Below are 72,089 nucleotides of genomic sequence, written 5' to 3'. Positions count from 1 at the left end.
CTGCAATGTCATGGAATGCTGCCATGTCATGGAATGCTGCCATGTCATGGAATGCTGCCATGTCATGGAATGCTGCGATGTTGTGTGACTTTGTGATGTCATTAACTATTAAGGAGTTCTGTAATGTCATGTGATCTTTTGATTTTTTTGTGTTGTCACAGCCCAGAACAAATGACCCAATTTCCTTCCAGCCACACCGCCATCACGCAAAAGTAAATTCTGCAGCCTGGTCACAGACGGTTGAGGGACATGATGTATTGTGGGTTCACTTATACAGTAATTTTGCCCCTACTGAAGTCCCTTAATGTTCTCTCCCACTACAACACGCCTTTCATTTCCCCCATAGAGTATGATCCCCTCAAAAATCCCCTCTACACACAATATGATAAACCCCACACAGTATGTCAGCTCCCAGAAAACACAACACGGTGCCCCCACAGCGATCCCTCCACATTCTGATTAATTTCCAGCAGCCCCCCACACAATGTGTACCACCACAATATGATGTCTGCACAGCGATTGATTCCCCCATTCACCTCCCCCACAGTATGATGCACCCCCAGCCTCCCTCACACAGTATGATGTCCCAACAGTCCTCCACACAGTGTGTTTGCCCGTACAGCCCCCTGCAAAGTATGATGGCCCACACAGCCCCCACACTCGCAGTTTGATGTTCCCACTCTCCCTCACACAGTATGATGGCCCATACAGCCCTGCTACAATGTATGATGGTCCCTACAATCCATCCAACCAACCAGACCCATTGTGAGCGCAGCTCTGGAGTATGTTGGCTGTATATTATCAGGGTTTAATACCACAAATGGCATCATGTGAAAAGTGTGCTGTATAGTTACATCCTGTGTCCTCAGTCATAAGATTATTATTAGCTTTATTAATTTACTAGCTGAAGAGCCTGGCGTTGCCTGGGCATAGTAAATATCTGTGGTTAGTTATAGCATCTCACTTATCTTATTTTCCCATCACGCCTCTCATTTTCCCCTTCACATCTTTCATTTTCCCCCTCATATCTCTCATTTTCTACCTCACACCTCTCATTTTCCCCCTCACTCCTCTTATTTTCCCCCTCACTCCTCTCATTCCCCCCTAACACTTGTCATTTCGACCTCACATCTATCCTTTTCCGATCACTCCACTATTTTCCTTCACTCCTCTCATTTTGCACTCACACCTTTTCATTTTCACCTCACATTTTCACCTCACACCTCTCATTTTCTCCTCAGTATATACATGTTTGTCATCTCCCTTATATATAGTATACACCTGTATGTCATCTCCTGTATATAGTATACAGTGGGGCAAAAAAGTATTTAGTCAGTCAGCAATAGTGCAAGTTCCACCACTTAAAAAGATGAGAGGCGTCTGTAATTTACATCATAGGTAGACCTCAACTATGGGAGACAAACTGAGAAAAAAAAATCCAGAAAATCACATTGTCTGTTTTTTTATCATTTTTTTTGCATATTATGGTGGAAAATAAGTATTTGGTCAGAAACAAACAATCAAGATTTCTGGCTCTCACAGACCTGTAACTTCTTCTTTAAGAGTCTCCTCTTTCCTCCACTCATTACCTGTAGTAATGGCACCTGTTTAAACTTGTTATCAGTATAAAAAGACACCTGTGCACACCCTCAAACAGTCTGACTCCAAACTCCACTATGGTGAAGACCAAAGAGCTGTCAAAGGACACCAGAAACAAAATTGTAGCCCTGCACCAGGCTGGGAAGACTGAATCTGCAATAGCCAACCAGCTTGGAGTGAAGAAATCAACAGTGGGAGTAATAATTAGAAAATGGAAGACATACAAGACCACTGATAATCTCCCTCGATCTGGGGCTCCACGCAAAATCCCACCCCGTGGGGTCAGAATGATCACAAGAACGGTGAGCAAAAATCCCAGAACCACGCGGGAGGACCTAGTGAATGAACTGCAGAGAGCTGGGACCAATGTAACAAGGCCTACCATAAGTAACACACTACGCCACCATGGACTCAGATCCTGCAGTGCCAGACGTGTCCCACTGCTTAAGCCAGTACATGTTCGGGCCCGTCTGAAGTTTGCTAGAGAGCATTTGGATGATCCAGAGGAGTTTTGGGAGAATGTCCTATGGTCTGATGAAACCAAACTGGAACTGTTTGGTAGAAACACAACTTGTCGTGTTTGGAGGAAAAAGAATACTGAGTTGCATCCATCAAACACCATACCTACTGTAAAGCATGGTGGTGGAAACATCATGCTTTGGGGCTGTTTCTCTGCAAAGGGGCCAGGACGACTGATCCGGGTACATGAAAGAATGAATGGGGCCATGTATCGTGAGATTTTGAGTGCAAACCTCCTTCCATCAGCAAGGGCATTGAAGATGAAACGTGGCTGGGTCTTTCAACATGACAATGATCCAAAGCACACCGCCAGGGCAACGAAGGAGTGGCTTCGTAAGAAGCATTTCAAGGTCCTGGAGTGGCCTAGCCAGTCTCCAGATCTCAACCCTATAGAAAACCTTTGGAGGGAGTTGAAAGTCCGTGTTGCCAAGTGAAAAGCCAAAAACATCACTGCTCTAGAGGAGATCTGCATGGAGGAATGGGCCAACAACAGTGTGTGGCAACCTTGTGAAGACTTACAGAAAACGTTTGACCTCTGTCATTGCCAACAAAGGATATATTACAAAGTATTGAGATGAAATTTTGTTTCTGACCAAATACTTATTTTCCACCATAATATGCAAATAAAATGTTAAAAAAACAGACAATGTGATTTTCTGGATTTTTTTTTCTCAGTTTGTCTCTCATAGTTGAGGTCTACCTATGATGTAAATTACAGACGCCTCTCATCTTTTTAAGTGGTGGAACTTGCACTATTGCTGACTGACTAAATACTTTTTTGCCCCACTGTATACCTGTATGTCATCTCCCCTGTATGTAGTATATACCTGTATGCCATCTCCCCTGTATATAGTATATACCTGTATGTCATCTCCCCTGTAAATAGTATATACCTGCTGTATGTCATCTCCTCCTGTATATTGTATATACCTATGTGTCATCTCCTCCTGTATATAGTATATACCTGTATGTCATCACTTCTGTATATAGTATATACCTGTATGTCATCTCCTCCTGTATATAGTATATACCTGTGTGTCATCTCTACTGTATATAGTATATACCTGTATGTCATCTCCTCCTGTATATAGTATACACCTGTATGTCATCTCCTGTATATAGTATATACCTGTGTGTCATCTGCTTCTGTATATAGTATATACCTGCTGTATGTCATCTCCTCCTCTATATACCTATGTGTCATCTCCTCTTTTATATAGTATATACCTGTATGTCATCTCCTCCTATATATAGTATATACCTGTATGTCATCTCCTCCGGTATTTAGTATATACCTGTAAGTCATCTCCTCCTGTATATAGTATATTCCTGTGTGTCATCTGCTCCTGTATATAGTATATACCTGTGTGTCATCTCCCCTGTATATAGTATATATCTGTGTGTCATCTCCTCCTGTATTAGACCTCGTTCACACGTTATTTGGTCAGTATTTTTACCTCAGTATTTGTAAGCCAAATTGGTAGCCTGATAAATCCCCAGCCAACAGGAAGCCCTCCCCCTGGCAGTATATATTAGCTCACACATACACATAATAGACAGGTCATGTGACTGACAGCTGCTGTATTTCCTATATGGTACATTTGTTGCTCTTGTAGTTTGTCTGCCTATTAGGCTATGTTCACACGTTGCGGTTTTTGCTGCGGATCCGCAGCGGATTTGACCGCTGCGGATCCGCAGCAGTTTTCCCAAAGTTTACAGTACCATGTAAACCTATGGGAAACAAAAACCGCTGTGCCCACGATGCGGAAAAATCTGCGTGGATTCGCTTCGGAAAAAAAGAAGGAGCATGTCACTTCTTTGTGCGGATTCCGCAGCGGTTTTCAACATGCACCAATAGGAAAGTACTGTTATAATAATCCTGGACAAACTCTTTAAAAAATGTGCTCAGGGCTCATAATCTCTGAACAAAAATGTAACTAAAAATGAGAGAAAATCTGAACTGTGGACAGCGTAGATAAGATATTTCTGGACCTAACCCGCATAGCAATCATCTGACTGTGGAATTTGTGTCAGAGGCCTGAAATATGTCATATTAATGGAATAATATGTGAAGTCATCTCCATGGATCTGACAGACGTGCTGAAGTGCCGCTAAGGGTTTCTGTGTTTTCCTGCTTCATACATAAATAAGCTTTGTTAAACCAAATTTGCCAAAAAACTGGACCAAGCATTGTAGGCATAACAACAGGCGGTTGTGGGATTTTGTTGTCCTTCTTTTTGCCAATTTTTCTTTATACAGTATGTGAAGGTCCGACGTAATCCAGCGATTCCCACGAAGTGCTGAGAATCCATAGACTTTAATCAGCAGCCACTGCCGGCTCACGCTGAGCTTCACGAGACCCGGGGACTGTGATGAGCGGTAAAGAGCAGGCCGGAGCGAGCCGTTCCCTCCCCCCCCAGACGGCGTACATGCAGGCCGTCATGACAGGGATTTGGAGAGGGAGGATAGAGGGGGTGGGGACATGTTTTAGGGGAGGGGGGTAGTATGCATTAGGGGGGGTTTATAGGGCTAGGAGGGGGTGGGGTTGGCCACTTCCCGCTCTGGAGGCCAATAGTGAGTTCCCGCCCGCCCTGTTTTTTCCGTTTTCTCTTTTGGAGCGTTTTTTGGGGCTAACTTGCTCCGGGTCATGGTGGCTGATAGCGGTGGGAGGGGTCCTTGGAGTCGGTACTAAATTGGCCTGGGGATCCGTCGGGATACGGATTCTTCAGTTGGTGTAAAGTTTGGTTTCGGGTCTGGTGGTTTGGGGGGATCTTGGCAACGGTGGGCCTGATTCCCAGGTGTTAAGTGGACAATGGTAGCCCTTCGGGGTATTTTGGTGCTCCCGAGCCAGGTGGTTGCGGCTGGGAGTAAATTATGGTCTGGATTTCTGTCCACTCTATATATTATGGTTTACCACCAGTTTGGAGCTTCAAGGACCTCCCCACATTACTTTACCGTTAATGTTTGTATGTTTATAATAAAGGCCACTGTGGCCAATTATTATCCAAGTTTTGAATCCTGTCTTTATTGGGGTTGGGGTTTATTTGGGTACTTGGGAGGGGGGCCTGAAGATAGGAGGATCCGACTAAGCTATCGAACAATACCAATGTCATGTTACTGATGTCACCACTCAGAGTCACCGGGTTATGCTGAACTCTGCGAGACTCTGAACAGCGGTGACACCAGTAACATTACTGCTCTTCACAGTCGCCGAGTCCCACGGAGCACCGCGAGACCCTTCACCTTTGCAGAGCAGTGATGTCTGTAACAATCTTCAGATGTTCCCGCTCACTCTGCGCTCTGGACTACGTCAGATTCAGTGGACCAGGAAAAATGTGGGGGAGTGATTATGTAAATAAAGATTTCTTGTGTGTGTGTTTTTCTTTTTTACTTAATGGGTTAGTAATGTGGGTGTTTGATGGACTCCTCTCTGTTACTAACCCCAGAGCTTGATGTCATCTATGTTTTTGGACAATTCACAGCTAATAGCATTCCTAAGCCCCATTACCCCAACTGCCAAATACACCAGGGCAATCAGGAAGAACTAGAATTGGCGCATCTAATCTGATATGTCACTTCTGGGGCAGCTATGGGCTAGTATTTTTAGTCTGGGAAGGTCCCAATAACCATAGACCTTCCCATCCTGATAATATCAGCTCTCAGCTGTCTGCTTTACCTTTGCTGGTTGCATTAATTGTGGGGGACCCCACATTGTTTTTTCACTTATTTAATCATAAAACATTGACCTGCTTTTAAATTTAAATTTTTACAGCTTGAACTAATGGGGTGGTGCTCACAGGATCCTCGAGGGCGTGTCTTTAGGTTGCTCTGCATATTTCCCCTGTGAGCACCACCTCTACAGTAAAGATCACAAAAAAAAATCACTAAACAAAAAGCCTTATGTATCTGGAACTGTATGGTGGATTTAAAAGTAATAATAATCTTTATTTTTATATAGCACTAACATATTCCGCAGCGCTTTACAGTTTGCACACATTATCATCGCTGTCCCTGATGGGGCTCACAATCTTAGATCCCTATCAGCATGTCTTTGGAGTGTGGGAGGAAACTGGAGAACCCAGAGGAAACCCACACAAACACGGGGAGAACATACAATCTCATTGCAGATGTTGTCCTTGGTGGTAACCTTGGTGGTAACCACTGAGCCAGAGACCGAATACGGTTGTCACTGACAGCAGCCAATCATTCCTGCAGTTGCATTTTTGCATAAGGTTAACAATATAATCTGGTTGCTATAGGTATTTGCACTGTTTCTTGCGTTAGTTTTGATACATCAACCCCAAAAATGTAGAATCTTTAAATCAGAAATTCTGCTATTTCTCTTTTATACAAAGGTTTATGGAGAATTTACATTACATCTTGATTTTCCGGTCTCTTGTGCCCTCTGCTGGAGAAAAAAAAGTCATAATTAAAAAACTTTTTGGTTACTCAAAAGAAATATTCAGTGTCCTGACCTGCCAGATTGCTTCTGCTCCTCTCTGAGGGCAACATTTTCTCTGTTTTGTTTTTATTTTAGGTTCTGAACATGTGAGCCAGCACACTGATGTAAAATGGTTGTATGCCCCCTCCCCCCAAAAAAAGGTGTGAAATTGTCTGTAGATAGTGGTAGCTTAATATATATATATATATATATATATATATATATATATATATATATATATATATATATATATATATATAGTACAGAGCAGACGTTTAGTTTGGACACACCTTCTCATTTAAAGAATTTTCTGTATTTTCATGACTATAAAAATTGTACATTCACACTGAAGGCATCAAAGCTATGAATTAACACATGTGGAATTATATACTTAACAAAAAAGCGTAAAACAACTGAAATTATGTTTTATATTCTAGGTTCTTCAAAGTAGCCACCTTGTGCTTTGATGACTGCTTTGCACACTCTTGGCATTCTCTTGATGAGCTACAAGAGGTAGTCACCAGGAATGGTTTTCACTTCACAGGTGTGCCCTGTCAGGTTTAATAAGTGGGATTTCTTGCCTTATAAATGGGGTTGGGACCATCAGTTGTGTTGTGCAGAAGTCTGGTGGATACACAGCTGATAGTCCTACTGAGTAGACTGTTAGAATTTGTATTATGGCAAGAAAAAAGCAGCTAAGTAAAGAAAAACGAGTGGCCATCATTACTTTAAGAAATGAAGGTCAGTCAGTCTGAAAAATTGGGAAAACTTTGAAAGCGTCCCCGAGTGCGGTGGCAAAAACCATCTAGCGCTACAAAGAAACTGACTCACGTGAGGACCGCCCCAGGAAAGGAAGACCAAGAGTCACCTCTGCTTCTAAGGATAAGTTTATCCGAGTCACCAGCCTCAGAAATCGCAGGTTAACAGCAGCTCAGATTAGAGACCAGGTCAATGCCACGCAGAGTTCTAGCAGCAGACACATCTCTACAACTACTGTTAAGAGGAGACTTTGTGCAGCAGGCGACGTAGAAAAGGTGAACGGATGGACTCTACATGCCTGGTTCCCACCGTGAAGCATGGAGGAGGAGGTGTGATGGTGTGGGGGGGCTTTGCTGGTGACACTGTTGGGGATTTATTCAAAATTGAAGGCATACTGAACCAGCATGGCTACCACAGCATCTTGCAGCGGCATGCTATTCCATCCAGTTTGCGTTTAGTTGGATCATCATTTATTTTTCAACAGGACAATGACCCCAAACACACCTCCAGGCTGTGTAAGGGCTATTTGACCAAGAAGGAGAGTGATGGGGGGCTACGCCAGATGACCTGGCCTCCACAGTCACCAGACCTGAACCTAATCGAGATGGTTTGGGGTGAGCTGGACCGCAGAGTGAAGGCAAAAGGGCCAACAAGTGCTAAGCATCTCTGGGAACTCCTTCAAGATTGTTGGAAGATCATTCCCGGTGACTACCTCTTGAAGCTCATCAAGAGAATGCCAAGAGTGTGCAAAGCAGTCATCAAAGCAAAAGGTGGCTACTTTGAAGAACCTAGAATATAAGACATCATTTCAGTTGTTTCACACTTTTTTGTTAAGTATATAATTCCACATGTGTTAATTCATAGTTTTGATGCCTTCAGTGTGAATGTACAATTTTCATAGTCATGAAAACACAGAAAAATCTTTAAATGAGAAGGTGTGTCCAAACTTTTGGTCTGTACAGTATATATATATATATATATATATATATATATATATATATATATATATATATAAATATATATATATATATATATATATATATATATATATATATATTTGCAGACCTGAGCAACATGCATTTTTTGTTTTTTAATTTATCATCCCCATTGCAGAGATATTTGCTTGTAAACTTTAGACTCTAATTTCGCCTGCAACCAAGGGGTCGTCATCAGAGATTCTTCTCGGGGGGAGGGGGGGGTGTACTTTTTTCCCCTGTATGACATTGATCCATCATAAGCCGGAATACCCCCCCAAAAGAGATCAAAACAAGCTTTATGCTATGAGATATGTTATGACACCACGGGTCTAGCTCTGCTATATCTAGCTTGCTTGCTCAGCACCTCACGGTCAACTTTCACCTCACTGACGTCACCGCGAGCTTGAGAAACTTCTCACGCTCGCGGTGCCCTCAGAAAGGTCATTAGAACTTTTCCCACAGCGCTTGCTCCGAAGTAATTCAGGTGAAAGGAGTTCATTGGCTCTGAACTCCGATGACCTATGTGACGGCACTGTGAGTTGTGAAGGCAGTGAGGTGAAAGAAGTTCACCGAGAAGCGCTGAGCAAGTTTGTGTCCTTGTGTCATGGTCCATGTCCATGGACATCATCGCTGTCCCCAATGGGGCTCACAATCTAAATTACCTATCAGTATGTCTTTAGGGTGTGAGAGGAATCATAAAATGTAAGAGTTGGAAGGGACCTGAAGGGTCATCGTGTCCAACCACCTGCTCAAAGGAGCCCAACATAAACACACGGGAAACATACAGACTCCTTGCAGATGTTGTCCTTGGTGGGATTTGAACCTGGACCCCAGCACTGCAGAGTACGGTGCTAACCACTGAGCCCCAATTCAGTGGTAACCACTGAGCCACCATTCTGGCCAGATATCATTAATACCGCATTATGAACGGCAAAATAATGTAACACTAAATAGAATTGTGGAAACTGCTCTTCTTTTTACGTTATACGCTATCAGGAAAAAGGATGCTTAATTGCTTATCAGAAAATAACACATTTAGTAAACTTATTTTTGTACAGAGATGTTTCTCAGCATTATTCTGCAGTCTAAATATTATGACATAGGTCCTACCAGATCATTGATGAGTGGGATTACAGTGAATGACTGGTCATATACTTTTTCTGTATACACTATTTATTCTGAATTTTATTTATTAGCCTCTGGCACTATCTAGTGGACATACATGGTATTGTTTTAAATGTGATCGCTCTAAGGGTATGTTCACACGTTCAGGATTTCCATCCTTTTTTTTTCAGGACAGTTTTTTTAAAAAACTGCAGCTCTTGGCAGAAAACGCAGGTCCTTTTTTTGTCCTTTTTTGATGCGTTTTTGATGCGTTTTTTGATGCGTTTTTTGATGCGTTTTTTTATCCTTTTTTTACTGTGTGTTTCCTAGGAAGCTTTTTAGGGCTAAAATGGCTGAAAATACCCTAACCCTACCCCTAACCCTACCCCTAACCCTACCCCTAACCCTACCCCTAACCCTACCCCTACCCCTAACCCTACCCCTACCCCTAACCCTACCCCTAACCCTACCCCTAACCCTACCCCTAACCCTAACGCTAACCCTACCCCTAACCCTACCCCTAACCCTAACGCTAACCCTACCCCTAACCCTACCCCTAACCCTACCCCTAACCCTACCCCTAACCCTAACCCTACCCCTAACCCTACCCCTAACCCTACCCCTAACCCTATTCTAACCTTAGTGAAAAAAAAAAAAAAAAAAATCTTAATTTTTTTATTGTCCCTACCAATGGGGGTGACAAAGTGGGGGGGGTGTCATTTACTATTTTTTTATTTTGATCACTGAGATAGGTTATATCTCAGTGATCAAAATGCACTTTGGAGCAAATCTGCCGGCCGGCAGATTCGGCGGGCGCACTGCGCATGCGCCCGCCATTTTGCAAGATGGCGGCGCCCAGGGAGAAGACGGCCGGACGGACACCGGGACGCCGGGTAAGTATAAGGGGGGGAGATTAGGGCACGGGGGGGGGCATCGGAGCACGGGGGGGCGGGATCGGAGCACGGGGGGGCAGCCACACTCCGCCCACGCACTTCCGCCCGCTCCCCCGCACTTCCTGCTGCAGCGGTTCTGCACATCAAATCGCAGTAAAACCCGCAGATATATTTTTGATCTGCGGGTTTTACTGCGATTTTGACCTCACAATGGAGGTCTATGGGTGCAGAACCGCTGCGGTTCAGGAAGAAGAATTGACATGCTCCTTCTTTTTTCCGGGAGCTATTCAGCGCGGCTTTTTTTTTACAATTTCCGGACCATGTGCACAGTGTGTCCTGTTTTCCATAGGGTACAGTGTACTGTACCCTGCATGGAAAACAGCTGCGGAACCGCAGCGGCAAAACCGCCGCGGTTCCGCGGTAAAAAACGCACTGTGTGAACATGGCCTAAGAATTTGGCCATGTTCACACAGTCAGTATTTTACATCAGTATTTATAAGCCAAAACCAGGAGTGGAACAATCAGAGGAAAAGTATAATAAATACAGAAGTGGTGAATGTTTCTATTATACTTTTCCTCTGATTGTTCCTCTCCTGGTTTTGGCTTAAAAAAAAAATACTGATGAAAAATACTGATCAAATACTGAATGTGTGAACGTGGCCTTATAGAGGTGATCTATCAGGCCCATAACAACCTCAGAAATTTTAGCTTTTATTTTTTTTTGTAAAATAAGAGTTAGATTCATTCCTATGGGCTACCAATTTGTTCAAACATTTCCATCAAACTTTTTTTAATTGTATTTTTTAGTCTTCCTTATAATCCACATATCATTATTGAGGGGGTTATTAGGATGATGAAGATATAAATGTGTAAATTACTAATTAGATTTATTCAGTAAAAATAATTAATGAAAAATTCATGTTTTTTTTAATTTTTTTTTAACCAGGCATGTGGTTCCCCAGGCCTGGACTGATCCTCAGCGCTCAGATCATTCTGTCGGCCGACTGCCTCGATGATGCCGGCCATGCATTGTGGCGACATCGTGGTTACATGCCCACGGCCGCTGCACCAGCTCCATGAGAGCTGCGGCCGTCCGGGTTTCTGAAGACTGCAAGGGGAGAACGGAAGAGGCGAGAGAAAATCCCCAAGAGCCGTCCATAGTCTCATTCCACCTACAGCATCTCCTGCGCTCCTGCCAGATTGTGAAGGGTAGGAAACAGTAACGCAGCCAACAAGGGTAAAAGGGTATGAAAGGATAAGCTGCAGCTGCACTGTGGTATTTGGTGCTGTGCGGGTGGGGGGTATTGAGTGCTGTAATCTGGTATTTGGTACTGCTGGGGAGGAATTTAGGGTACCATCACACAGTGGCATTTTGATCGCTACGACGGCACGATTTGTGACGTTCCAGCGATATATCCGTGACGTTCCAGCGATCTCGCTGTGTCTGACACGCTCCTGCGATCAGGGACCCCGCTGAGAATCGTACGTCGTAGCAGATCGTTTGAAACTTTCTTTCATCGTCTAGTGTCCCGCTGTGGCGGGATGATCGCATGGTGTAACAAAGGTGTGCACGATATTGTATACGATGTGCGCATAGTAACCAACGGCTTCTACATCACACATACGTCATGAAATTATCGCTCCAGCGTCGTACATTGCAAAGTGTGACAGCAGTCTACGACGCTGGAGCGATATTGTTACGATGCTGGAGCGTCACGGATCGTGCCGTCGTAGCGATCAAAATGCCACTGTGTGACGGTACCCTTAGTGTTGCATTGTAGTATTTTTCTGGCACTACTGAAGAGGTATTAGGTGCTGCACGGTGGTGTTTGTTTGACTTTGATATCTCAAGACGCAGCTTCAGAAGTGCACTGCTCTCAACCCCCGTTTCCTGTTTTGCCAGGGGCGGCACACTCCTGAATATTGACAGTGCAGATCAGCAGCATAGCCGTGCTACTGGTCCAAACTGTGCTGGCTATAATCCTAGTAGTAGAGGCAGCTACAGCACAGAAGAAGCACAGGGAGAATGAAGCCGGCAGGATCCAACGATCTGACCAGCTTCAGATTGCTTTGAGCAAGCTGTAGAACACAGCGCCCGATAGTGTCATGACCTCCTTGCTTACGTAACGGGCCAAGCATGGACTGCAAGGATGGCTGGTAACCCACGTAATGAGCTATATACTATAGCAGTGGTGGGGAACCTCAGGCATAGTGACACTAAATAATATGTATACAGAATAGTGATGAGCGAATATACTCGTTGAGATTTCCCGAGCACGCTCGGGTGTCCTCCGAGTATTTTTTAGTGCTCGGAGATTTAGTTTTCTTCACCGCAGCTGGATGATTTACAGCTACTAGCCAGCCTGATTACATGTGGGGATTCCCTAGCAACCAGGCAACCCCCACATGTACTTATGCTGGCTAACAGATGTAAATCATACAGCTGAGGTGACGAAAACTAAATCTCCGAGCACTAAAAAATACTCGGAGGACACCCGAGCGTGCTCGGGAAATCACGAGTAATGAGTATATACGCTCATCACTACTACAGAAGTCTCTCTCTCCTATCTATATATATATACAGTATATAATTGTCTAAGGGGTTCTTCCGTCTGTCTGTAACTAACTTCCGTAACAAAGAAAAAAAAAACAACCAGCACTCCCAATGTGAACACATGCAAGCTGCAAGCTGTATCATATAGATATAAAGAAACACAGCAGCACATGTATATGAATCTAGGCCATGTGAAAACACAGACAAATATTCGATATGAATCATACTACTCAAAAAAAATTTTCATAAAAAATTTTTCCAAAATTTTTTTTTCATAAAACTTACAGTTATAGATAAAATGAAGATTCTTAGCGCATAAATTGGCCAATTCAATTCGCGTCTGCTTCCTGGCACACTTCTCCTCTCACTCTATCAGTTGGGATTAGGTCCCTGAGTTTACGTTACTCCTCGTTCTCTAAGACGCAGTGTTCAGTGTGCACAGAGACACGGTTGTCTCTCCATTTATCTCTAAGTACGTTACTGATGAAGGTCCTGCTATATTGGACCGAAACGTTTATGAGTACTACATTAAAATTTCACCAGAGCATCTAAGTTGAGTGCAAGGTTTTTTTCTTTATATACTCCAAAGGTGTGGGAGCCTACCTTAGCACCTCTCACAGCTGTGCACACGCGCTTTATTGGTTACACTCAATCCATAGATTGTCAGTTGCTCTATCACAAGACCTCATCCGCTGGGCAATTGGATCATGAGTGAGAGCTCCTCTGAGTACTTGTTCCAGGCGGCACTGATCAACTTCTTGAGGGCTGATGCCACTTTTAGCTACTATTCTATGAACCAGCTTATCTAGTCGGTATAAATAGTCGGACATCTTCTCATCTGGCTGTTGGTAGGTGGTACGGAGTTTAAAGAGTAGATCAGTAGCATCTTCAGGGGACCCTCAACCTGAGAGGTTCAACCGTACCCTTCTGAACATGTTAGGCACTTTGGATCCCAGGAAGAAGGGACAATGGAGCAGGCATGTGAGTCAGTTGGTTCATGCCTACACTTGCACCACAAATGAGTCAACGGGATACTCGCCCTATTTTCTCATGTTTGGAAGAAAAGCTCGGCTACCAGTGGATATTAGTTTTGGGACATCCTTTGAAAATTCTAATGGGAAGACCTATTTAAAATATGTGTCCCAGCTAAAAGAAGATTTGGAAAAAGCGTACAGATTGGCAGAGCAGGCCTCTGGTCGGTCAGGGAAGCGCAATCAGACTCGCTACGACTGTAGAGTTCGGGAACAAGTTTTACTGCCTGGAGATAGAGTTCTTATCCAACTTCTAGGTCTTCCTGGGAAGCATAAGCTTGCTGATCGGTGGTGTACTGATCCTTATGTGGTGATGGAGAAGCTGCCTGGTGTCCCGGCCTACAGAGTGAAGCCCGAGAAAGGGAGTGGAGCTGTCAAAACCTATCATCGACACCATTTGTTGCCTGTGGGGAAAAACATCCTGTTACCGCCATTGCCAACCCAAGGAGGTCATACAAACCTTCCATGCAATAGGAGAAGTCGTAGGTGTCAACAACCACCCCAGCCTGGAGTTGCTTCAGGAGGAAGTGACAGCGAGTCTGGGGATGAATGGGGATCTGAAGGTCAATGGAGCTACAGGTGGACTGAGGACCCATGCCCCATAGGGGGGGGGGGGCCTGAAAAACAGACTTCTGAAGTGGAAGCACAAAAAAAGGACATTCATCAGGAGGCGAGTGCGCTCTGCCCACCATTGGGGGAGAGTTCAGAAGAGGGACATTTATTAAATGAAGAGATCCACCTGGAGGAGTTCTTGACCGACAAGAGTCGGGAGCTGAGGAGGGGGCCCCCTCAGTACACACTCGTCCCAAACAGGACACTAGGCCACCCATGATGCTGACCTATGATAGAATGGGACATACCACTGAGGTCCCCCGGCTGATACACTTTAATTCAAAATCTGTTTGGCCTTATTTCCCAGTATCTCCTATGTGTCCAGGAGGTGGTTTGCGTGCATGTAAATTTGGTGTTAGTCAGGATGCTTTAACCCCCATTCATGTTTCAGGTGGTGAGTCCTCATGTCGTGATGGGACACTTTCAATGACTCACCAGGGGGAGAGTGTAACACCTGCACTGGGAACTGTTAGGGCAGCTACTGGTATACTGGGATTTACAGACACTAAGAAGAGCTTTGCAGCTGCTGTTATACCAGGACCTACAGACATAAGCAGATTTTCCTCTGAGCTGCAGTGGACTACAATTCCCAAGGACCCCTGGACTACTATTCCCAGGGATCCTTGTGTGAGTCAGATGACACAGCTTGGATTGGAGGAGGAGGGACTTGGAGGCAGGAGCTGGGGAGAAAGTGAAACTAAGAATTCAGAGGAAGAAAAGAGCGTGGTATCTTGTTGGGAGAGACGGAGCACGGGGGACTTGCCTGGCCCCATGCTGCAGGGTTGCTGTCCTCCCGGATATACTCGTGTTGCTGGAGAGAGTGCGACTTTGTGTTACCCTCTGGAGCAAGTTGCATCAAGAACTTGGAGATTTCTGCCTGCACTCCCACCGTATAAAGGACTGAATCCGGCCGCCCCCCAGCTGGTGTCCAGAGAACCATCCGACCGTTAGAGACGTGCCGTGAGTGACTTTCTGAGACTTGTGGTCCTACCAGCGTTATTTACAGTGAGTACATTACAGCTCAGACTATTGCCAGTTATATTCATCTAAGTGCACCAACTGATTTAATTTGCGCGCCTGCATCCGCGGCAACTGGGCCCCAACGTTTGGACTGAGTTAAACTAGAAGAAACAAACAAAAAACCCTACTATGTTATACTTGCAGGGTTGAAGGAGAATTAGAGTGAGATGTGTATATGACCTTGACAGAGCACAGTTATTTGTATTTCATGTTATTCTTTTAAATCCATCTAATTTATGCTGCATAGCAATAAACCTGTTAAACTGTTTTACTCCTGATCCCTGTGAGTGTGTACTGAGAGTGGCAGGGGCTTCCCGAATCAGCCCCTGGCAGAAGATAATAGCCCTTCTGCAGTCCCAGAGAGAGGACTCCAATCAAGATTCGGGTGGAGGCACTGCGCTCTGGAGAGGTGAGACCCCCCATAACACCCAGTGTACCGTGGTAGCCCTAAAGGGGTGTTACATGTTTATGACCAACATTGCGTGTGTCACCACCTCGCAGTCCGGGGCGCCTTCTTTCTCTTCCCCGCCTGCTCTTACCTCTTCTGGTCCTGTCCTTAGCCAGCAGGGTCACGCTCCGGGGTCCGTCCCTGCAGACATGCTGCCCAGGTCCTTGCTCCCATGTCTGCTGCACTTCCTCCTTTCTCTCCCTCTCCTAGGGAGTGCATAGGGGGCGGGCAGGTGAGCTCTCTGGCTTCTTAAAGGGTCAGCCCCTCCCTACTCACTGCCCCTCCTCCCGGCCTATCACCTGGAGGCTGGAGGTATATAAGGATCTCAGTCACTCCTGGACGCCGCCTGGGCAACTTCTATTATCCTGAAGTTGCTGCTCCAGGTCTTATCCTGCTAGGCTTATCAGTCCAATTTGCCTGTCTTACTCTGTGTTCCTTTTTTCCCTAGGATCGAGTCTGGTCTCCACAGCATCCTGAGTCCAGTATCCTGTGTGGTTCCCTGCAGTCTTCTTCCTGCTTCCAAGTTCCACATTCAGCCCTGTTTTGTTTATTCATTTCTTCCTAGGTCGGTTTAACACAGGTGTCTGCCTCATCGGACCCTCTATTGGTGGTCTAGGGGAAATCCCTGTATAGGGGTCACTCCAAGCCTTGGTCTCCTTAGAGACCTTAGAGCTGGTGCCCGAACTGAGTCGAGAACGCATCCTTCACTGGGGACATTCCTCCTTACTAGCCGGCCACGCAGGTCTGACAAAGACTCTACAGTTGATCGGTCGGTACTACTGGTGGCCTGGGATGCGTTAAGAGGTGTCAGACTACGTCTCAGCCTGTTCTTCCTGTGCCCGCAACAAGACCCCCAAACGGCTTCCCACCGGTCAACTCTTGCCCTTGCCTATACCATCAAAACCATGGCAACACATTGCGATGGACTTCATCACGGATCTCCCTGCATCCTCCGGGAATACTGTCATCTGGGTCGTGGTGGACAGATTTTCCAAGATGAGTCACTTCGTTTCTCTGCCTGGTCTTCCTTCGTCTGCATGGGTTACCCTCCAACATTGTTTCCGATAGGGGAGTACAATTCGTGTCCCGATTCTGGCGGTCTCTCTGCAGGAAACTCGATATTGCCTTGGACTTCTCTTCGGCTTATCATCCACAGTCTAACGGACAGGTGGAACGGGTAAACCAGGTGTTGGCAGGTTTTCTACGACACTTTGTCAACGCACACCACGACAACTGGACGTCCCTACTGCCTTGGGCGGAGTTCTCGTACAATAATCATGTTGGTGAGTCCTCTCGTAACACTCCATTTTTTATTGTATATGGGCAACACCCGAGGATCCCGACTCCCTTGGACATCGCGACTCCCAATCCTGCAGCAGAGGCCGTGGCTCGCGACTTCGCCAACATCTGGAACAAGACTCGTGAGGCTCTTGTGAAAGCATCCCAGCGCATGAAGGACCATGCCGACAAGAGAAGACTTGATGCCCAGATGTTTCAACCGGGAGACAAGGTATGGTTATCAGCCAAGTACGTCCACCTTAAGGTGCCCTCCTTCAAGCTCGGACCTCGGTACATCGGACCGTTCGAGGTGTCCCGGAGACTCAACGATGTGTGCTATCGGCTACTACTGCCTCCTTCTCTGCGAATACATAATTCTTTCCACCGTTCTCTCCTCAAACCTGTGATCCTCAACCGCTTCTCCCAGGATCCAGGAGAGCATCCTCCTCCGATTTCGGCCAATGGCGAGTATGAGGTCAGTGCCATCCTGGACGTGAAGAGAGGGCGTGCCACATGGTACCTGGTCGACTGGAAGGGGTTTGGTCCTGAGGAGAGGTTCTGGGAGCCGGAGGGCAACGTCCATGCTCCTCATCTCCTACGGCGGTTCTTTGCCAGTCGCCACCCGGGGGGGCCTGGAGGGGGGTACTGTCACCACCTTGCAGTCCGGGGCGCCTTCTTTCTCTTCCCCGCCTGCTCTTACCTCTTCTGGTCCTGTCCTTAGCCAGCAGGGTCACGCTCCGGTCGTCCGCCGGCGCTCCGGGGTCTGTCCCTGCAGACATGCTGCCCGGGTCCTTGCTCCCATGTCTGCTGCACTTCCTCCTTTCTCTCCCTCTCCTAGGGAGTGCTTAGGGGGCCGGCAGGCGAGCTCTCTGGCTTCTTAAAGGGTCAGCCCCTCCCTACTCACTGCCCCTCCTCCCGGCCTATCACCTGGAGGCTGGAGGTATATAAGGATCTCAGTCACTCCTGGACGCCGCCTGGGCAACTTCTATTATCCTGAAGTTGCTGCTCCAGGTCTTATCCTGCTAGGCTTATCAGTCCAATTTGCCTGTCTTACTCTGTGTTCCTTTTTTCCCTAGGATCGAGTCTGGTCTCCACAGCATCCTGAGTCCAGTATCCTGTGTGGTTCCCTGCAGTCTTCTTCCTGCTTCCAAGTTCCACATTCAGCCCTGTTTTGTTTATTCATTTCTTCCTACCTCCTAGGTCGGTTTAACACAGGTGTCTGCCTCATCGGACCCTCTATTGGTGGTCTAGGGGAAATCCCTGTATAGGGGTCACTCCATGCCTTGGTCTCCTTAGAGGCTTTCTGGTGTTGTGGCCCTGTGGCCTTCCTTTGGGGTGTCTCCCCTAGTGTTTGTATTACTGTACAATAAAGCGTTTGAACCTGTTTTCCTGGTCTGGTTCTCCCTTCCTGGTATCAGTAACCACTGTATTTGCGGTCCAGTGGGTCCACCCGATAGACACGTCTGTAGGGCGTGACAGCGTGCAGCAGCCACCACAGCCTCCAGACACTATTCCGAGAGGTGGACTGTTTTCCCTCCCTGTAGATCTCACATTTTATGAGGGACCACAGGTTCTCTATGGGGTTCAGATCAGGTGAACAAGGGGGCCATGTCATTTTTTCTTCTTTGAGACCTTTACTGACCAGCCACGCTGTGGAGTAGTTGGAGGCATCTGATGGAGCATTGTCCTGCATGAAAATCATGTTTTTATTGAACAATACCGACTTCTTCCTGTACCACTGCTTGAAGAAGTCTTCCAGAAACTTGCAGTAGGTCTGGGAGTTGAGCTTTTTTATTATTATTATTTATTTATATAGCACTATTAATTCCATGGTGCTGTACATGAGAAAGGGGTTACATACAGGGTTATAGATATTGTTTACAGTAAGGATTACAGCGACGGACTGGTACAGAGGGGAGTCCTTGCGGACTTACATTCTATCCTCATACTCTATCCTCATCCTCAACCCGAAAAGGTCCCACAAGTTCATCTTTGATGATACCAGCCCATACCAGTCCCCCACCTCCACCGTGCTGGCGTCTGAGTCGGAGTGGAGCTCTCTGCCCTTTACTGATCCAGCTTCTGGCCCATCAAGAGTCACTCTCATTTCATCAGACCATAAAACCTTTGAAAAGTCAGTCTTAAGATACTTCTTGGCCCAGTCTTGACATTTTATCTTATGTTTCTTGTTCAGAGGTGGTCGTTTTTCAGCCTTCCTTACCTTGGCCATGTCCCTGAGTATCGCACATCTTGTGCTTTTTGTTACTCCAGTAACGTTGCAGCTCTGAAATATGGCAGAACTGGTGGCAAATGGCATCTTGGCAGCTTCACGCTTGATTTTCTTCAATTTATGGGCAGTTATTTTGCGCCTTTTTTGCCCAACACGCTTCTTGCGACCCTGTTGGCTATTTGCCATGAAACGCTTGATTGTTCGGTGATCACGCTTCAAAAGTTTGGCAATTTCAAGACTGATGCATCCCTCTGCAAGACATCTCACAATTTTGGACTTTTCAGAGCCCGTCAAATCTCTCTTCTGACCCATTTTGCCAAAGGAAAAGAAGTTGCCTTATAATTAAGCACACCTTATATAGGGTGTTGATGTCATTAGACAACACCCCTCCTCATTACAGAGATGCACATCACCTGATTTACTTAACTGGTAGTTGGCTCTCAAGCCTGAACAGCTTTGAGTAGGACGACATGTATAAAAAGTATCATGTGAGCAAAATACAACTTGCCTAATAATTCTGCACGCAGTGTAGGTGGCTGTGTTATATACTACGTGGCTGTGCTATATACTACGTGGCTGTGCTAAGCGCCACGTACATACATACATACATACATATTCTAGAATACCCGATGCGTTAGAATCGGGCCACTATCTAGTATGATATGACAAAAGTGAAGACCAAAAGTTTCTCAAAAGCTAGACATCAAGCCGCGATCCAAAGAAATTCTGTAACAAACGAGAAACAAAGTACTTGAGATCTATCAGTCTGGAAAAGGTTATAAAGCCATTTCTAAACCTTTGTAAGACAATAAAAATGGAAGAGCTCAGCATGAGAAGCACCAGGTGGTTTAATTGGGATGTTTCAATGAAAGGTGGGGGGATTAGCCCCTAACCTGGAAGGGTTGTGCACTCCTGCACAACTGCGGTAGCGGAAATCTCCGTGCACTCCTGCTCTTTTGCTCCGGGACCACACCTGTGCTGTGCTTCCTGGTCTGGTCACGTGGGCCCAAGATCCAGTCACATGATTCCACTTCACAAGTTGTGACGTCACTTCAGGTCCTGTTGCCTGGAGATGAACTCTATGGCTCCAAGCTCATCCAGCCACAATCCCTCAAGGGGAATATCAACATTTTTTGGAAAAAATATGTATGTGGCTATAGAGCACACTGCAATGGATTAGTGGTAAACAAACCTTTTATTAAACCACTACGTGTTTCGGCAGCGGACCGCTACCTTACTTAGGTGGGTTTTTCTAAAGCTTTGGGAACCGGCGAACCACAGTGAGCGCTATTATCCACAAATGGTGAAAACTTGGAACAGTGGTGAACCTTCCAAGGAGTTGCCGGCCAACCAGAATTACCCCAAAGGCACATCGACAACTCATCCAAGAGGTCACAAAAGACCCCACAAAATTCAAAGAACTGCAGGCCTTACTTGCCTCAGTTAAGGTCAGTGTTCATGACTCCACCATAAAAAAAGAGACCGGTCAAAAATGGCCTACATGGCTGAGTTCAAGACGAAAACCACTGCTAAGCAATAAGAACATAATGGCTCATCTCAGTTTTAACAGAAAACATATTGTTAATCCCCACTTTTGGTAAGATATTTTGTAGACTGACCAGACAAAAGTAGAACTTTTTGGAAGGTGTATGTCCCATTAGATATAGTGTAGAACTAACAAAGCAGTTCAGAAAAGGAATATCATACCAACAGTAAAATATGGTGGTGGTGGTAGTGTGATGATCTGGGGCTGTTTTGCTGCTTAAGGATCTGGAAGACTTGCTGTGCTAAATGGAACCATGAATTCTGCTGTCTATCAAAACATCCTGAAGGAGAATGTCCGGCCGTCTGTTCATGACCTCAAGTTGAAGCGCACTTGGGTTATGCAGCAAGACAATGATGCCAAGCACACCAGCAAGTCCACCTCCTAATGGCTTAAGAAAAACAAAAGACACTGGAATGGCCTAGTCAGAGTCCTGACTTTAATCTGATTGAGATGGTGTGGCATAACCTTGAAAAGGTGGTTTATGCTCAGAAACCCTCCAATGTGGCTGAAGTACAACAATTTTGCAAAGATAAGTGGCCAAAATTCCTCCAGAGCGTTGTAAAAGTCTCATTACCAGTTATCACAAACGCTTGATTGCAGTTGTTGATGCTAAGGTTGGCCCAACCAGTTATTAGGTTTAGGGGGCAATCACTTTTTGACAAAGGGTCCTGTAGGTTTGGATTTATTTTTCCCTTAATAAAAAAGACCTTCATTTAAACACTGCATTTTACGATTACTTGTGTTATTTGTCTAATATTTCAATTTGTTTGGTGATCTAAAACATTTAAGTGTGACAAACATGCAAAAGAATAGAAAATCAAGAAGGGGCAAACACTTTTCTATGTGATGTGTATACAGCAGTCTCAGTGTCTCCTATGTGATGTGTAACAGCAGTCTCAGTGTCTCCTATGTGATGTATATAATGCAGATCTCCCACTGCTTGATTTCTATGAAATTAACACATGCAGTGATGGATTTCCCCTGTGAGGAGACCTTTAGTGTAATATACATCTGTGTTCAGGACTTACTACTTCAAGTTCTTTACAAAACTTTTAATTGCAAAAGGTACACCTGTGCTCCAGAATGTTTAAAACCTGGAAAAGCAGTTACGAGCAACATCATCCATACCATCTAACAGGGGCATACATAGAAATCAGGGCCCCATTGCAGAAGTTCTATTTGCGCCCCTCCCCCTAACAAAAAAATATATTCGGTGGGATCACAGAAGACTATATCTCACTTTTCAACCTTTACAAAGTAATTCTCCTCCTTGTGAAGCCACATGTTCTCCTTTTATTCCACCTATAAATTGTCAACAAAAGTGCCCCACAAATACTGTATGATACCCCCACAGTGGCTTCTTCCACAATACCATCCACACACACAGTATGATGACCCTACTGTACCTTTCCACAACTACACCGACAAAGTATGGTGACCCCAACACATTATGATCCCCCAACTGTGACCTCCACAAAGCCCTCCATGCAGTATAATGGACCTACATGCAATATAATTACCCCCACAGCTCACCACACTGTACAGGTATAATGGCCCACACTAGCCCTCCAGTGTGATGGAGCCCACACAAACCTTCAGACTGTATAATTGCTTGCATACGGTATAATGGCCCCCACACAGCCCTCCATAAAGTACAAAGATTCCAACATTTCCCTCCATCTACTATATAATTGTCTAAGGGTCACTTCCGTCTGTCCTTCTGTCTGTCATGGATATTCATTGGTCGCGGCCTCTGTCTGTCATGGAAATCCAAGTCGCTGATTGGTCGTGGCAAAACGCCCACGACCAATCAGCGATGGGCACAGTCCGCCGGCAAAATGACCGCTCCTTACTCCCCGCAGTCAGTGCCCGCTCCATACTCCCCTCCAGTCAGCCCTCACACAGGGTTAATTGCAGCGTTAATGGACCGCGTTATGCCGCGGTGTAACGCACTCCATTAACGTAGCTATTAACCCTGTGTGACCACCTTTTTCTATTGATGATGTGTATGCAGCAACAATAGTAAAAAGATCTAATGTTACAAACAATAATAAAAAAAACACGTTATTTTCACCCTCCGACGTCGCGCCCTGTCCTTGGCAGTGCAAGCGGCAGGTTTTGGTGCTAAGGATGCTATGCGAGAAGGACCTTCCATGACGTCACGGTCATGTGACCGCGACGTCATCACAGGTCCTGTGCTCATACCAACCCTGGGACTGGAAGCTGCCGTCTTGCACAGCACACAGGCGACAGAACTACAAGGGGCCCTCGGAAGGTGAGTATATGTTTATTTTTTAACCTGTTACATACGTAGCTGGGCAATATACTACGTGACTGGGCAGTATACTACATGTCTGTGCTGTATACTACGTGGCTCTGTGCTGTATACTACGTCGCTGTGAAATATACTACGTGGCTGGGCAATATAGTACATCACTCGGCAATATACTACGTGGCTGGGCAATATACTACGTGACTGGGCAGTATACTACGTGTCTGTGCTGTATACTACGTCGCTGTGAAATATACTACGTGGCTGGGCAATATACTACGTGGCTGGGCAATATACTACGTGGCTGGGCAATATAGTACATCACTGGGCAATATACTACGTGGCTGGGCAATATACTACGTGACTGGGCAATATGCTATGTGACTGGGCAATATACTATGTGGCTGGGCAATATACTACGTGACTGGGCAATATACTATGTGACTGGGCAATATACTACGTCACTGGGCAATATACTATGTGACTGGGCAATATACTACGTGGCTGGGCAATATACTATATGGCTGGGCAATATACTACGTCACTGGGCAATATACTACGTCACTGGGCAATATACTATATGGCTGGGCAATATACTACGTCGCTGGGCAATATACTATATGGCTGGGCAATATACTACGTCACTGGGCAATATACTACGTGGATGGGCAATATACTTCGTGACTGGGCAATATACTATGTGAATGGGCAATATACTACGTCGCTGGGCAATATACTATGTGGCTGGGCAATATACTACGTCACTGGGCAATATACTATGTGGCTGGGCAATATACTACATGACTGGGCAATATACTATGTGGCTGGGCAATATACTATGTGGCTGGGCAATATACTACGGGACTGGGCAATATACTACGTGACTGGGCAATATAGTATGTGGCTGGGCAATATACTACGTGACTGGGCAATATACTATGTGGCTGGGCAATATACTATGTGGCTGGGCAATATACTACGTGACTGGGCAATATACTATGTGGCTGGGCAATATACTACGTGACTAGGTAATATACTACGTGACTGGGCAATATACTATGTGGCTGGGCAATATACTATGTGGCTGGGCAATATACTACGTGACTGGGCAATATACTATGTGGCTGGGCAATATACTACGTGACTGGGCAATATACTATGTGGCTGGGCAATATACTACGTGACTGGGTAATATACTACGTGACTGGGCAATATACTATGTGGCTGGGCAATATACTATGTGGCTGGGCAATATACTATGTGGCTGGGCAATATACTACGTGACTGGGTAATATACTACGTGACTGGGCAATATACTATGTGGCTGGGCAATATACTACGTGACTGGGTAATATACTACGTGGCTGGGCAATATACTACGTGACTGGGCAATATACTACGTGACTGGGTAATATACGTGACTGGGCAATATACTACGTGACTGGGCAATATACTATGTGACTGGGCAATATACTACGTGACTGGGTAATATACTACGTGACTGGGCAATATACTATGTGACTGGGCAATATACTACGTGACTGGGTAATATACTACGTGACTGGGCAATATACTACGTGACTGGGCAATATACTATGTGACTGGGCAATATACTACGTGGCTGGGCAATATACTACGTGGACATGCATATTCTAGAATACCCGATGCGTTAGAATTGGGCCACCATCTAGTATCAGGCTATGTTCACACTTTGCGGATTTCACTGCGGATTTTTCCGCAGCAGAATTCCAAAATCCGCAGTGAAAACCCGTCGCGGTTTTTACTGCGGATTCATCGCGGTTTTTACTGCGGTTTCTTCTGCGGATTTTCATCTGCAGTTTCCTATTGGAGCAGGTGAAAATCCGCAGAAAAGAAGTGACATGCTGCGGAATGTAATCTGCAGCGTTTCTGCGCGGATTTTTCCGCAGCATGTGCACTGCGTTTTTTGTTTCCCATAAGTTTACATTGTACTGTAAACTCATGGGAAACTGCTGCGGATCCGCAGCAAAATCCGCAAAGTGTGAATATAGCCTGATAGTACCGTGTGCAATCTGTATTTTCTGCACCTCTCATACGTCCGTAAAACTCGCTAATGTGAGGCCGGCCTCATTGTACTGACTTGGAGAATCGTGCCACCAGTTTATCTTTATAATGAATTTTGTGGGAAAAAAAAAGATAATAATAATAATAATGGCACAATTTTTATTTTTTTTTTTGCATTTTTTCCCCCAGTATTATATGGTAAAATGTGTGGTGCTTTTCCACAGTACAAGAAACCCACACAAATCTTCATATGGGAGAGGTAAACAAAAAAAAAGTTAAGAAAAGTAGAGAGGGAGAGGTGAGAAAAGCACAAAAAAACAAAAACAACGAAAAAAAAAAAAAAAAACCAACGAAAAATGCCCTGGTCATTAATGGGTTAAACAATGTACCACAGCGCCATAAACTGTTTAGTGGCCGCTCCCTGGTACTGCAGCTCAGCTCCTATTCAATTGATCTGATATCGATGGTTCATCGGTATCCCGATAGTGGACACGAGGTTTCCTGTCGTGCTGCCGTCACTCAGGGCTCTTCTAGTTGATTTCCACAAGTCCCTGCTGCTGCTGCTGGTGCGTGTGAACTCCTGCCGCGGAACCGCGGCCTGCAGTGAAGGCTGCACAAACTACATGTCCCATGATGCATCAGGAGGCCGCCCCGCCGTGCAGCCTGCCCTGGGCCGCCCCGTGGCGGAGCTCTCACACTGCTCCAGTCAGGGCGCAGGTGTCGGGTCGGGTGGAGCCGGCGGCCTCGGTGGTGTCTGCGCCAGGGACGGAGGAGCCGCATCTCCCGGAGACACGTCCGGTCCCGTCACCTCCTCCAGGATGGAAGACCACAGGTAGCAGCCGCCCGTTATGTAGTGGTCCTGTGGATAAACGCCATGTCTGTACACGGAGGAACGCTGCCTCCAGGACTACGGACTACAAGTGCCAGCATGCATGCGCTGATTCCTTGCGCAACTAGTGCTGCAGACCCTATAAAGGACAAAGGGGGCTAATGATTGTGCCCCCCACAGCTGGCCATAGCACCCATGTGTGAGCCATAGGATTATTATTATATTTTATTACATAGCTGTAATTATTATTTTATTTATTATTTATTTTATTATTATTATATTTTATTACATAGCTATTAAAATATATTACATATATAGTAATATACTTTATTACATATCATTATCACATAGCCAGATGTACTGAAGTGTAATACAAAATAATGTAAAAATTCTATATATGATCTAGTGTTAGTTTCTTATTTTTCATGTTATACTTTAGGTCAACTTGTTTTTTTTCGTTTGCTGGTTTACCAAGTCCAGTATCGTATTATATATGTAGAGTGACCTAGGTGAAAAATCTACATATATAATAGATATATATATATATATATATATATATATATATATATATATATATATATATATATATATATATATATATATATATATATTCCTTGCACACTGCGGGTTCCACATTGTGTGTACAGGTCACTGTGCACGGAATGAGCCTTGACGGGGGAAGCTGCGTCTTAATTTTGGGTGGTTGCTGGGCATGTTAGTCTACTTTCACACTAGCGTCGTTCGAAGCACGTCACAATTTTGAAGAAAAAACGCATCCTGCAAAGTTGCCTGCAGGATGCGTTTTTTCTCCATAGACTTTCATTAGCGATGGATTGCCACACGCATGTGCGGCCGAAACTCCGCGCCCTCCTCCCCGGACTGCAGAATGGGGGCAGAGGATGCGTTGAAAAACTGCATCCGCTGCCCACGTCTTGCAGTTATTTCGCAACGTTCGTCGGTACGTCGGCCCGATGCATTGTGACGGACCCGTACCGACGGAAGTGTGAAAGTAGCCTAAGAAAAGAGGTGCAGAATTTTCTGCACAAAATCCACATCTCCTGGCAGAATCCGCAGCCGCGGTTTTTATGCGGATTTTGTGCAGTTTTTATGCGGAATTGCTGCGGTTTTTGCCACTTAACATGGAGGGGTGCAGAAACGCTGCAGATCCACACAAAAGAAGTGACATGCACTTCTTTGAAATCCGCAGCAATTCTGCACTGATTTTTCCGCACCATCTGCACAGCTTTTTTTTTTTTCCCCATAGAATAACATTATAGTGTACATCACAGTGCGGATCTGCAGCGTTTCTGCGCGGAAAAATCCACTGCGGATCCGCAGCAAATCCCCATCATGTGCACATAGCCTTATTATTATTATTATTAATTTTGCTCACATGCAAAAAAACACAAACAAAAAAACCTCTGCTATTCATACGATTAAATTATTTACTTTTTTTTGTTTCAAAAACGTATACACCCATGCAATGTTTATCCATATTATAGCAGATACTAAAAATGGTACTGGTGGGTTGTTTATTAAATAATAATAATAATATATTTTTAAATATTAGGGTTTTTGTTTTTTTTAAATACGGTACATACCGCATTCATTTTGGACTGGTTTATTTAACTTTTTTTTAATAAGTTTAATCCCCAAGGACAGAACAAAGCTTGATGAGCAAGATCTTTATCCTCCCAGCAATCCTCTGTCTACAGATAGCTAATCAGGAGGGCGCTATCAGCACAGGGTTGTATACAGAGAGTTGCTGTGAGTACAAATATTGTGTTAAAGGTATTGTTTGATGTACCCCTGTATTTACATTTAAAGGGTTTGGCTAGGACTTGGTTGTGTTTTTCATTTATCTTTTTTAATCACTTTATAGCCTAATATTATGTGACCTTGTGTAACTACCGCCGCCGTGCCTGAACAGTCCACATGCTTTGTGCTTCTGCCTCTGGATGTACACGGCATTATTGGTAAATAGATACACTAGAATGTAACGCCGGAATGATGCAATGTTACTTTTCTTCCATTTCCACAGGCCCATCATCCCACAAAACAGCGATGCCAGTAACCTGCCCATGCCCAACCTGCAGCCTCGGCACCAGGAGCTCATTCCTACACCATTTGGCCCCGTAAGTAAAAAGTTGAGACACTTTTTATAATTGCTTTATACACTTTTGGAGAATATTTTCCAAAGTGGATTTTACAGCATATTTCATGTTGAAAATCTGCTAAACTTCTGCAACATAATGTGCATGCGGCAGAAGTTTAGTTATTCCATCAGCATAGTGTCAGGAAGGGATCTGACTTCTGAGATTCCCCCTCCCCCAACAAATAGCAGCTTTTGAGCTGTTGGGATGTGCCATCACCTGGTTATTTTTTGTTCTGTTGACGGCTGAAGTAAAAATTTTAATATTTCGGCCGCATAATAATCCACTCCAAACTTGTCACGTCATGTGTTGCTGGTACAGGAAAGCACTTTCCACATGCCCTGACCACAAAGTTGTGCAATGTGTCTGTACATCATCACCCTTTACTGGAAATAAGGGGCCAACAGCTTAATAAACGCCTTCGTCCCATCAACACTTGTCCACCACAGTGAGTACAAATCACTACCCCGCACGGTAATAGCACTTACAAGTGACTGGCTGCAGCCTGTCGTGTTGGTCACCGCTGCAGCTAGTGATTGGGTTAAGCGATGGTTACGTGCCCATCCGGCTAACACAGGCACTCCCCGCTGTCTGCCCCATTTCTACTATGTCGGAGGATGCTGCGCCCCCAATTTCTGCCCAGCAGCAGAATCTCATCTGTTATTTCCATTTTGCCTGGCCCCTTCTTTCTGTTGACATTTTGCACTGTGCATTATTTTTTTTTTTTTTTTTAGCCAAATAGACTTGCATTTAGGAAACAATTGTCGTACATAACCTTTAGGACTTGTTTAGTGTTTGTCTGCTAAGGCTATGTTCCCACCATGAGCTTTTAGTGAGTTTTTGGATGTTGCAGATTTTCTGCACCCATTAAATAAAAACGTCACTTGTATTTTTTTCAAAAATACGCAGCGTAAAAAACCTCACCAAAAACTCATCTTGGCAACATAGCCTAAGAGTCGGGAATGAGCTTTCCTATGAATTCTTTGCTCTTCTCAATGGGCCGTAAGCCTTCATTTATTCCAATCCCTTTTCAGGATCAACTGAAAACCAAAGACAGATCCTGTCATTAGAGCAGCAGCTTTTCCCAAGTGGGAAAAGTTGATTTACTGCTTGCTGGTATTTGTCATCTAGGATCCTGACGAGGCAGTTCTGTGAAATTTCATTTCCTTATTTTTTTTGCATGTTAATCTTGGAAAGGGAGTAATTCCTGTAATGTTTTTTTTCTGGGTTATATCTAAAACCAATGCACCGTGTGACATTGTACACATTAAAGGTATGGTAAGAACCGACATACAGTACAGACAAAAAGTTTGGACACACCTTCTCATTTAAAGATTTTTCTGTATTTTCATGACTATGAAAATTGTACATTCACACTGAAGGCATCAAAACTATGAATTAACACATGTGGAATTATATACTTAATTTCAGTTGTTTCACAGTTTTTTGTTATGTCTTATATTCTAGGTTCTTCAAAGTAGCCACCTTTTGCTTTGATGACTGCTTTGCACACTCTTGGCATTCTCTTGATGAGCTTCAAGAGGTAGTCACCGGGAATGGTTTTCACTTCACAGGTGTGCCCTGTCAGGTTTAATAAGTGGGATTTCTTGCCTTATAAATGGGGTTGGGACCATCAGTTATGTTGCGCAGAAGTCTGGTGGATACACAGCTGATAGTCCTACTGAATAGATTGTTAGAATTTGTATTATGGCAAGAAAAAGGCAGCTAAGTAAAGAAAAACGAGTGGCCATCATTACTTTTAAGAAATGAAGGTCAGTCAGTCCGAAAAATTGGGAAAACTTTGAAAGTGTCCCCAAGTGCAGTGGCAAAAACCATCAAGCGCTCACATGAGGACCGCCCCAGGAAAGGAAGACCAAGAGTCACCTCTGCTTCTGAGGATAATAAAGGAATATTTGACCAAGAAAGAGAGTGATGGGGTGCTACGCCAGATGACCTGGCCTCCACAGTCACCAGACCTGAACCCAATCGAGATGGTTTGGGGTGAGCTGAACCGCAGAGTGAAGGCAAAAGGGCCAACAAGTGCTAAGCATCTCTGGGAACTCCTACAAGATTGTTGGAAGACCATTCCCGGTGACTACCTCTTGAAGCTCATCAAGAGAATGCCAAGAGTGTGCAAAGCAGTCATCAAAGCAAAAGGTGGCTACTTTGAAGAACCTAGAATATAAGACATAATTTCAGCTGTTTGACACTAATTTGTTAAGTATATAATTCCACATGTGTTAATTCAAAGTCTTGATGCCTTCAGTGTGAGTGTACAATTTTCATAGTCATGAAAATACAGAAAAATCTTTAAATGAGGTGTGTCCAAACTTTTGGTCTGTACTGTATATATGGAGGTTTAAAAAAAAAAAAAAAATATATATATATATATACACTAGATGGTGGACTGATTCTAAAGCATCAGGTAGAATATGTCTATTAGTATATAGCAGAGGCCGCGCAGTATATAGCAATGTGGGCACCATATCCCTGTTAAAAAAAAGAATTAAAACAAAAAATAGTTATATACTCACCTCCTCGGCGGCCCCCGGATCCAGGCCAGGCGTTTAGCGATGCTCCTCGTGACTCTCCGGTCCCAAGATTGCATTGCGGCAATAACACGTGATAATGCAGCGGTCTCGCGAGACCGCTACGTCATCATCTCGCGAGACTGCTACGTCATCTCCGGTCATTGCCGAAATGCATTCTTGGGACCGGAGCGTCGCGAGGAGCGGGAAAGGCGCCGAAAGGTGAGAATATAATGATTTATTATTTTTGTAGATTGTGAGCCCTCGCGGGCAGGGTCCTCTCTCCTCCTGTGCCAGTTGTGACTTGTATTGTTCAAGATTATTGTACTTGTTTTATTATGTATACCTCTCCTTACATGTAAAGCGCCATGGAACAAATGGCGCTATAATAATAAATAATAATAATAATGATAATTTTTAACATTTATATGTTTTTACTATTGATGCTGCATAGGCAGCATCAATAGTAAAGAGTTGGTCACACAGGGCTAATAGCAGCGTTAACGGACTGCGTTATGCCGCGGTGTAATGCACTCCATTTAACGGACTGCTAAACCGCTATGGGGCGCTGACTGGAGGGGAGTAGGGAGGGGCCAATTCGCTGCCGGACTGTGCCTGTCGCTGATTGGTCGCGACCCGGGATTTCTGCGACAGACAGATGGAAGTACCCCTTAGACAATTGTATATATAAAATATGGAAATCCTGCAGAGAGCTAAGGGGTTAATTGGTAACAAAAATTCTCCAAGCCAGAGATGTGTTTAAAACTATACATGGAATTGATTATTAATCATTTTATTTTCAATGAATTACACAATTTATTACATATTAAAATCCTTTCAGAAAACGAAGTGTAAAAACATAATATATACATTTGTGCTCAAAAGTTTACATACTCCGGCAGAATTTTTGCTTTCTTGGCCTTAATTCAGAGAATATAAATAACACCAAAACTTTTTCTCCACTCATGGTTAGTGGTTGGGTGAAACCATTTATTGTCAAACTACTGTGTTTTCTCTTTTTAAATCATAATGACAACCCAAAACATCCAAATGACTCTGATCAAAAGTTCACATACCCCATTTCTTAATACTGTGTATTGCCCCCTCTTACATCAATGACAGCTTGAAGTCTTTTGTGGTAGTTGTGGATGAGGTTCTTTAGTTTCTCAGATGGTAAAGCTGCCCACTTTTTTTGGCATGAAGCCCCCTGTTCCTGTAAATTCCTGGGCTGTCTAGCATGAACTGCGCGCTTGAGATCTCCCCAGAGTGGTTCAATGATATTGAGGTCAGGAGACTAAGATGGCCACTCCAGAACCTTCACTTTGTTCTGCTGTAGCCAATGACAGGTTGACTTGTCCTTGTGTTTTGGATCGTTGTCATGTTGGTACGTCCCATGCGTTGCTTCCAGGCTGATGATTGCAAATTTGCCTCCTGTATTTGCTGATAACGTGCTGCATTCATCTTTCCTTTAACTTTGACCAATTTTCCTGGCAGTTGTGGATAACATTTATGTCGGTCTATCTGACCGTGGTTTGGTTTTTACAGAGCCCCTGATTTTCCATTTGTTAATCGCAGTTTGAACGCTGCTGACTGGCATTATCAATTCCTTGAATATCTTTTTGTATCCCTTTCCTGTTTTATACAGTTCAACTACCTTTTCCCCTAGATCCGTTGACAATTCCTTTGCTTTCCCCATGACTCACAATCCAGAAACGTCAGTGGCTGGATGAAAGATGCAAGAGTCTGTCTGGATCCCAGAAACTCACTCAGCTTTTATGCACACACACACACTGATTACAAGCAACCAGGTCACAGGTGAGGATGTTACCTTTAGTAGCCATTCAATCCCATTTGTGTCAACTTTTGTGCATGTTATGAGGCCAAAATCACCAGGGTATGTGAACTTTTGATCAGGGTCATTTGGATGTTTTGGGTTGTCATTATAATTTAAAAAGAGAAAACACAGTAGTTTGACAATAAATGGCTTCATTAGTTATGCCAAAGTAAGTGTACAGTAGAGAATAGGGAAAGGGACTGTGGGCATGATGGATGGTGGCACATCCAGGGTGGGAGTTCTGAAAGTCCATGGCATATCATGCTTCTCTTTTCTCGCAGCCTATGGCACACGCTCACATACTGCGCTGCTATCTGCTCCTCGCTCTCTTCTTCCCCCAGCAGGATATCTGTTTTCTCTTCCTCCTTCATGGAGCTGAAATCCGGGAAGATATCAGAGTCTCCTGAAGTGAGTGTCCCTCACTGCTGAGTATTTGGTGCAGTGTAGCAGTAGCTGGATCTCATCCTCCAGGTCACAGTGTAGGCACAATCTGTCCTCCCTGGGCTTCAAGCTCTGTCTGTGCCAGCCAGACTCAATGGCCAGATTGTGGGCACTGAGTCTATACAGACTCAGGATCTGGCGGTCTCTGGGGTCCAAGAGTTTCTCCAGATATGGGGCCAGTCTATAGTCTCTCTGTAGACTTCGGTACATGGTCATTTTCTGTGAGGTGACGATATTGTTCCTCCAGACACTGACACCTCTCCTGGCCGCTGTCTACCATCTTCCTGATTCTGGCTTTGTTCGGGCTGCTGTGATTGGTGTTTTGGTCCGGTTGGGTTTGGGTGAACTGTTCAGCGGTCCTGGTTCGTTTGACCCCCTTATATGTAGTAGGGCCTTATGGTGATGGGAGCTTATACTGCAACTATGTAGGTGAGCCTGGAATGACAGTGCCCTCTTCAGGACTGCTAGGTGCAGTGGAAATATACCCAACTCCGCCTGACTGGCACTGTTGAAGGTGCACCAATGGACCTGGAGAAGGTGATTACAGAATAACAGGTGGAATATTTCTGTTTGGCTGGAATTCCACCTTGACCAGTCTGGGTAGGTGTGAGGACCCCAGACTTCCCTGCCGTACACAAAAATTGGGGCGATGATGGCATTGAAGATTTTTAGCCAGACCCTCACTGGCGGCTTCAGATGGTAAAGTTTCCTTCGGCTGGCATAGAAGGTTTTGCAGGCCTTGTCTTTCAGGGTCTCTATGGCTTGTTTGAAGCTCCCTGACTGGTGACTTTCCAGGCCCAGGTAGGTGTAATTGTCCATTCCTGTAAAAACGCAGTAATACCCATGTGGAGCTGAATTTTTTTCAAGATTTTCAGGTTGTCTTGGAGGCCTTACTTGGTTGGTGACAGCAGCAGTAGCTCATGTGCATACAGCCATAATATCACCTGGGCGTCATGGAAGGTGAGACCTCGTGCTGAGGAGGATTGAATGCACAGAAAAAAAGCGCATGCAAAAAAAGCACCAAAAACGCAGCGGATTTTTCCGCAGCGTGTTTGCTGCCAAGCAATGCAGAAACCTTGCTGAAATTTCTGCAAGCAAATACTCAACGTGCGCACATAGCCTTAAAGTCCACAAACCAGGCATATGTCTTCCCATGCTTTGTACTGCGGACGTGGCTCTGAATGAGGCCGTGCAGGATGTAGATGTGGTCGGTAGTGCGGTGGTTTGGCATGAACCCTGCTTGGCTTTTGTTGAGAATGTTGTACTCTGTGAGGAAACTGAGGATCCTCTTCTTCAGGATGCTGTTGAACAGTTTCCCCAGGTTGCTGCTGACACATATGCCTCTGTAGTTGGCAGGGTCATACCTGTCCCCACTGTTGTGGATGGGTGTGATGAGGCCTCAGTCAGGTATGAGGAAAGAAGCAGCATTCAGCACAATATTAAACAGTTTAGCCATTGCAGCTTGTATTTCTGGTGGGCTGTACTTCAAGAGCTCCTCTTCATACCAGACCAATATCAATATTACTCCTGAGCAGCGACGCTGTTCTGGTGTTTTTATTTTTCAGGGCAGGGACGACTATTCCCCTATATCCAATGGGCACCAGGGCTTCGTTTTCAGCTCTGGTCCATGTTTTGGGGAGGATCTGAATGTCTATATTAAAAAGTTTACCTCCGATCACAGTCATCGGCTGATGGAACTACTACTCCTATCAATACTACACCTGCTGCCGCTAATAGCAGCGAGAGTAGGCGGTGGCTGATGGAAGTATTCCTCAGCCGGCGCCTGCCCTATAAATAAATACATAAATAAATAAAGAGAAACAGCGTGGGTTTCCCTGTATTTTTGATAACCAGCCAAGCAAAACTGACATCTGCGGGCTGCAACCCTCAGCTTTTGGTTTTATCATGGCTGGTTATCAAGAATAGAGGGGTCCCAAAGCCATTTTTTAAAAATTATTTAAACAAATAAAACAAAATAAAGGCGTGAGGTTTCCCGTCCCCCCCAACCCCCCCATTATTTTTGACAACCAGCCAAGCTATAGCAGTCAGTTGTTGGCTGGTATTTTCAGGCTGATAAGGGGCCATGGATATTTCACCCCTCACAGCTGCCCTAGAAATGGCGCATCTATTAGATGCGCCAATTCTGGCACTTTGCCCGCCTCTTCCCACTTGCCCTGTGGCAGTGGGGTTCATATTTGTGGGGTTAATGTCACCTTTATATTGTCTGGTGACATCAAGCCCACGGCTTGGTAATGAAGAGGCGTCTATAAGATGCCGATCCATCACTAATCCTATAGCTATATTGTAAATAAACACACAGCCAGAATAAAGTCCTTTATTTCAAATAAAAAAAAAAATCAAATTTTTATTTAAAAATGTTATACTCCCCTAACTCCCATTCCATTGAAGCCATTGTCTCCTGTATAAAACAAACAAACAAAAAAAAAAAAACGCAAACAACCATAACACTCACCTATGTCTGTCCTACGCCATAATCCATGTCTGAGAAAGTTTTTAGCCTGGATGGTGCCAAGATCTAATCTCATTGCGTTATAACTTTTCCCATGGCGCCGGTTCTGACATCAGTTAGGTGAAGTGAGTTCATTGGCTGTGAACTCCCAGGACCTTTCTGACGGCACCGTGAGAATGTGAACTTTCTCATGCTCGTGGTGACGTCCGTCAGGTCATACGAGTTAACCGAGAGACACTGAGTAGTGGTAGCACATGCTGCTCAGTGTTTCTGCTGGATGGCAAGCAGTATAGTCGCATCATTCAACAATGCAGCCTGCCATCTAGATGTAGCAGAGCTAGACCTGTCGTGGGACATATAGATTATCTTCTCGGCGGACAGGTGAGGAATATTGTGGTTTATTTTTATTCCGTTACATGAGACCATGGCTTCAGTGGACTGGGCGGTGAGGTGAGTTTGGTTTAATTAAGATTGATTAAAGGAGTCTGTTATTATTTCAATTAAAGGACTTTATTCTGTGTGTGTGACTTTACACAATATTTCTATGGGGTTACTAATGGATAGGTGTCTTACAGATGCCTCTCCATTACTCACCTCTGGGCTTGATGTCACCTGACAATACGAACGTGACATCACCTTCCCTCAATTATCACCCCACTTGCCACAGCACCAGGGCAAGTGGGAAGAGCGAGGCTAAGTGCCAGAACTGGCGCATCCTATAGATGCAATACGCCAAAAAAGAAAATGGATCGCACCTCCTCCAAAAAAAAAAAACATACGTTGATCTAATGCTACTAGGAAAAACTATATATTACTGAACATGAGGTACTTAGTTTAACATTCTGATCAGACAGTATGAAAGCCACGGCCATGTTTCGGCGAACCTGAGTCCCTATCGCCTCAAAGGAGCAGTGTAGTAGGCAAACCTCAGCCACAGCGACAATGCACCAGCAGGGCAGGTGGCCTGGTGCCTCACAGTACCCATGCTGCAAGATTGAGTCCCTTTGACTCCAGACCGCATTGCCCCACTAACACAAAACCACCGCTACAATGGCCGCCATACAGCAACAACACCAAAAGAAAGGAAAATTAAAACTCACCTTCCTTATGCTTTCAGGTGAAAGCAAAAATAGGCTGGTCCTCTTTTGCAGTTTCCTGCTAATTTAAAATCACCCGTGCCAAATTGGAGGAGTGCTGGTCCAAGAAAGGGGAGAGAACAAATATCCATGGCCCCTTCCTATGCTATTAATATTAGCCCGCAGCTGCCTGTCTTGTCTTTGCTGGTTATTAATTATCGGCAGACACTACGTAATTTTTTTGGGGGGTCCCTCCTTTTAGTAACCAGGTAAGACTAAGAATACAGCTGTGAGCTGATATCAATTGCCTGGGAAGCTCCATGGGTATTATCCCCTTCTCAGGCTATAAACCTCAGCACCTAGCCGTCTGCTTTCCCTCTGCTTTTTAATAACATTTTGAGGGAGCGCACACCATTCTTTTTTCAGAAAATAATTTTAGTATTAAAATACATGTACAGTAAGTTACACAAGCAATGTAGTAATTATATATGTGACTGACATCTTTGCATCTATGTGTGTATATGTATTCTAGCCTATTGTTAGGTCACACTGTGATTTTACTGTATGCGGCAAATGAGTTGAAGGCTTTTCAAAGGACATTTGTGTGTAAAGATTTGTCAGCACTCGCATGGTCCAAGTGTTGTGCAATTTTCTTTTTCTCCTTTTGCACCCATTGACTTCTATTGCTGAATGCAATCCAATTTCCGATCACAATCGCAGCCTGCTGTATTTTTTTTTTTTCCAGTCCGATTGCAATCCTAGCTGGAAAGAAAAATCACAGATGAACACGCAATGATATAGTGACATTTTTAATCAGATTGCATTCATCTGATTTCATTGCAAATGGGAATGCGCCTCAACATGGACTTTCTGCTGAAGTCTGTGTTCAGGGTCCATGCCTGAACAGTAGGTGTTCGGTCCGGACCCCAAACTTTACTGTTTGGGTTCACCCATCTCTACTAGCTATGTCTGTCAGCACAGTGTCCAGAGCATGGAACAGATACCAGGAGACGTGGAGGGGGCTGTAGGAGGACAACAACCCAGCAGCAGGACCGCTACCTCCTCCTTTGGGCAAGGAGGAGCAGTGCCAGGGCCCTGCAAAATGACCTCCAGCAGACCACTAACATCCATGTGTCTGCTCAAACTGTCGGAACAGACTCCATGAGGGTGGTATAAGGGCCCGACGTCCACAAGTGGGTGTTATGCTTACAGCCCAACACCGTACAGGGTGATTGACATTTGCCAGAGAACACCAGGATTGGCAGATTCGACATTGGCGCCTTGTGCTCTACACGGATGAGAGCAGGTTCACACTCAGCACATGTGACAGAGTCTGGAGACACCGTGGAGAACGTTCTGCTGCCAGCAACATCCTCCAGCATGACCGGTTTGGCACTGGGTCAGCATTGCTGCCAAGATTGGGTGGTCTTGACAATGTGCAGTGGACCCTCTGTATTCGCACATTCAGTATTTGGTCAGTTTTCTCCATCAGTATTTGTAAGCCCAAACCAGGAGTGGGTGATGAATGCAGAAATGGTGCATATGTTTCTATTATACTTTTCCTCCGAGTTGTTTTTTTTTTTTATTATTATTATTACACTCTTGGTTTTGGCTTCCAAATACTGATGTAAAATACTTTTTTTTTTTTCTTCTTTTAAATCCTATTCTCTAGAATGCACCATCTTTACTTTAAGGTAAAATATTGCTGTGGCCAAAACTCTGCAATGCTGGTTCATGGTTCTGGCAAATAACAACTAAACTAAAAGACATTAGTAGTGTAAATATGAACAGAACCTAAAAGGGAACATCTCATCCATATAGCTTCTTTTTTTTTTTTTGTTTAAAAGTGATTTTATTTTCCTTCCCCCTTAATCCGTTTTTATATTTTGATTGTTGATCGTGGTGGTGCCATCTTGTCTGAGACTCTGTGAACAGCATATAGGCTGGGGAAACTTTGGCGCATGTCCTGATCCCAAAAATTCCAGCATAATACTAAATTGCGCCTTTATAAGTGTGTTTTTTTTTATTATTATTATTATATATTTTAAATTTAAATTAGAAATACATTAACTTTGTTGGGGAGTGTTCTGTGACCTGTGCAGGGAGGAGGAGGTGAACTGTGCCAATTCTATAAAGTAATATATACAAAAAATCAATTCCATACAGTAAATGCTGTAATAGGGAGGGACAACAAATAAAATAGGAATTTTTAGTTGCCACAATTGCTTAAAAAAGGCAAGACAAAGCAATGAAAATGTTGGAAGTACCCCAGCCTGGCACCAATAGCAATGTCAGCTTGATAAACCAAAAAAAAATAAAAAAAAGTTCTCACTCGGCTCCATTGACTGAAAAAAATATAGAAGTTATGGATCTCAGAAAATGGCGAGACAAACCTATTTATTTTTTTTAATTTTATTTCTGATTTTTTTAATCTGTAAAATATGTTTGGTATCACCGTAATCAGACTAACCTGGATATTCATATTACCGGGTAATTTTTACTGCACAGTCTACATTGTAAAAAAAAAAAAAAAAAAAATTGGAAAATAAAGTTCTGGCTTTTGGAAGAAAGGAAGGAAAATGAGGAGGAAAAGCATAAAACCGCGCTGTCCTTAAAGGGTTAAAATAGTGATTTGGATAATTATGTAAAAAAAAGCTAAATTTTATAAAAATATTTTAGTATGAAAATTTAGTTTAAACAAGAAGACAATTTCGCATGACACGCAATTATAACCTTCTTCCACTAGAGGGCTCCATTTACTCGCAAACTTTGTAAAAGAAAGTCGAGAACGGCCAGAGAAGAACCTTCCAGTTATAGAAGTGTCTAGATGGGATTTAGTCTCAGAAGGATTTATTCTTTTACAGGGAATAACCAGGTATGTGAGGACACTCACTCCGTCCTCACTGATGATTGTCACATATACCAACTCTACTTATGATCTGTACAGGTTTCAGCAGACAGACAAACGCAGACAAGACTTTTATCACATACTTTAAAAGTTTTTTTTTTTTTTTTTTGTGAGGGGCAACTTTTAATACCGTCCACAGAAATGCAACATTCACTTGCAATGATCTCTACCGTGTGGCAGATCAGATTAATGCACAATAGTCTCTGAAATTGTGTTTTCAGCTTCTTTCGTACACTGACATAAGATGTAAGAAATGTTAAAATACTTCAGGGCTCATCTTAACTGCGTTCCGGCCAGCATAAATGACTGCGTTCCGGCCAGCATAAATGACTGCGTTCCGGCCAGCATAAATGACTGCGTTCTGTCCAGCATAAATGACTGCGTTCCGGCCGGCATAAATGACTGCGTTCCGGCCGGCATAAATGACTGCTTTCAGGCCGGCATAAATGACTGCGTTCCGGCCGGCATAAATGACTGCGTTCCGGCCGGCATAAATGACTGCGTTCCGGCCGGCATAAATGACTGCGTTCCGGCCGGCATAAATGACTGCGTTCCGGCCGGCATAAATGACTGCGTTCCGGCCGGCATAAATGACTGCGTTCCGGCCGGCATAAATGACTGCGTTCCGGCCGGCATAAATGACTGCGTTCCGGCCGGCATAAATGACTGCGTTCCGGCCGGCATAAATGACTGCGTTCCGGCCGGCATAAATGACTGCGTTCCGGCCGGCATAAATGACTGCGTTCCGGCCGGCATAAATGACTGCGTTCCGGCCGGCATAAATGACTGCGTTCCGGCCGGCATAAATGACTGCGTTCCGGCCGGCATAAATGACTGCGTTCCGGCCGGCATAAATGACTGCGTTCCGGCCGGCATAAATGACTGCGTTCCGGCCGGCATAAATGACTGCGTTCCGGCCGGCATAAATGACTGCGTTCCGGCCGGCATAAATGACTGCGTTCCGGCCGGCATAAATGACTGCGTTCCGGCCGGCATAAATGACTGCGTTCCGGCCGGCATAAATGACTGACTGCGTTCCGGCCGGCATAAATGACTGACTGCGTTCCGGCCGGCATAAATGACTGACTGCGTTCCGGCCGGCATAAATGACTGACTGCGTTCCGGCCGGCATAAATGACTGCGTTCCGGCCGGCATAAATGACTGCGTTCCGGCCGGCATAAATGACTGCGTTCCGGCCGGCATAAATGACTGCGTTCCGGCCGGCATAAATGACTGCGTTCCGGCCGGCATAAATGACTGCGTTCCGGCCGGCATAAATGACTGCGTTCCGGCCGGCATAAATGACTGCGTTCCGGCCGGCATAAATGACTGCGTTCCGGCCGGCATAAATGACTGCGTTCCGGCCAGCATAAATGACTGCGTTCCGGCCAGCATAAATGACTGACTGCGTTCTGGCCAGCATAAATGACTGCGTTCCGGCCAGCATAAATGACTGCGTTCCGTCCAGTATACATTTGTTGTTTTTTTTTGCTTTGTGTTTTCATAGATCAAGCCCTGGGCAGAGCTTCCATGGCCGATAAAGACCTACTTCTGCCTGGCTGTCATCTCTCTCCTGTGTGTCCTTGGCCTAACCATCTACACCCTGGTGCAGCAGAGCAACGAGGACTCCACCGTGTCTCTGATACAGCTGATAGGAGTCTGTAAGTGCTCGGAGCTGAGGCGCGTATAGTTATAAATGTACCGGCGTTATACTGCACATATTAATTTTTGGAAAGTAATACCCTTAACCCCCTACCAGCCTTGGAACATTTTTGTTTCTGCGCTTTTTTTCTGTTTGTTTTTTTATTTCTACCCTGCTTGCAAGAGCCATAATTCCTTTTTTTTTATACTTTACTGTCAACTTAGCCATATGAGGACTTGTTTTGCATAACAATTTGTACTGGAAAAAGGAGAAAATAGTTCCAGCCGCTGTGCAAGAATTTTTTTTTTGTTTTGTTTTTTTCATTTGTACAGAAAAATTGAACTGACAACAGGATTTTCATGGTCAGCACAATTATGGCGATCCCAAACTTGAAGAGTTGTGGTTGTTATATTTTTTTAAGTGGTGAAACAAGAATTCAGAAATTTGTCTTGAAGGAGAATTAAATGGGCTGTCCATTACTAGGACAACATCTCAATCCTAATATTTCCCCCTCCAACCCCCTTTAAAATAAAAGCAATTGTACTAGACTCGCGCGATGTTTCAGCATTCCCGGCGCTCACGTGAGGTTAGTGCGTCACACAATCGGCACTGGTGTACATAGTCGAGCGTATCGTGCGAGGAAAGCTTAGCTGTGTGTATGGTACTTATGTAACTGTAGGAAAGCCCATTGTACTATATAAAAACAAACAGAAAAAAAAGGCTGCAAAAAAATAAATAAAAATAAAAAAGCATGATCCCACAAGAAGGTGAATTTACAAAAATAACTTCCTAAACAAAAGTGAGCGAGTAATCCGCAGCTGCTGTAAACGCCCCGCCGGCTGCCGACAGGACGTTTCCTCATTGATTAGCGGAATCTTGGCATTCCAACAAACAGGCCGGCCTCAATCTTCTAAAAGCGTTTCATCGTTTTATTGCCAATGAATAATGATACCTCTTACCCCAACTATTTTCGATAGGTTGCTTCACTGTTTTTGTTTTGATGTTGTAGTAAGGTCCAGGGGCAAAGAAATATTGAGAATCGCGACTCTTAAAACCTGGCGTCCAAGAACGAGTCAGACGGGTTTGCCTGTATTTTTTGTTGCAAGCCTCGGGTGCAGTCACGCGGCCTAAATAATGAATGAGAGAGCAAGAGGTTCATTAGTTTTGTGTTATTTATCAAAACTGATAATATCATGTGCAAGAAACCGTAGATAATCCAAATGTACAATGTGGGGCGTAGAGGATAATTCACACCTGGGAACTGTGGGGGGAACTGAGAATGTCCAGCGGGATGTATGATGTGTGCCCCATTGTGCTTTTGGCTGCAACTGGACCCCCCACCTTACCCCCAACAAAAAAAATGGTGTAAATCCTCTTGTATTTTGTTTAGAGGGTTACTCCCCAAAAAACAAGTTATGTTCCATGCAGGACAACACTGCAGATCCCCAATCTCGAGATCTCAGGGGATCCCAGCAGTCAGCAAGAAAAAAAAAAACACTTTATATATATATATATATATATTTTTTTTTTCTTGTTTGCACCAACATCTATATTTTGCAATGCTTTTCTTGGAGCGTAATGTGTAGTGCAGGGATCCAGCAGTCTTGGGTTACTTTATCACAAATATCAGAAGTGAACATTTTACCATATGCGTCGGGAATGGATCCATAGACCCCATTCATCCAGTGGAGACCACTTTGGCCTCCTCTCTGCTGGCATATGACAGTGTTGCAGTTTTTTGTTTTGTTTTGTTTTTGTCTGCAAAAGGTGCGGCTTTTGGCTATGTGGGCAACCCTGTAGAGAATGAATGGAGTGGAGGTGCACCTGCTCAACCTGCTCTCCATTCAGACGGGGCTATAGATGGGGGGGCTTCCAAGCCTGGTGCACACCCCTATAAGGCTGCAGCAAGCGTCATTCACATTGGACACGCCACTGTGTTAAAAAGACTAGCTACTGTAGCACCAACATGTCCTGCGTTGCTTTAGAGAGATTTTCACTATTTGACATAATTTTACATCGGGCCTCACAACCTAATTTCCCTACATCAATATTATAGGAAACCAATTAACCGGTCTGTTTGTGCTTGGAGTGTGAAACTCTGGAGAAAATCCCCCAAATATCGGGAAAACACATAGACTCAAATATTACCCTAGAAGCTGCGCATGATCATTCTTAGATGTACTGCTGTCAGTCGCCTGTTATTGGCAGAGACATGTCCCCGTTATGTGTTGCCTAAACGGGTTGTCTCATCTAATGGGTACAATTTACAAAGTGTTTGTACAAAGAAGCAACTTTGCCAATTTATCTCTTGCTACAAATCCTCTATTACGAATGGAAGGAGATTTAATTCTATAGTGTACCACTCGGTGTCGGCATGGGAGAGCATATAGGTAGGGGGCAGTATGGGAGGGCGTGCAGAACATGGTAGCATGGGAGGGCGTGCAGATCAGGGTAGCATGGGAGGGCGTGCAGATCAGGGTAGCATTGGAGGGAGTGCAGATCGGGGTAGCATCTGAGGGCTTGCAGATCAGGGTAGCATTGGAGGGAGTGCAGATCGGGGTAGCATGGGAGGGCTTGCAGATCGGGGTAGCATCTGAGGGCTTGCAGATCGGGGTAGCATGGGAGGGCGAGCAGATCGGGGTAGCATGGGAGGGCGTGCAGATCGGGGCAGCATGGGAGGGCGCGCAGGTCGGGGCAGCATGGGAGGGCGTGCAGGTCGGGGCAGCATGGGAGGGCGTGCAGGTCGGGGCAGCATGGGAGGGCGTGCAGATCGGGGTAGCATGGGAGGGCGTGCAGATCGGGGTAGCATGGGAGGGCGTGCAGATCGGGGTAGCATCTGAGGGCTTGCAGATCGGGGTAGCATGGGAGGGCGTGCAGATCGGGGTAGCATGGGAGGGCGTGCAGATCGGGGTAGCATGGGAGGGCGTGCAGATCGGGGTAGCATGGGAGGGCGTGCAGATCGGGGTAGCATGGGAGGGCGTGCAGATCGGGGTAGCATCTGAGGGCTTGCAGATCGGGGTAGCATGGGAGGGCGTGCAGATCGGGGTAGCATGGGAGGGCGTGCAGATCGGGGTAGCATGGGAGGGCGTGCAGATCGGGGTAGCATGGGAGGGCGTGCAGATCGGGGTAGCATGGGAGGGCGTGCAGATCGGGGTAGCATGGGAGGGCGTGCAGGTCGGGGCAGCATGGGAGGGCGTGCAGATCGGGGTAGCATGGGAGGGCGTGCAGATCGGGGTAGCATGGGAGGGCGTGCAGATCGGGGTAGCATCTGAGGGCTTGCAGATCGGGGTAGCATGGGAGGGCGTGCAGATCGGGGTAGCATCTGAGGGCTTGCAGATCGGGGTAGCATGGGAGGGCGTGCAGATCGGGGTAGCATCTGAGGGCTTGCAGATCGGGGTAGCATGGGAGGGCGTGCAGATCGGGGTAGCATCTGAGGGCTTGCAGATCGGGGTAGCATGGGAGGGCGTGCAGATCGGGGTAGCATCTGAGGGCTTGCAGATCGGGGTAGCATGGGAGGGCGTGCAGATCGGGGTAGCATCTGAGGGCTTGCAGATCGGGGTAGCATGGGAGAGCGTGCAGATCGGGGTAGCATGGGAGGGCGTGCAGATCGGGGTAGCATGGGAGGGCGTGCAGATCGGGGTAGCATGGGAGGGCTTGCAGATCGGGGTAGCATGGGAGGGCGTGCAGATCGGGGTAGCATGGGAGGGCGTGCAGATCGGGGTAGCATCTGAGGGCTTGCAGATCGGGGTAGCATGGGAGGGCGTGCAGATCGGGGTAGCATCTGAGGGCTTGCAGATCGGGGTAGCATGGGAGGGCGTGCAGATCGGGGTAGCATCTGAGGGCTTGCAGATCGGGGTAGCATGGGAGGGCGTGCAGATCGGGGTAGCATCTGAGGGCTTGCAGATCGGGGTAGCATGGGAGGGCGTGCAGATCGGGGTAGCATCTGAGGGCTTGCAGATCGGGGTAGCATGGGAGGGCGTGCAGATCGGGGTAGCATGGGAGGGCGTGCAGATCGGGGTAGCATGGGAGGGCGTGCAGATCGGGGTAGCATGGGAGGGCTTGCAGATCGGGGTAGCATGGGAGGGCGTGCAGATCGGGGTAGCATGGGAGGGCGTGCAGATCGGGGTAGCATGGGAGGGCGTGCAGATCGGGGTAGCATGGGAGGGCGTGCAGATCGGGGTAGCATGGGAGGGCGTGCAGATTGGGGTAGCATCTGAGGGCTTGCAGATCGGGGTAGCATGGGAGGGCGTGCAGATCGGGGTAGCATGGGAGGGCGTGCAGATCGGGGTAGCATGGGAGGGCGTGCAGATCGGGGTAGCATGGGAGGGCGTGCAGATCGGGGTAGCATGGGAGGGCGTGCAGGTCGGGGCAGCATGGGAGGGCGTGCAGATCGGGGTAGCATGGGAGGGCGTGCAGATCGGGGTAGCATGGGAGGGCGTGCAGATCGGGGTAGCATCTGAGGGCTTGCAGATCGGGGTAGCATGGGAGGGCGTGCAGATCGGGGTAGCATGGGAGGGCGTGCAGATCGGGGTAGCATGGGAGGGCGTGCAGATCGGGGTAGCATCTGAGGGCTTGCAGATCGGGGTAGCATGGGAGGGCGTGCAGATCGGGGTAGCATGGGAGGGCGTGCAGATCGGGGTAGCATGGGAGGGCGTGCAGATCGGGGTAGCATGGGAGGGCGTGCAGATCGGAGTAGCATGGGAGGGCGTGCAGATCGGGGCAGCATGGGAGGGCGTGCAGATCGGGGCAGCATGGGAGGGCGTGCAGGTCGGGGCAGCATTGGAGGGCGTGCAGGTCGGGGCAGCATGGGAGGGCGTGCAGATCGGGGTAGCATGGGAGGGCGTGCAGGTCGGGGTAGAATGGGAGGGCGTGCAGGTCGGGGTAGCATGGGAGGGCGCGCAGGTCGGGGTAGCACGGGAGGGCGCGCAGGTCGGGGTAGCACGGGAGGGCGTGCAGGTCGGGGTAGCACGGGAGGGCGTGCAGGTCGGGGTAGCACGGGAGGGCGTGCAGGTCGGGGTAGCACGGGAGGGCGTGCAGGTCGGGGTAGCACGGGAGGGCGTGCGGACCCGGGGGCAGCATCTCAGCCATGCATTTGGCCCAAACTGTCAGTCTTCAGTAAAGCTTCTGAAAGTCGGAACGTGAGCCAACGCCTTCAATGTCCTTACATTTGGCATCATGTGCAGGTATTACTATTGGTACAATTCTACGGAGATCGGTCATTTACAATTCTTAATCTTTGTATCAGTGTTCTGCATCTATTACGTGACTCGGGGCATCCTGCAGGAGAACCGTCAAGAACTCATCGCCTTCGTCGTCTCCATTTTACTGGAAATGATTCGCTCAATTGTCAACTTCAGTGTTGTCTCCAAAGATACAAAACCTGATATACAGGTGAGTCTTTTCTCCTCTACTCCCAACAGTCGTGTGCAGTTCATCGGCCATAACCTGCTGCTTTATGAGAACAGCCCCACCCAGAAGAGAATGTTCTGATCTCATCACGTCCTGTGTTTAATCCCTAAATCATCTGTGCATTTGGTCTTAAGTTATCAGACTTTTTTTTTTTTTTTTTATCAACGTTGTGTACAAAATAAAACTTGTGTCCACCTTTTGGCGTAAAACTTATATGATATGATATGCAAAACCTGTTTGTATTTTTTTTTTAATTTCCATTCTTATTGATCATGTATTTTATATATTATTTATTTTTTCCTCCACAGCCCCGGTTCATAGTAATCCTGCTTGTGGGTCTCTTCCATGTGGTCTGTGCTCTGAGTCTGGTGCTGGGGCAGAATATGATGGCGTTTCGGGTGGGAGGTGCTCTAGAGAGTCTCCAGTTGCAGTACAACATGTTGAGCCTTTGCTTCTCATTGCTCACCTTTGATCTGCAGACACAGGTACTAAACTTATCCTCATTGTAATAATTACTTTTATTCCATTGGCAGGTGTAATGGTGTTTCAGTTTAGACATAGGCCTTTTAAAATTAGTGATAAGTGTTTTTTTTATCTCATGCTAATTTTTATGGTCTTTACACAGGGGCGTGGCTCATCAGGTAATTATGCAGAGCAACCTAAATACACGCCCCCAAAGAACCTGTAAGCCACGCCTCCTGGTTAAAGACCAGAAAACGTACCCCTAGATAAAAAGGCTCATATCTCTGGATTCGTATTATGGATTTGAGAGAAAAAAAACATCTGAATACTCAGAGGAGCAATGGGTAGAAAATACGAGCAAAAACTTCATTTTTAACATCATTCGCTCTGCTCTTGTCTTGAGTTTGGAAAGGCATAAGACTCCTCATACATGCGCTGACAATGGCGTCTTGTCCTCAGGGGAGATCGTTTGAGGATTTATGTCTTGCTAATACAGACACTTTCCAAACCAGTTTTTCAGTAACAGAGGAACTTTCACATAATGTAAAATACAGACCAAAAGTTTGGACACACCTTCTCATTTAAAGATTTTTATGTATTTTCAGGACTATGAAAATTAAACATTCACACTGAAGGCATCAAAACTATGAATTAACACATGTGGAATTATATACTTAACAAAAAAGTGTGAAACAACTGAAATTATGTCTTATATTCTAGATTCTTCAAAGAAGCCACCTTTTGCTTTGATGACTGCTTTGCACACTCTTGGCATTCTCTTGATGATCTTCAAGAGGTCACCGGGAATGGTTTTCACTTCACAGGTGTGCCCTGTCAGGTTTAATAAGTGGGATTTCTTGCCTTTATAAATGGGGTTGGGACCATCAGTTGTGTTGTGCAGAAGTCTGATGGATACACAGCTGATAGTCCTACTGAATAGACTGGTTAGCTGCCTTTTTCTTTCCATAATACAAATTCTAAGTAAAGAAAAACGAGTGGCCATCATTTTTTTTTTTTATTCAAATAAATTTTTATTAAGAATAACAAGGCAATTAACATGTTACATTTACATTTTCAATATAGAGTATTTCCCCCCCCCTCCCCCTTCAAACAGCCCCCTTCGATCCCAAAGCCCCCCACCCCCACCCCACAAAGCAGCTCATCTTGTTAATTACTACCATCATTAAAACAATAGAGTATCTAATCCCTCAACCATTCGTATAAGCCACACTTCACATTACTATCCCATAGCATTCCATGGAGACCACATTTTATTGAACGTTTCAGTTTTCCCTTTCTTCTTATAAATCCCTTTTTCTAGTGTCAGGCCCTGTTTCACATACTGGAGGAACTCTCCTCTTGACGGCGGCTCTTCCCTAATCCAGTTTCTAGCTATCACCTTCCTAGCCATATACAACAATCTGGCTATAGCTATCTTTAGGTGTTTATCCACTCCAATCTCATCCACGCATCCCAACAAACAGACAACTGGATCCCTTGGCACCGTGCATCCATACACACCTTCCATACGACTCAAAACTACCACCCAGAAGGCAGCCAGAGTGGCCATCATTACTTTAAGAAATGAAGGTCAGTCAGTCCGAAAAATTGGGAAAACTTTTGAAGTGTCCCCAAGTGCAGTGGAAAAAAACCATCAAACGCTACAAAGAAACTGGCTCACATGAGGACCGCCCCAGGAAAGGAAGACCAAGAGTCACCTCTGCTTCTGAGGATAAGTTTATCCGAGTCACCAGCCTCAGAAATCGCAGGTTAACAGCAGCTCAGATTAGAGACCAGGTCAATGCCACACAGAGTTCTAGCAGCAGACACATCTCTACAACAACTGTTAAGAGGAGACTTTGTGCAGCAGGCCTTCATGGTAAAATAGCTCCTAGGAAACCACTGCTCAGGACAGGCAACAAGCAGAAGAGACACAAAGAATGGACATTAGACCAGTGGAAATCTGTGCTTTGGTCTGATGAGTCCAAATTTGAGATCTTTGGTTCCAACCACCGTGTGTTTGTGCGACGCAGAAAAAGTGAATGGATGGACTCTACATGCCTGGTTCCCACTGTGAAGCATGGAGGAGGAGGTGTGATGGTGTGGGGGGGCTTTGCTGGTGACACTGTTGGGGATTTATTCAAAATTGAAGGCATACTGAACCAGCATGGCTACCACAGCATCTTGCAGCGGCATGCTATTCCATCCGGTTTGCGTTTAGTTGGACCATCATTTATTTTTCAACAGGACAATGACCCCAAACACACCTCCAGGCTGTGTAAGGGATATTTGACCAAGAAGGAGAGTGATGGGGTGCTACGCCAGATGACCTGGCCTGCACAGTCACCAGACCTGAACCCAATCGAGATGGTTTGGGGTGAGCTGGACCACAGAGTGAAGGCAAAAGGGCCAACAAGTGCTAAGCATCTCTGGGAACTCCTACAAGATTGTTGGAAGACCATTCCCGGTGACTACCTCTTGAAGCTCATCAAGAGAATGCCAAGAGTGTGCAAAGCAGTCATCAAAGCAAAAGGTGGCTACTTTGAAGAACCTAGAATATAAGACATAATTTCAGTTGTTTCACACTTTTTCTCTATCACCTTTCATTGGGGGACACAGGAACCATGGGTGTATGCTGCTGCCACTAGGAGGCTGACACTATGCAAATAAAAAAGTTAGCTCCTCCTCTGCAGTATACACCCTACCGACAGGAAGTAGGATATTCAGTTTAGCTTAGTGTCAGTAGGAGGTGGACACGGGTCTTTCATTAGACCCTTATCTACCTCAATGTGCGTCGTTTCTTTTCAGGTTTTTCCGGAGGGATACAGGGTGAACAGTCACACCTGTAGTCCCACTATGCGGACTATGAGTACGGCGTGTACTGCCACCCCGTATCCTCATAGATCCCTCTCCAGGACCAAGATCCTAGCACACAAGCGTGCTCAGAAGTCCGGTCCTGGCTCCGTCCCCCACCCACTCGCCCACCAGAGCCTGTCGGTCGGAGGAGACGAGGACGTCCAGCTCCACGGACGTCTAAAACCTTCCAGGTTAGTACCGGCGTGGGATGTTTAGGTGAGTATTTTCCCTCCCCACCCTGTGGCTTCCCTGGATCCTAAAAAGGGGATTCCTATTTGGGGAGTTTTCTGGTGCGGGTCGCATCTCTTTTCGGCCGCGCCACTTCCGTGGATGCGGCCTCCCTGTCCCCTGTTCCGGCGCGGCTGCCTTTGCGGACCGCCGCGCCGCTTCTTGTCCGGGCGCGCTGTCTGCGTGGCCTTGCTCAGGGGGGACATTTCCGCCTCGGGTCCTGTGGGCTTCCCAGCCCCGGCTTCAGCGCGGCCCTCGGTGGCTCCCCTGCTCCGGCCGCTGTGTGCGGCCGTTCATTTCCTTTCAGCGCGGCGGCTTTGCCGGCCGCCGCATCGCTTCGGCCCTCTGTGGCTTCCCTGCTCCGGCCGCTGTATGCGGCCGTTCGTTTCTTTTCGGCGGCTTTGCCGGCCGCCGCGTCGCTGGTCGGGCCCCCTGCAGCTGCGTCCCTCTGGCCGCTTGCAGCGCCGTGCGTCCTCCCTCGGCGTGGCGGCTTGCCGGACCGCCGCGCCGCTTTGAACCTGCTGGCTGCGCTGCACCCGCCGCTGTGGGCGGCCGCTCGCCTGTCGCCTTCTGCGGCGCGCTGTTTGCCGCTTCGGCCCTTCCATGCCGGTCACCGATCGCTAATTTAGGCCCCGGCTTCTGCCTGGGCCTACTTCCGGTGCTGGACTCCGCCCCCTTTCTTCTCTCATCGGGCGGGCTTTTCTCCAGCCCGACATTTTCACTGCGGCCCGCCTTCTCTCCGCCCACCGGCGCCATCTTGGGACTCCTTTACATGCACCTCCAATCTCAGGAGCCCATACCGTGGTCACATCCGCAGATCGAGTCCAATTTGCGGCAGGAGCCCACATCACCCTCCTGCTTAAAAGACGACTTCTTACCGGAGGCCCATCCTATCAAGCCGAACAGCGTCCTCCGGATCCCGTTTTTCGTCTACCGTGAGTAGCTCTGCTCTGCAGATTGACACTCCCCTCTGCCCCCACCCCCCCTGCCCCCTAACCACTCGGGCAAAAAGGGGGCCATTCTCGTCTTCCTACTCCTGCAGCAACCCGATTGTGCCTACCGCCCAGGATCCCCCGGCCAATCCGTCCGAGAGTGATACCCCCATCCCAGGCTGGGCCTCCTCTCTGTTTCAATCGGTGGCCAATCTAACACGGGTGTCTCAACCCTGGTGTCCGTGCTGGATCGGTTACCCCTGCAGACCCCCGCAGTAGCCACCGGGTCGCTGGAAGCTCCGTCCGAGCCCTCCAAGGCTAGCTGCAAAAGGTCCAGACAGGAATGCCAGTCTGAGTCTTCTTCTCGCTCCATCTCGACACTCGGTCCTCCTCTGCAGCCTCCTTCCCTGAGTCAGGCGAGGCTTTCTATGATACGCCTTCGAAGGATAATTTGGGGCCGGTTTCGAACCAAATCGCTAACATGAGGGATATGGTTCAAAGCCTCATTGGAGCGACCAATCAGACCTGTGGCATCAAAGATTCCTCTACGAAACCCGCAGATCAGGCGGTTTCGTTTAGACGGTCTAATCTACCTCCCAAGGTATTTGCTCCTCATCCTGAATTCGAGGAGCTTCTGGCCAGAGAAAGAGCAAATTCGACCAGACGTTCTCAAAGAGACAAGCGTCTTGGAGTCCCAGATCTCTTTCCTCCGGATCTCATTGCCAACCGGAATGAGAGGCGTTAGAGAACGACCTCTCCCCCTGTGGATCCGTCGGCTGCTAGACCTGCCACCAACACAGTCCTTACGCTGTCCGGTGGGCGGCTCTGAAAGATTCCATCGATAGGACCATGGAATCCTTCGTGAAGTCGGCTTTCAAAACTGCCGAATCATCCCAATGCCCAGCCTTGGCTTCTATTTGGGTTTCGAAGTCTGTATCCGAGGGGCTAAACAACTCCGTTAAGGCATTCAAGCTGGAGCTCCATCAGGCCGGCTGACGGAACTTGCCACCCAGATTACTCACGCCGGGGAATATTTTGTTCCCTGGACGTCGCGTCTTCTGCCGCACAGGCGCCCAGTAATGTTGTTGCCAGCTGTCGCACTGTTTGGCTCAAGAGTCATCAAAGAAGTCCCTTACGAGCCTGCCTTTTCAAGGTTCACGTCCTTTCGGTTCCAAGCTGGACCAAATTTATTAAGGACGCCACTGGCGGCACCAGTCCCCTTCTCCAGACCTCGCCTACTTTCCCTTTAGGCGGCTACTTCGGTCTTTTTGACTTTTTTCGTAGTTTTGCGGCATCAGATTCCTGTTCGCAGAGGCCACAGGCACGTTAAGAGAAGAAGGTATTCTTCGACTCACTCTTTTCTGGCGTGCCCGCTACTCCTAAGGTGGATTCTCCAGGTCCAGGACTGGAGGTTCCACCTAGGCATGACCCACGACCAGACCCCAGCCCGTTTCTCAGGCTGGGCAACCGTCTCCTGTTCCTCAGGGACGTCTGGGTCTCCTCAGTAGAGGGCGCATGGGCCAGGGCACTTGTATCCTCTAGATACAAATTCTTCATTTCACGGTCCTGGGATCGTTTTCTTCAAATCCCAACCTCCAAGAGACCCCGCTCTAGTCCCGGGTTTTCTTTACGGCCATTGTTTCCCTCCTTAAATCTGGGGTAAACGTTCCCGTCCCAGAACAGGAACGGTTCACAGGCTTCTCTTCGAATCTTTCTGTACTGACACAGGACAACAAGGTTCGTCCCAGTCCGGATCTCCATTTGCTGAACAGGAAGTTTCGTCGGAGACACTTCAGGATGATATTCCCTCGTTCAGTAATTACTTTCATGGAGGCTCAGGAATTTCGGTTTCAGGCTCCAGAAAGTCTATCCATCTTTCCCGACATTCTAACCGTTGCGGGTGGCTCGTCAACAGGAAGAAGTTCCGTCTTGTTCAGCGCCTCGTACCTCCGGGCATGTTCTTCGACACTTGTCGGACCAGAGTCTTCCTTCCCGAGGACAGGATATCCCTCCTTTGTCAGGAAGTTCGCTTGCTCCAGGGTTCTCGGCTCCCCTCCTTTCCGATGGGCCTTAAAGACCCTAAGGAGGTTTGGTTGCAACATCGGAAGCAATTTTCCCTTCGCCCGTTTCTTTCAAGACTTCTTCAGCAGGCTATTTTATCGCAGGGGACAGGTCTGTCTTCTCCCTGCATCGTCCGATCCGGCTTTCTCCCAGGTCAAATGGTTCCTCGACTTGTGGCCGAGGTCACTTCTCTTATCCCAGAGTAGATCCTTCACAGCATATCCTTCCTTCCAGTTCCCTGGCAGGTGGCGACGACGGACGCCTGTCCGCTCGCGGAGGCGCGGGGCTTTGTCTCCTGTTCTTTCAGGGTGGTTGGTCGGCGCAGGAACCCTCTGCCGATCAATGTCCTCGAGTTCCGGATCATCTTTCTGTCTTTCCTTCACTGGGTAAGGATTCTCAGCAGCCTGCCAATTCGAATCCAGACAGACAATGACACAGCTGTGGCATATGTCTACCACCAGCGGTGGACTCGGCGTACGCTGGCCTCGGCCGAGATTCCAGGATCCTCCTTTGGACAGAGGCAACAGTCCTGGTGAGCTCCGCAGTGCATGTCCCCGGCGTGGACATTTAGGCCGCCGACTTCCTCGGCCGCGAGGGCCTCGCGGCAGGGGAATGGTACTTCAGGAGGTTTCCTATCGGATTACTTTTCTATGGGGGACTCCAGAGGTGGTCCTCATGGCGTCCCGATTGAACAGGAGGTCCCTCGGGTCGGCTCAGGGTCCCGTGTTTCTCTCACAGTGGGGTTGACGCTCTGGCCATTCCTCGGTCGCAGTTCGGGCTCCCCTATTGGTTTCCATGCCTTCCCTTGCTTTCCAAGCTGTCGAAAAAGGATCAAGGCTGGATGGGTGCCGGTCATTCTGATCGTCCCGGATTGGCCCAGGAGGTCCTAGATTGCAGACATCGTCAATCCTCTCGCGGACACCCCTGGTGTCTTCCAGGCGGACCCGATCTGCTGTCTCAGGGTTCGATTTTTCACCCGAATTATCGGTCGCCCAGTTTAACGGCGTGGCTGTGAACTCCACAGTTCTAAGAGCGTCCGGCCTTTCGGCCCAGATGGGTCACTCTATAGTCCAGGCTGGGATGCCTTCGTCTTCTTTCAGGATCTACTATCGCACCTGGTAGGCTTACTTTCGTTGTTGCGAGTCCAACCGCTTTTCAGCTATGTCCTTTTTCCCTGCCTTCCATTTGGTTTTCCTTCAGGCAGGACGGGATTCGGGCTTCGCTCTCAGTTCCCTATAGGGCCAGGTTCCTACGCTCTTCTTCCCTTTAAGAAGACGTTATCTTCTCAGCCACAGGTTAAGACCTCCCTTCAATGAGTGGCCCACGCTGTCCCTCCCGTACAGGGCCTCTGGATTCATGGGATTTAAAGGTTGGGTTGGTGGTGCTTAGGGGTTCCCCCTTTTGAGCCTCTCAGGGAGTTTTTCCCTGTCAGTTCTATCTCGGAAGGTGGTTTTTCTCAGATCTCTTCGATCCGCCGCATTTTTGAGTTGGCGGCCATTTCTTGCCGACCTCCTTTCTTGATTTTAATCCAGGACAAGGTGGTCGCAGACCTCTGCCTTCCTTCCTTTCTCGAGGTGGTTTTCATCTTTCCACCTCAACGAGGACATCGTTATACCTTTCCTTTTGTCCAGCTCCGACTCTGGAGTGATCGTTGAACAGGCTGGGTCTCGTCAGGGCAGTGAGGATCTCCCTAGGTAGCACAGCCGCTTTCCGAAAGATGGATTCTCTTTTCGCCATCCCTGATGGCGTGCGTAGAGGCCTGCCGGCTTCCAAGGCGACTATTGCTCGCTCTATCAGAATCTCAATTTTGGAAGCTTCCGGGTCAAGAACAAGAGTGCCTCCTGAGATAAGGCTCACTCTACCCGGGCAATCGGCGCTTCCAGTGCGGTATGCCACGGGGTTATCGCTGATGGCTTTGCAAGCGGCAACCTGATCTTCCATCCACACGTTTCGCCGAACTACGGCGGACTCCAGCCTGGGCAGAAGGATCCTGCAGGCGGCAGTGGTGAGTCCTCGGACCTGATGGAAGTCTGTTTTCCCCACCCCAGGGACTGCTTTGTGACGTCCCATGGTTCCTGTGTCCCCCAATGAAAGGCGATAGAGAAAACAGGATTTTTGGTTGCTTACCGTAAAATCTGTTTCTCGGAGCCTTCATTGGGGGACACAGCTCCCTCCCAAGTTGAACAGCTCTGTTTACTATTTACGTTTGTGTTCTTTGAACACTCTTTGAGTGTTTGAAACTGTTAATCTGTGGAGCGCCGTGGAATTTGTCGGCGCTATATATAAATAAAGTTTATTATTATTATATTATTATTATAGTTCTCTTTTACACGTTGCTTCTCCTACTGCTTTCTCACTAACTGAATATCCTACTTCCTGTCGGTAGGGTGTATACTGCAGAGGAGGCGCTAACTTTTTTATTTGCATAGTGTCAGCCTCCTAGTGGCAGCAGCATACACCCATGGTTCCTGTGTCCCCCAATGAAGGCTCCGAGAAACAGATTTTACGGTAAGCAACCAAAAATTCTGTTTTTGTTAAGTATATAATTCCACATATGTTAATTCATAGTTTTGATGCCTTCAGTGTGAATGTACAATTTTCATAGTCATGAAAATACAGAAAAATCTTTAAATGAGAAGGTGTGTCCAAACTTTAGTCTGTACTGTACTTATCGTGCAGCGATTACCCTGATTCTTATTATCTTACGAACAATGCTGAGCTCTTGTCACATAATGGCTGTTTAGTCTGTTCAAGTGCAGTGTGACAATAGGTCTTTGGTAATTCACAGTCTCATTGTATATTTAACCCCTTTCTGACATGAAACTTGAATTTACAGTGTTTGGAAAGCACCCAGGAACTATGCCCTTTCCATGCATGGCAGAGGCCAGCTGTGTTATACAGCCATTACCCACTGACTGCCGCACAGGGTGCCTAACCCCCTTAGATGCCGCATTCAAGAACTGCAGCATCTAAGTGGTTAGACAGAGAATAGTTCCTAGGGTCTGATGAAGGAATCTGTATTTGCAATCTTTTTATTCTTTTGAAGCAGGGCTAAATGTAGAATACACTGCAATATTGAAGTATTACAGTGTATTATACCTAAGTTTCTAGGTTGACTAACAAAAAGATAAAAACGCTTTTAACAAAAATATACTTTTGTGCTTTTAAAAAAAAATTAGAGATGTTGAAAAGTTGTCTGGTTGAGCAGAGTCAGGACCCCTATAAACCCATACACTGCCAAAAATTATCACATTCACCTGTAAGCTGCCATAAATCTGCAGACATGTCATGTCTGTGAGTGGTATTACCCGGTCCCCAGCCCTAGCCAGATGCCAGCTTTTGATGACTTTCCTGAGGAATCTTGGCTCATTCGGCATAGGCAATGGCAAATGTGACATACACTCCACAATCTTCCAGAACTTCTTCTGAAGCTAAGGCTTGGCGCAATGTGAGGTATGCTTGGGCTCATTGTCCTGGTGCAAGGTCCAAAGATGCCCAAGTTTCAGCTTCCTCACAGAAGTCATGTTGTTTTCTCCTAGGATTTCTTAATACCTGATTGAATCTATCTTGCTCTCCATAGTCTGAAGGTTTCCAGAGCTAGAGGAAGCAAAGTAGCCCCAGATCATCGCTGTACTACCACCATTCTTCACTGTGGGCATCACCAAACCACCATCATGCATTACTGAGTCACCACCATGTGTCACTGTAGGCATCACTGAGTCACAGCTATGTTTTACTTTAGGTATCGCTCAACCACCGCCATTTTTCACTTTAGGTATCACCAAACCACCACCATTTTTCACTGTAGGCATCACCTAGTCACCACCATGCTTCACTGTAGGCGAAACTGAGCCTCCAGCATGCTGCATTTTAGGCAAGTTCCAGTTTTGTTTTATCACTTCAGAGTAAAATCCCCAAACACCTGTGGGCTATTTCTATAGTTTTCAGTATATTAGAGTCTACTTTGCTTGTGCTTTTGGGTCAGTAGAGGTGACGTCTTTGTGTTCAGTCATGGAGACTTTCGGAGTGTAGTATCCTGTTTACTGTGCAATCTGAAGCCTCTGCGACAGCTGCAATCAAACTGGATGGTTTAGCTTTTAACCTTGAGCTTGTGAACTTTTCTTCCAGCTGTATCTCTAGGATTATTCATTGCTTTTATATCTTTTTGTATCATTTTCCTTGTTTTGTGCAAGGCAATGATGTTTTAATGTTTTGCGCCTCTTTCTTGAAAACCCCAAATTATTAGTAAAATGGAGGAACTCTGCATAAGGCTAATAAGCCTGACAGTAATCAAATAGTTTTTTATTGCACTTGTATATCTAAGGCTGGTTTATACTGTGCCTGGTAAAAAGGAGCACTGACCACTATACTTCAAGGGCGAATAATGAAGAACCGAGAAGGGCGAGTAATGAAGAACCGAGAAGGGCGAGTAATGAAGAACCGAGAAGGGCGAGTAATGAAGAACCGAGAAGGGCGAGTAATGAAGAACCGAGAAGGGCGAGTAAAGCCACAAAACAAAATGAGTACAGAGCCCACACAACACAGAATCACCCCATCACCTCCTGTAGCAGCTTGACAGGTGATCGTGGCTCCCGGCTAAAAGTTCAGCTTTCTCTGCATTTATATGAATAATAATATATGTGCGCTCCAGACAGTTCTTGGGTGTGTTATGTGTTTGTGCACATTCCCCAAGCCACAATGTGTCAGCAAGCACCTAAAAGGTGTTACAAAATGTGCCGGATTCCCACAGGCCAGCCTAGTTTCACATTTTTTAAGAATTAACCATATTTCCCTTTAATTTGCATTTGCCAATGAAGCACTGAGCCAGTAATATGACATCTATTGAAGGTACTAAAGGCCTCTTCCCTTAGATAGTGGAGGGTTACAATGTCACTGAATATACAGCAAACTGCTCCTATTAAAATAAAATACTTTAAAAATATAAAAAAATACCCAATGATTTGGTCTACAGAGATTTACAAGCAGCCCTATATTTAAGCACAAGAAGAAAAAAAAAAAAAACTCCCTCAGGTGGCCAAAATTGTATCAAGGTCACCTGCAATTAATACATCCGATTGCTAAACTTGCCGGTCCCGTCCTTCCGCTGTTTCCGCAGGAGGTGAACCAGAGTTAAGCATCAGATGACCGGGGCATACATCTCACAGAACTGGCCCTACTCACGATATACATACATAAGGCTTTCTAAGAAATCTTTCCCTTTTTGAAATCTTCAAGAGTTACCATAATTGTCCCTCCTTGTTTTTTTTTGTTTTTTTTACCTCTGCACTGACATGGTTTCCCTCACTCTGGGGTACCTCAGGGGATGTTTTGTCTTTTTTTTTTCTTTAATATGTTATCATTTTTTCAATGTTTTATAAAGCTAGGAAGATACAGATGTTCTAGGCATCTTGAGAAACATTCACTTGCATGTGCTTAAGTGATGTCCTATCCCACGAGGAGGTGAAAGCGAGACTGAACATCCCCTGAGGAGCCCCAGAGCTGGTGAAACATGTTGGTGCAATTAGTTGAGCAGGAGGAACAATTAACTCTTGTGGATTACAAAAATACACACTTGTATTTCTTTTGAAGCTTGATGTATGTATCAAGCAAGTGTAGGTGGTCTCTGGTTCACCTCCTATGGACACAGTTGGAAGGATGGAGCCACCACCTTGGGCAGTAGGCTGTATCCGCAGTCCGTACTTGGACCGTGCATGTCAGGCGTGTGAACCTGTCTTCAGGAACTTAACGGATTGTCCAACTTTGGAGACTTTTTTTTTTTTGTTAATCTTAAATGTGTATTTCGGCTTAAAAATCATTTCCATCAGCTCATTGATGGATTATTAATTATCCCATTCTGCAGCCAGTGAAACACACAGGCTACATAAAGCAAATTGTGCAAACATTTTTTTAATGAAACCCTATTGCAAAAATAATTTTTAGCCCAAAATTCACTCATTTAAGAAAAAGTAAGTAAAATTGACCCTAAAGGTGGACAAAAGAAAATGTTTTTCTTGTGTGTGTTTGTCACTCCTATAATTGTAGTCAGTATTTCCACTCTTTCTTGGTAATTGAAGCATTTTCTGCTTTGTGTGGTTACATTATCGGTTTCCACATAGCCATTGTTGATGATCCATTATATTACCTTACCAATAAGGAAACTCGACGTTTTACCGACCTCCATCGGACTTCAGAAGTGCGCTGGAATTTATGGCCGAGGATGTTGATTTTGGGACCTCTGGGGTACCATAAAATGGCGGAGGTCCTTACATTTAAGGCCAATGAAGTTGGGCTAATACAATTACGGAGCTTCAGCTCAGGGCAGTGGTGTCAGGTCAGTTCAGCTAAAATGGAAAAAAATAGCTGAAAATGGACCAGTGCTTCCTGCTATGTTTCCTGGGATAATGTGCTTTGCTATCTTATCAATTATTCATCCTACTTTGTGATGTTTTGCTGCGGCCGCGGCGAACTGCATTTCTGCTGCTTTTCACACCTTCCAGTAAATATTGTGAATCTGATACGTCAGTATGTCCCATTGTTTGCATTGCAGCTTTATTTCTGTAACTCTCCGTCCCGTTAATTTGTACATGTGCCTTAAATGACACCGATTTATTTTAGGTGTGATTTTTAGATAAGTTGTAATTGAATAATATTGTCTTGTAGTGAGGTCAGCTGTCTTTCCAGAGCTATAAAAGAAGACGTTTTGGAGACAGACCTTTTTCTTAAGCAAAACTTGGTTATCCTTGGCTTGTGATCATCTTAGAGCGGATCTGCAACCGGATTTCACATTACAAATGGCATACTTTGTAAAATAGTACACCAGCTTCAACAGGTCCAAGAGCTCTGTCAGGATGACTAATATAATTCTTAGGTTTAACTCAGTCTCCACCCACCTAGCTTGATACACAGATCCTCAGTGTCCCTCCTCCCTGCTGCTGCTGCTGAGATTTCACGCTGCTCAGTACATGCTGCAGCCCCCAGTCAGTGGCTGAGCAGAGACTAAATACTCTTCGACTCACTTACGCTGTACCTCATTTTAATGTCAGGGTCATACAGCCATTCTAAGGGCTCCTTCTCACTTGCGAGAAATACGTCCGAGTCTCGCAGGTTAAAACCCAGCTCTGGCGCCGGCGCTCCGGAGCGGAGCATGCAGCTCCATGTATTGCTGTGCGGCTCAACGCTCCGCTCTGGAGTGCCGGCGCCAGAGCAGGGTTTTAACCTGCGAGACTCAAGACGTATTTCTCGCAGGTGAGAAGGTGCCCTAACATGTATTTTCAAAGTAAGCATACCAGTCTCATCAGGTCTGAGAGATCTATTTCATTACGTTTGCAGCTTGTATGCAAGTTGCAAGGGCAAAAATTTATTTTTGCATGGTTTCCGTTCAAGTTTTTCCCCCAATATCAAAACCGAACATGGGGTCAGTCCAGAAAATGGTCGTGTCCCGGGAGTCGTCCTTATAAAACATTTGGGAAGATGTATGAAAACTTTAATAAACTAAAATTGTGTTTTAGTTTCATGTCATTTCTGCTCTTGAATAAAGAAAACTGAGCTGTGACTGGTTGCTATGGGCAACAACAAAGTTTTATCTTTAAATCTGCCCTAAACGAAAAGAATTTCTGAAAATTCTAAACAGAAAAACAGTCTTTGTTGCCCATAGCAACCAATCAATGCTTTAATTTCGTATTCTATGCTTTAAAAATAAAATCTGTGATTGGGCAACAAATAAGCTTTTGGTGTTGTGGTTTTCTTAGATATATATCTATAGATAGATAGATAGATAGATAGATAGATAGATAGATAGATAGATAGATTTTTTTAAAGACCAATCTGCCCACGGTTGCCATGATTTCCTGGGATGCTTTAGTTCTGTTCCCCACACCTCCTGGGAGGGGAAAGGGGGGTGCGTGACCCACCCTGAAGTGCCCAATCTCTGCAGAATTCTGGCCCAGGAGTCTCAGGAAATCTCAGGCTACTTGATGGCTGTGTCAGCCCTATGTGCTGAGCTGACGGCAGGAATAAATCATGTCACGGTGTCATCTAGGGGCGCTATGGACCCCCAATCACTGCAGCCTAATGAGCGTATGAACATTGGGGAGCAGCAGTTTGGATGCTGTTGATGAAAACCATCCCTGAGGTTGGAGCCCCTCTTGTTTTATTATATGTGATGGGCCTATATGGCCGGTTTCAGACTCTGCTCCCCCGCCAGGTCTCCTGACACAAGCTATGGGCCTATATGGCCGGTTTCTGACTCTGCTCCCCGCCAGGTCTCCTGACACAAGCTAAGTGCCTCGTATATGGCCTATGCGTGGGCTCTACATGTCACGTTTCATACTCTGTGCGCAAGTGTTGCGTATGTGTAGCCGGCCTTTGTTCCATTTCTGCTTTCTTGTATTGTTTTTTCTCTTTGCAGCTTTGTCTTACCGTCCTGGTGTTGTTTTCCGGCCTGTATGCAATCTCCACCCTGCACACCATCATACTGGTCATTGGTCTAGTCTGGGCCTTTCTTAAAGTCACTATTGGTATCCTGGCCGTGAGTATTCCCATTACCACCAGCAATGTATGTACACAGCCATCCGGTTATAGTTATGGTCAGTACAAAATTATTATACAACATTTTGTATTTTTTCTGTATTTTCTGAATAATTACAAGTCAATCCCAATAAATAGAAATGCCAGCCTCGTGCCCTTGTTTCGTTTCTGACATGTCGAAAGTGTTATGTATCACTAGCAGAATAGGTAGATTTACCAATGAGAAGTCTGATAAAGCTGTGACTCCCCAATAAATGCATCCAAATTTATTTCAATACAGATTTTAAAGGAATTAAAGCCTCTCGTGTGGATATTTGTGCTACAGAACCTTCCGGAGGTGGCGTATCTGGTGTATCTTCTATACAAGGTACCTTCATGTGTTGGTGCTGTTTTGTTGGTTGCCATTAAAGTTGGAGCGTATCGATTCACGGGACCCGGTCCGTCCCCCATGTCAGTAATTTGTGGCCTCTGGACGGGAGCCCTGAGAACCAACCTCCTACCTAATGGCATCCGTGGCTGTTGTTTGGTTTGGCCAGCCTGGCATGATATTATCCTTGCGGAGAAATACATATGTTATGTCGTGCCAGCCCCCAACTCCAGCCCCACACCGACCCCGAAAAAAAAAAAAAAGTGCTGCACGTTGTTTGGAAAGACCTTTTGGGATATGTGCAAATGTGGACGTATTTTTATAGGTGAAATAGTCACATAAAGAAGCAAGAATGGGACTGACACTTTTTGGGGGCAAAATTAAAGCCATATTTTAAAAAATAAAAAGTAAAAAAAAATCCTATGATAAGAAATATATAGACCCTCAGAAAATATTGCTTTGCTGTTAAACTGGTAATAAGTTTCTCCAATGCGTTTTGAGCACTATATTTTTTTTATATAATTTCAAATCTCCCTGATTTTTTTTTTTTTTTTTTGCTGGTTATCTCCACTTACCTTATATCTTTATAATAGTCAGTGCTTTGTTTTCCCCCGGCAGAGCTCCAAATCCTTTGTAAAATCCTGTGCACCTGCAGCTACCACTAGAGGGAGCTAACTGCATACTGTAGCGTTAAGCTCTTAGGCTCCCTCTAGGGGTGGCTGAGGAGTATGGAGCGCCTTATAAAAAAAAAAAGCCTGTTAGTAAATTAATATGTACAAAATATTAATGTATTTAGATTATTTAAAAAAAAAAAATCTGTTGCTCAAAGGTGGACCTTCATTTCAGGTCCTTTATAGTGTTAACAAGAAATAGCAGAACGGTATTGTAACGGCAGCACTGGCCATTTTAATAAGTGAACTTGTTATCTCTTGTTTTGTCTTCCATGAATTCCAGCATGGAAGTGTTTATTAGAGCTAGGAGCTGTACCTGTCCGTCATGTCAGAGTACAGGCTGTCCACATCACTTGTGCTTTGCTATCAGGTGGCGATGGAATGGGGCATCGACAACTCCTACACGCTGGAAGCTGCGGCTGTGCTGGGCTCCGTCATCTCGGTGGTTATTAAGTCCGTGCTGTTTTGGTCTCTGTACCGAGTGTATCAGAGTTTTGGCCAAGGACTCAGAGAGAGAAGTAAGTACCTGCTGTGTTCTAGGTGTGGGCAGGACTATGACCCTGAAAGCTGTTCTTTTTAGAGTATGGAAAATGGTAAAAAAAAAAAAAAAAAAATTATTATTCAAACAGTGTGGAACAGTTCTGCCCTCCTGTGTCCTGCACATATATATATACTAGCTATTGAACCCGTTCTATGCCCGGGTGGCGAGCATTTATATTGGTATATGGTCTCCATCCTGGTATGTGCTGCTCCATCCTGCGTCCCCATCCTGTCATGTGCTGCTCCATCCTGCGTCCCCATCCTGTCATGTGCTGCTCCATCCTGCGCCCCCATCCTGTCATGTGCTGCTCCATCCTGCGCCCCCATCCTGTCATGAGCTGCTCCATCCTGCACCCCCATTCTGTCTTGTGCTGCTCCATCCTGCATCCCCATCCTGTCATGTGCTGCTCTCATCCTGCGCCCCCATCCTGTCATGTGCTGCTCCCATCCTGCGCCCCCATCCTGTCATGTGCTGCTCCCATCCTGCGCCCCCATCCTGTCATGTGCTGCTCCCATCTTGCGCCCCCATCCTGTCATGTGCTGCTCCCATCCTGCGTCCCCATCCTGTCATGTGCTGCTCCCATCCTGCGCACCCATCCTGTCATGTGCTGCTCCCATCCTGCGCCCCCGTTCTGTAATTTGCTGCTCCCATCCATATGCCCCATACGCTGCTCCATAAAGGTTGATGGCCCCCATAAGATGCTCCATAGTATATGCCCCATATGCTGCACCATTATGGTTGATGGCCCCCATAAGATGCTCCATAGTATATTCCCCGTATGCCGCACCATTATGGTTGATGGCCCCCATAAGATGCTCCATAGTATATGCCCCGTATGCTGCACCATTATGGTTGATGGCCCCCATAAGATGCTCCATAGTATATGCCCCATATGCTGCACCATTATGATTGATGGCCCCCATAAGATGCTCCATAGTATATGCCCCATATGCTGCTCCATTATGGTTGATGGCCCCCATAAGATGCTCCATAGTATATGTCCCATATGCTGCTCCATTCTGGTTGGTGGCCCCCATAAGATGCTCCATAGTATATGCCCCGTATGCTGCTCCATAAAGGTTGATGGCCCCATAAGATGCTTCATAGTATGATATGCCCCGTATGCTGCTGCGATATATAAAAAAAAATAACATACTCACCTATCGTCGCTGGGCGCCGAGTGCTGGGGGGCCTGAGCAGGCGGGGACACCGGCGCGCTGTGGGGTCAGGTGACGGAGTCGCCGCTAGCTCAGGCCCCCGACACTTGCTATATTCACCTGTACCGTTCCAGCGCTGCGTGCCGCTCCGTCTTCCGGGTCCTCTGACTGTGACTGTTCAGTCAGAGGGCGGCGCGCATTAAGCGCGTCATTGCGCCCTCTGAACTGAACGTCACAGGCAGAGGACCCGGAAGACGGAGCGGCACGCAGCGCTGGAACGGGACAGGTGAATATAGCTGATACTCACCCTCCTGCCACTTCCCTGCTTCTCCGTTGGAGATCGCGGTGTGCGTTCAGGGCTTACGCATACCGCGATCTCCTGGGAGCGTCACTCTGTGGGGGCCAGACTGCGCCGGCGCTTGCGCAGTCTATAAAGGCTTTGGACAGAGTGACGCTCCCAGCGTTATATTATAGATTTATTATATAACATCTCTTTTATTATCTTCCTCTCTACAGTGTTTTCTTCCTATGGAAGGATTGATTCCTAGAATTACTGAAGGATTATATTAAAGGACTTTCCTAATATTGCCAGTACAGACTGTTGTAATCCTATCATTATGGAGATGGGAGGAAACATGTAGCGTCGCTGAGCTCGTCCGAGCCTCCAAGGAAAAGTTCATCTTTTAATCGTCAATCCCTCGAGTGTCCGTCTCTCCACTCCTGCATTACATCGTGGCCGCTTCCCTTGTACTGCACTAGATTTGTAATTTTATATCTTTTAATTGTCGCGCTTCCACTATTATTTTGCAGTTTGTTTTCTACATGTATCTGTAAGTAACAGCCAATTCAGGTGTCTCTACATAACATATAGGTGCTTTTCAGTAAATTAGAATATCATCAAAAAGTTCATTGATTTCAGTTCTTCAATACAAAAAGTGAAACTCGTATGTTATATAGAGTCATTACACACAGAGTGATCTATTTAACGTGTTTATTTCTGTTAATGTTGATGATTATGGCTTACAGCCGATGAAAACATAAAAGTTATCTCAGTAAATTAGAATACTTTATAACACTTGCTTGAAAAAATGATTTTAAAATCTGAAATGTTGTCCTACTGACATGTATGTTCAGTAAATGCGCTCAATACTGGGCTCCTTTTGCATCAATTAATTGCATCAGTGCGGCGTGGCATGGAGGCGATCAGCCTGTGGCACTACTGAGGGGTTATGGAAGCCCAGGTTGCTTTGATAGCAGCTTTCAGCTCGTCTGCATTGTTGGGTCTGGTGTCTCTCATCTTCCTCTTGGCGAGTTTGCTGCCAATCAAGCACAGTGATACTGTTGTTTTTACACCAGGTATTGGTACTTTTGGCAGTGTGGACAGGGGCCAAGTCCTGCTGGAGAATTAAATTTCCATCTCCAAAAAGCTTGTCGGTAGAGGGAAGCATGAAGTGCTCTAAAATTTCCTGGTAGACGGCTGCGCTGAGTTTGGCCTTGATAAAACACAGTGGACCTACACCAGCAGATGACATGGCTCCCCAAACCATCACTGACTGTGGAAACTTCACACTAGACCTCAGCAGCTTGGATTGTGGCCTCTCCACTCTTCCTCCAGACTCTGGGACCTTGATTTCCAAATGAAATGCAAAATTTACTTTCATCTGAAAACAACACCTTGGACCACTGACAACAGTCCAGTTCTTTTTCTCCTTGGCCCAGGTAAGACGCATCTGGCGTTGTCTATTGGTCATGAGTGGATGACACAAGGAATGTGACACTTGTAGCCCATGTCCTGGACACGTCTGTGTGTGGTGGATCATGAAGCAATGACTCCAGCAGCAGTCCACTCCTTGTGAATCTCCCCCAAATTATTAAATGGCCTTTTTTTCACAATCCTATCAAGGCTGTGGTTATCCTGGTTGCTTGTGCACCTTTTTTTCTACCACGCTTTTTCCTTCCACTCAACTTTCCATTAATATGCTTGGATACAGCACTCTGTGAACAGCCAGCTTATTTAGCACTGACCTTTTGTGGCTTATCCTCCTTGTGAAGTGTGTCAATGACTGCCTTCTGGACATCTGTCACATCAGCAGTCTTCCCCATGATTGTGGAGCTACTGAAACAGACTGAGGAATCTTTATAAATGCTTAGGAAGCCTTTGCAGGTGGTTTTTGTTAATTATTCTAATTTACTGAGATAATGACTTTTGGGTTTTCATTGGCTGTAAGCCATAATCATGAACATTAACAGAAATAAACACGTGAAATAGATCACTCTTGTTTGTAATGTCGGTAATATAATATGTGAGTTTCACTTTTTGTATTGAAGAACTGAAATAAATTAACTTTTTGATATTCTAATTTTGTGAGAAGCACCTGTATATATTCAGTCATGCCAAGCCTCCTTGTCCAAAGCTCAGTGATCAGAGTAATGGCCTCTTTTAGGTGAGCAGCTTTCATTTCAGTCTTATTGGGCCTTTACCTGATGAATGAACAAAATCCACATTCGTAGGGTGCATTGATTTTTGTGCCGCATAGAATGTCCGTCCGCCTGTGTAAACGAGTCAGTAAATGGCCGCCGATCAGCTTGTAGTTAGCCACTCTGCTTTTTTTTTTAATAGCCTGGATCGACTGGTAAAAGGGCCCTAATCGCAGGTGGACTGCCAAACAACCACAACCTTTCGGAAGGGGGGTAATTGGGCAGATCATTCAGAGCAAATAAACTGATATCAATGCTAGATTAGTAGAAATAATAATCAACATTCACCCCACGTCTTTTGATGTTGTTTTTTTTTTGTTTTTTTTTATGCAGTATTTCTAAAAAAAATAACTGAGATTTTAGTTTACGGCTAGTGGCTGCTATTTTAAGGTTGTTGTTTTTTTCTCCTGTTATGGAAAATGTTACCCAGCTGCAGTTTTTACAACAAAAACAAATCATGCTTTACTCCCGCTCCCCAGGTCCAGGTCTCTGCTGCTGCTCCTATTGTGTGTTGTCTGCAGTACTGATGTCAATAACAGACATAGGGAGCAGCAGTGGATACCTGGACCAGGGAAGTAAAGAACAGCCTCTTCTTTTTTTTTTTTCTTTTTTTTTTTTATTGCAGTTGCAGGACAGGGGTGTTTAGAAACCGGAAAACCCCTTTAAGTAATTTTCACAACTTGCGCCGTTACTTGTAGCTGCCTGGTGCCATTTGTGTTTTGCAGGTGTAATGTAAGTGAATGGAGAGCTCGAGGATGGCGGGCGTTATAGCTGTAGCTGCTCTGGATACACGCCATGTTTTATAAAGAATGAGTAATAGATGCGTTTCGGGGGAGGCCGCTCCGCAGTGCAGCCTCTGATACAAGGGTTATGAGGGATATATTGTATTTTCACGTACAGTGCATAGTACATCACTAATCTGTGGTTTTGAAGTTTTGCAAATTCTTAATATTTATTAGGATAGACTGGAGCACATAATACAAATTACATTCTGGACACGTCACACAGATGAGGTGGTGATTTTTTTTTTTTTTTTTTTTTTTTTTAGACCTCAATTAATGGAGACACAACCATTATATCACCGGACCTGGTGTTTTGTGGTTAGTCGTGTAGCCCGCTTGTTTTTATATGGGAGTAAGCAGACAGTATGGCTTTCTTTACTGCGTTTTGTCTTATTATAATGTTTATGGTTTTATATTATTCGGGACTCTGTATTTTGGTAAATATTATATTTGTATTTCCAATCAATTGCTAATTCTTGAGAATCTTCTTTTTTTTTTTTTTTTTTTTCAGAACAATGTGTCCTCCGTTATTCCTCCTGGTGTGTTTGGTTTTTTTTTTTTGATTGACAACTGGACGTTACTATTCCCCTTATCCATGGGTTACTCTGATACGGTCTAGTTAGTCCAATAATGCCAGTACTAAGTAGGAACAGATCCTTATTGACCCACAAAATGGTAACCCCCCAAAGTTGTCAGTTTATTTACACACTTCAAAGAGGAACGGCACAATGTAGACCTAAGAAAAGATGCTCCAGAATCGGGGAATGCAAGAATTTGCTAAATCGGATAAGTCGGGAATGGTGACTGAATTTCTACAAAATGCCCAGTGAATATAAATCTGAGTTTTGTGTAGGGTTAGTATCTTGCCATCCCTGGAAATAGTCCTTTACCACCTATCCACAGACCTCCAGCATGGGGGGTCTGACTGCAGAGACCCTCGTCAATCTCCAGGCTGTTGTTCCCTGGTTTGAATGGAGCTCTGGTCACACAGACCAGTCCCTTTATTTTATGTGTATCTGACACAGATGGCTGTCTGTCCTATGAACGTTGCGACCTTCGTCCCATTCAAATAGCAGACAAGGGGCCTGATGATGGGTTTGGGTCACAGATACGGGGACGTGTGCACACACTAATACAGAAATACTGCTACTTGCGGCAGCCAATCAGATGCCTGCTTTTAAGTTTAGTACTGTCTTTTTTTTAAAATGGATTGAATCTGATTGGTTCCATGGGCTTCTCCGTTGTTCTTATTTGCACTCTTTTTGATCAGTAATCTGCCTGTATTAATGCGTTCACGTTATTGTCTTACAAATTTGATTTAATTGCCAAAGCTTTAACACAAACCTTAATGACTGTGATCAATGGATGTATGGTGTAGCGGGATATATATATAATAGATGCAGACATTTTTATACAATCTGTATGTTTTTTAATAAAATTGCTGTTGTATTGCAAGTGTTATATCGTATGTGTCAGTCTGTATCATCCCAGCCATAAAATATATATATATATATATAATTTTCTTGTTTTAAAACAAATTACTTTGAGATATTTTACTGAATAAATAGCCATAATAGGAGTTCATTGTAAAATGATTTTCAAGATCTCTGCTTGCAGTCACTGTAAAGGAACCTTTATTGCTTCCCGAGATCATGCGGCAAACACACGCGTCGCTTATTGGAATCGTATGTCTGACATTATCACATGACCAGAATGACCCCATAGAAGTACATGAAGGTTTTTGCTAAAGAACAGGTTTGATTCCTTTTGCTTTTCACCATCTGCTTGCAGTTTACGTACGAGAAAAATGTTTTTTTTTTTTTTTTTTTTTTTCAGTATAAACATAAAATGAATTGTGAATTTGTATTACTTTAAGTACGTATAGGAAGGCGTGCGACTACATTCCCTACGCAGGTGAGCTTAATCTTATTGATCAACGCTGCTCTTCAGTGTGGTTTTTAGGGTATGTGCACAAGTTGCGGATTTTGCTGCGGATCTGCAGCGGATTGGCCATGTAAACAGTACCATGTAAACCTATGGAAAACAAAATCCACAGTGCACATGCTACGGAAAAAAAAACGCGCGGAAACGTAGCATTGTTTATTCCGCAGCATGTCAATTCTTTGTGCGGATTCCGCAGCGGTTTACACCTGCTCCATAATAGGAATCCGCAGGTGTTAAACCGCAGGTAAATCCGCTGTAATTCCGCAGGTAATCCGCAGTGCGGTTTACCTGCAGATTTACCAAAATCAGTCCGGAAAAATCTGCACCACTTTCCGCAACGTGTGCACGTGGCCTTAAATGGCAACTCCCAGCACACAGATTATGTCCATGTGTGTCAATGTAGATATGTGGTGTGAAAAGCCACTGAACAGCAGCAGTGATCAATAACCAGATTAACCTCACCTGCATAGGGAATGTAATTATACACTGCCCTGTATGTACATAAAGTATATATATATTATCTCTATGTAAAAGCACTTTGCAATTTAATGAAGACTGACTCCACTATAGCTACATATGTGAAAATTACCTAATTTACAGCTGTAATGAAAACTGTATAAGCCCATCTACTAGCAACACGGTGACGTCAGCTCGGATGGGATCGATTCTATAGATTCTAGATTCGCCTTTCCAAGTGCCTAAACTTCAAATAAACTGGAGAACAGGATCCAGTTTGTCACTAGTGGTTTCCAGTTCTGATCAAAATTGCATAACCCAATCCAAAGTTCATCATGTATCTGTGTGTGTTTAGTAGTGTTGAGCGAACGTGCTGGGCTAAGATGTTATCTGAGCATGCTCATGTGCTAAATGAGTGACTTCGGCGTGCTCGAAAAATATGTTCGAGTCCCTGCGGCTGCATGTCTCATGGCTGTAAGACAGCTGCAACGCATGCAGGGATTGGCTAACAAACATGTAATCCCTACATGTGTTCCAGCAGTCGAACAGCCGCGCGGACTCGAACATACTTTTCCAGCACGCCGAAAGTGTGTGTTCGGGATTGCATAACACACACAATCCCTGCATGTGTTGTCTGTCAAACAGCCACAGGGACTGAAACATATTTTTCGAGCACGCCGAAGACACTCTGTTAGGACCTGAGCATGCTCAGATAACACTTTATCCCAGCATGTTTTCTCATCACTAGTGTTTAGCTCTAGTGGAGTTCATGTGCTCGGTAATTGCAAAGGGCTGTTGCATTGTGTTTTGCAGTCATGATGCATTTGCACCTGCGTATTAATTTAATAGTTGTCCAGTAATTTCCAGCATACAGCTCTACTTGCTGGGAGTTGTAGTTTTGGCAGTTTCCTAAAACAAAAGCTATTGTGAAATGTGAGCCTCAGAACATGCTGTATACATAATGTAGCAGCTGGGAAAATTCATCAGCCCGGCGTCGTCCTCCTCCAGATCACCGCTCTGTCCCGTGGTCCCTCTGCATACGATTTACTTCTTCTTGGGCTACGTTCACATTATCGTTGTTTCTGTTTGAGTGCTGTCCATGAAAGCAAAAATTCAGATGACCAATGTTTTACATGAAAAAGACTAGACTAATGATGGTCTGCACAGTCATCAACATAATAAAATATAAGAAAAAAACCTTTATTGCACCTCCAAAACAAGAATTAAAAACACATAGAATACATATAACATGACCAAAGAACTAACACCCCCAAATCTCAGGCCATGGAGTAAAATAGATGAAAATGATCAATGATTGTACTTGTGAAGAGCTCGATAGTAGCCCATTTATACCATTATAATAAATCTATACAATCAACACAAGCAGATATTAATGGCGACCCACAAAACATCCCAAAAATGATGTGACCACAAGAGTATGTATAATGAATACACTGCACCTTATTTAGTGTACAAGAGCATGGCTGCTATCACCAGTGTGCCACAAAAAAAACCTACCGTCATGGGAAAAACATATGATAATGTATCTCTGGTCCCTGGTGTGTTGTCCCAAGTAGTATGGGGATAAATTCCCCCAATATAAAACACCATAGAGGGAAAAGCAAGGAAGGTCCAGCAATGGAAGAACGTGGCAACACTGGGAAATAGTAAATCTACAACCTGGTGGATGGTCACTCGTGATGGAATAGAGGTCAACAAAAGGGCTACAATAGCCTATGGGATGTGGGTGGGTAAAGCCACATTACCAACTCACAAAAGGCGGTAAAATGAAGCGTATCTGGTTTATATATGTACATTAATGAGACCTAGAGACCATACCGGTGTGAGGCCATGGTGCCGGGAGTGAAGCTCCGAGGCCAGCTGCGTGAAGACGATCAGGACGCGAATGATTGTCTAATCATGTCTGGAAGTGTGTACCATTGCTATGGTACATGCGGGCGCCTGCGCAGAGTGGGCATGCCGGGAATGCAAAGATAGCAAGAGAGCGTGC

General features: G+C 45.7%; 1 protein-coding gene across 1 annotated transcript; it reads left to right on the top strand.

The window, feature by feature from the left end:
• The first annotated feature begins 25,949 nt into the window (after positions 1 to 25,949).
• LOC138652241 (uncharacterized) lies at positions 25,950 to 69,133 on the top strand. The gene is made up of 9 exons (XM_069743008.1): positions 25,950 to 26,158; positions 28,197 to 28,290; positions 41,074 to 41,227; positions 46,454 to 46,599; positions 46,926 to 47,102; positions 61,564 to 61,683; positions 61,963 to 62,049; positions 63,091 to 63,238; positions 64,935 to 69,133. The coding sequence occupies exons 1-9, from the start codon at positions 25,950 to 25,952 to the stop codon at positions 64,964 to 64,966; spliced, it is 1,167 nt and encodes a 388-aa protein (XP_069599109.1). The 3' UTR covers positions 64,967 to 69,133.
• The last annotated feature ends 2,956 nt before the right edge of the window (positions 69,134 to 72,089 follow it).

This window comes from Ranitomeya imitator, chromosome 10, assembly GCF_032444005.1.
Source record: "Ranitomeya imitator isolate aRanImi1 chromosome 10, aRanImi1.pri, whole genome shotgun sequence".
NCBI lineage: Eukaryota > Metazoa > Chordata > Amphibia > Anura > Dendrobatidae > Ranitomeya > Ranitomeya imitator.
This window is presented reverse-complemented; position numbering and strand designations above follow the sequence as displayed.

Coding starts and splice junctions, on each gene's coding strand:
- LOC138652241 (XM_069743008.1), top strand. CDS start 25,950: ATGTCCCATGATGCATCAGGAGGCCGCCCCGCCGTGCAGCCTGCCCTG. Junction 47,103..61,563: donor CCTTTGATCTGCAGACACAG/GTACTAAACTTA, acceptor TTCTCTTTGCAG/CTTTGTCTTACCGTCCTGGT. Junction 63,239..64,934: donor CCAAGGACTCAGAGAGAGAA/GTAAGTACCTGC, acceptor TCCTCTCTACAG/TGTTTTCTTCCTATGGAAGG.